The following is a 60,948-nucleotide window of genomic DNA, read 5'->3' as shown; positions in this document are numbered from 1 at the left end:
ACTTTTGGAATTTGAAAAAACAAATCAAACAAAAGAAGAATGTAATGAGGTGGAATATAAGAAATGAATATCGTCGTATCGATCAATTCGATTAAATAAATCATATATCTTTCTAATGTGACATGAACTTGATATATAAAATTCAGTTTCATCAGAATTTCAGGGAAGAAAAAAAATACTAGCGTATAAGCTCTCTGCAAATGTTCCTAGTTAGACAAACTCAAATTATGGTAATGATAATTCAATATATGATAAGTAATTCAGTATTTTGCAACTACAAGACCATTGATCGATGAATCCATGATTTAACGCCTTGTTGTTGCCTATAGCCTTCCAATATGTGAAATTATTCCACTTAAATTCGGGAAAAAAAATCAAATAAAAATATGCACATATATTGTTTAACCTATTTGTTCGAAAATTACAAAAGTAATCACCTTCGAAGTAGAGAAAACTGGAATCACTTGCCTTGAGAGAAAACTGATCAAAACATTATTAAAATGCTAAGAATCCATTCTGTAACTTGAGTGGAAATAAACGTTTTCCATCACTAATTGTACATTAATTATATTCTTAAACTCTACCTTCCTATCATAAAGAAATATGAAAAATGAAGCTGAGCAGAGTAACGTCACTAAATACATTACTTATATAAAATTTAGGCATAAGCTAGGTGATGTATTTGTAGTAGTTAATAGGGAAGAGGTGGAAGAAAGAAAATGAAGCGGGACATTTAAAATAATTTAATGTTAATTATAGATATTACTAATTACTAATACTAATTAAAGATAGACGTTGTGAAAATGAAAAGGTGTGAGTTATGGAGATGATTTTTTAAAATAAAAAAATTTAAAAAGAAAAAGAAGAAGATGATAAATAAAATTATTTGTTATGATGTACGTACACTAATTGCGCCATGATGTAACATAATTCACGTTGACCGTCGTTACAGGAATCTTCCATTTGGAAGGAAGACTTAAACATATATATTTAATAGGAGAGAGATATTAAGAGAGGTAATAAAGTTGAATAATAATAACAAAGAGATATTGAATTTTTTTTGAAAGATTTTAGTACAAAAAATGTGGAAAAAATTCAAAAATCTGAGAAAAAAATAAATACCAATGCTGGCCAATAAGGCATGCCACATCACCTTGTTCATTTTTAGCTTTATATTTATATATAGATATAAATTTTTTAAATTTCTCTCTGATGCCTAACACAAGAAATTAAATATCTGTTGGAGTTAAGTAGGCTTTTGACCATAAATTCTACATATTTTTTAATTTGTTTGAAAGTTATGAAGGTGGAGTATTTGTGTTTTATTATATTTTTTGTAAAGGAGAAAATAGAGCGCACACTTATTTGGAATTTATAAGTAAATGAAGTTGTAAAAATAGATTTGAAACTCACTCTACTATAAGATCAGTAAGAGGAATTAGATTACCAATCCTTTACCAAATTTGGAATCCAATTATGAGTTGGATTTGAAAATTTTATAACCAAACAAGTGATTTTGAAATGAAGTGAAAAATTATTCTCCAAAAAAAGTGAACAATTCTCATGGAAAAATGGATACCATCATTATATATAAGATTAGTATTTAAAATAGTAGTGTATTACCTTCTATATTAGCTAGCTAGTAAAATACTAGTAACACTAATTAACACACTAGTCTAGAAAAAAAGAAATATTTACATACATTAGTACGTTATAGTGGGGTCATCACTTATCTACAAATAGAATTGTGGGATCCTAAAATTAGAAATTAATCACATGATGATGATAATCATATCAAATGTATAGGTTAACCCAATCTAATCCCTGAACATAATTATTCTCTTGTGCATAGAACACATTGTCCAATCCTTCCATTCCAAACTCCCCTAGAAATGGTGGTTCCATTGAGAAAGATGAAGCAGCACTTGGACTTGTGTAATTGCTCGATACTCCATCACACCTCTCCAATAGCAACCTTTGTATCTCCTTCTCTGATTCATTCAATTGTTCTTTCAACTTCAACACCTGCAATAAATAATAATTAATTATACATACATATGTATCAGTACCAAATAAATTAGATTGATTATGTGAATCATTTAATATATATATAACTAGTTATTAGTGCGTATAAGGTTCGATACAAAATGTGGAAGAACGTTACCCACGTGAGAAAGAAAGGCATGTGATACCAAGAAGGTGCGAGGGGATTAACCTGGACACCTAAAACGACAGGAGTGTACGGAGGTTTGTTAATTGGAGGATGTACTTCCTTTTGCTGCCTATCGGGGTGACACTATTTTTACTTATTATATTTTGTGATATGTATTTAACTTGTGACATATTTTTTAATTTATTAAAAAATAATATTTTTATAATTAGTAATAATTTAATTTTTTTATTTATAGTGAAATGATTTATGCTCAAACATTTGTTTGAATTATAAATTTTATAAAAATAATTCTGTTTTAAAAATTTTATGACTAGTAAAATGGTGTCACATATATTGAAATAAAATGAGTATGTATTTGTAACTAATCTAGTAAAAATGATAACTAATCTATATTATCACATAATAGAATTTAAATCCTTCAACTATCATATATAATGACCAGTTTTCCTCTGGCAATCCCCTTTTAAATAGCTCACCTTGAATTTTTTAAAGATTCAGGACCACTTCATCCTTCGTTTATGCTGCCAGTTTTCACTGACAAATCCCCCAAATAACACTTCCACTGAGTACACTTCGGACAAAAATAAATATTTCATTTTACTTATTTACTTTAACAAATCAATATTTTTTTTTCATACTATCTTTAATTACTAAATAGCTATGTAAAATAGTAGAAGTTAAATTTAGACATTCAAAACATCATTAATTAATAAGGTTAGTTGAATAATAACAAGTAATATGAAACCGGAAAAAAATTAAAAAGAAAAGGACAGATAGCCAGAGAGGGGAAAAATTGAACCTCAGTTTCAAGACGATATTTCTCAACAACATTGTTGTCATGTTCAGATTTCAATTTGGAGTATTCCTCCTCAAGCTTCTTGCTCTTCCAACGAGCCCTTCTGTTTTGGAACCACACCGCAACTTGACGAGGGTCGAGCCCTAACTCGGCGGCGAGCTTGTCCTTTCTCTCCGACTCCAGTTTGTGCTCGTTCCCAAAACTTTGCTCAAGTAAATTAACTTGTTCATCACTCAACTTCCTCTTCCTCATCATCATCATCATCTGATCACTTCCGCTGCCTTCTCCTAATGATTTGTTCTTCTTACGTTTCCGCCGCGGCTTTGACCCTCCTGCATGTTATAAATTATTTCATCTTTAATAAGAGGTCTCAGATATTAGCTATACCACCTTTATTACTAGCCACAATATACATCGAATGTTGATTAAAATTATAGTACTAAGTTTGTAGGTTGAAAAATCGACGAATAGAGAGTTATTTTCTCTCTTTTGAATCAAAATTAGTTAGACCAATAAATTTTAAATATGGTACGCATAAAAAATGCTGCTTGCTAGAAAAGACAGAGTGATGGTTATACTAACCTTGTTGTGGTACAAGTTGGGTGTAAATATCAGGATAGTACTGGGAAATGAGTACCATCTCATCTTCTGCAACCTGATGGTTCATGCTGTTTATTTCGGTACAAGGTTATCCTTATCTTTTTTCTTTGAGTTCTTGTTGCTTTCTTTGTGGTGTAAAAGTGAAAAGGAGAAAGACAGCAGCGGGAGACTTTTAAGAAGAAAAAAACTTATAAAGGAGTGAAGACTAAGGTGTTATTGTCTTAAGTCTTTGGTGAGCACTAGTGCATGACCTTATTTATAATACCCAACCCTTTGAAATCAACCTTGCTTGCATGTAGAATTATCAATACTGCCATTAGTCAATGATTTTGGGTGTACAATGTTTTTGGAGTGAGCTAAGTTGATAAAATTTGTTAAATTAAGAAATTGGACGGTGACATTGCACGGCATGCCATTATTTGTGTCTGATTTGGCGAGACGTGACTTAGTCAATATGGTAACAAGCAAGATGCAGCTAACTAGCTAGTAGTTAGCAATTGGAACACCCAGAATTGTGTCGAAAAGAATAAGATTTATCCACTTTTAATAATATGTCTCAAATTTGAGAATAATTTTATTTTGATACGATATATTTATAATATTTTTAAGTGGATCTTATTTATACGGCGCAAATTCAAATTAATTCATCCAAAGTCCAAACTCTAAACGGAGATTGGACATCGATTGTGCAACAAAAGAAAATTATTAGCATTGTCTTTAACCATATTTCTATATTGGGGGGTTTCTTATCTATCTTGAACATTCACTCACCAATTTAAGTGAGTAAACAAAATGGCAAGAATGTGGGACCTTTAAAGGATTTATTAGAGGATAAGGATCAATAGAATTATATGGATATTTCTTGCTTTATAATCATGAGATGAGGCATGTTAATATGGAAATAAAAACACTAAATATTAGTCATTATTTGAGTCTCTTCTCCACAACGCCCTCATGATTAGGATGATTTTAGTACTATTGGTCTGAGGAATATGACTGCCACACGCATCAACTATATTATACCCGGAGTGGCTGATTACCTCTTGACACTAATTTTGAAGTTGGACTAATCTAAATTTGCTCTTGAAAGTCTTATTTTGAAATAAAATATTTTGTATCAGAGTTGAATTCATACCCAAATTTTGAATTCGAAATTTTTAATAAAAATGACAGGATTTTACCGCTTCATAATCTTTATATGGTGACTGGATTAAATTGGTTATATATATGTTCAGGATAGGGGGCACAATATGTGCCATGTGAAACTCTAATTCATCGTATGTTAATAAATGCTCCACGGCTACTTACTCTAGTCAATTTCAACACTATGAAGGGAGAATGAAGAAAAATCATATACTCGTCTGGGATGACTTTTAACTTGAATACACGTCTATATAATTTTTACAGTATCAAATTATTTATAAAAAAAAATATTAACAATTAGTAAGTAATAACTATCTATAATACGTGAAACGGATTCTTAAAAATTAAGGCACATGACCAAATCAGTGTAATCCCTATTTACGTTGAATAGAATGCACGTATTAAAATGAACTAAATTAATAAACGAATAGGTAAGTAACATGCCAAACGATATGAACGGATCATATTCTTTTGGATTACCACACATAGTATAGTACAAAGTATGTCACTATAAGTAAAATTCATATCGGATTGGCTAGAGGCCAGAGAAGCGTAAATTTGGAAATACAAATTAATGATTAAATTAGAATAATGCACGTGGGATCACTGTTTAAGCCAATAGCTTAAGGGGGTACTGTGGCAGTCAATGGTACATAATTTAATCATTTTGTCTAATATTAGATTTAGAGTATTTATAGATAAGGTGATGCCAGAAGGCTAGCTTATTGGGGAAGGATGGTTGTATTGGGCTTTCTTGATTGGGTAAATTAGAAAAGAATGATGTAAAATACTATTGGCGTGTAGTTAAAAAAACAAATACTGAAACGTAAGGTTATAGTTTTGGGGGTTTGGGATCGTACCACCTCGAAAAAAGTAGAAAATTAGTAGGGGTAGGTTTCTCTAGATTTTGGAGTAATTAATTAGTAAGTCAGTATTGTTATCCAATTCTCTTTTTTAACTATGGCTAATTACTAGCCAAGCCGCCCCAAAAGTTTTACTAATTGACTCACTTTTAAGCTTAATTAGCTAATTAGATGCGTGGCTCGAGATGAATAAGAACAGTACACGAAGATTCATCAACGTTCTGATTGGGTCATTCCAACAATAATAGCTCATGAAACACCCAACATCTTATCTAAGCCATTACATCATTCTCAAATTGTTTTAGTATATAAGAAAATAAAAACTAGGATTGCAAAATTTTTGCCCAAACTACCACAAACAAAGAGACATTTAGTAATAATATATTTTTTAGTAGTTCTTATGATTTTTTTGAGCCGAGGGTCTTTCGGAAACAGCCGTCCTACTTTGGTAGGAGTCAGGTCTGCGTACACTTTACCCTCACCAGACCCCACGTGTGGATTTCACTGGGTTGTTGTTGTTGTTGTATATTTTTTAGTAGTAATATTTATTATTGTAAAAATATTTAGCGTCAATTGAGTTAATATCATTGTATTCAAAGTCGCTAAGGTCTTTAGTTATGTTTATATTGAGTGGTGGTTAAAATACTCGTGTTCTATTATTGCCGCTAAATATAATATAGCAACAATTATATTATAGTCATTGTGGGAAATCTTTTACTTGTTTTAGTGCCCAGCTTGTTCCTATAATTAACGACCCTCCATCATTTGGTTTACTTGATAGAATAGAATTTAGTATAAATAGTTCAAGTCTTTAATTTACTCAAAAGTTAAATTCCCCTTCAAACTGTGACAAACTTTGTATTGTATGTATATATAAGATAAGAAAATGTCAAGACATTGAATTCAATAAGTCGAAAGTATGAGTTGGTAAGTGAAAAAAAGTGTTTAGAAAGCACTTTCAAACTGCACTCTAAAAAAAGGTGTGAATCATAAAGTTGTAAGTAGCAATTTGTGCATTGATTTTCATATATATAATACAGGGGGAGTGTACGTAGGTGGATGACACAAATGTGGGGTCCTGCCACAAACATTTACAAAATCTAGTATTAGCTAGTGCATAGCAGTTTCTGTGTTTCCATTGGTTTATGTGAATCAATCTTATCTCGATTATTTTATTAAATATTATTTATTATTTATTATTAGCACATGAATTGAATTAATTTAATTATCGCTGAAATTTAAGCAAATGATATAATAATATTTTTGGTCCAATCAAACTATTAAAAATTAGATCTAAAAACCTCGAAATTCTTTTTCTGCCAAGGAGGAGCGTGGAACTAATTTGGTCTACGTAAAATGTGGAATATTTTTTTAATAATTTCTTTGAGTTATCAATTAGAAGTTTATGAAAGTTATTGCCTGCTCATCATTGTTCTTCGAAAGGAGGACAGAAGACAGTGTTCAGTTTTCAGATGGCCAAACCTTTTCGTACGTACCCTCTAATTAGTTTATTTTTTTGGACGGCCACAAAAGAAAAATGAGGATCATCAGGAGTTAAAGACAACATGATGAATGGATTGGATTGGTCTCCTAACAGAGTGGTTATAATACGTGGAACGATTATCCACCACTTGACTAACTACTTGTCATTTTCACAAAAAAGTAACGCAGACTACAAAATATAAATTTATTATATACAAAAACGATCAAATTTTCAACATACATTAGAAAACTCTTAAGAGTCCGTTTTGATAGGCTTAAAAAAAGTAATTTTTGTGTATAAAGTGTTTTTAGAACTTTGAAGTGTTGAAAGTTATTTTTATAAATAAGCAGTTGAGTGTTTGGATAAAAGTGCTTATGATGTGAATTTTAGGGTTAAAAGAATAAAAAAAAAGGTAGTTTGAGAATTTAGTTAAAATATAAAGGATATAAAAGTAATTTTCATGGTCAAAGAAAATGACTTTAAGCACTTTAAAAAAAAAGTTAGAAATCCTAACTTTTCATTTGTGACTGACTTTAAGAACTTTATGGCTTAAAGTCAGCATTAGGCAAACACGTCCAAAAGCTAAAAAGGGATTTTAAATTAGTTTTGACCAACTTAAAGCCAATCCATACGGGCTCTAAATCTATAATATATTTAAAATTATAAAATGAATTTAAATTATGAATCAAAATCTTATATCCGATTTATATTAATTTAGCCGAGTGAGAAGCCATGACAAAGAGTTGGGGGGGGGGGGGGTTGTTTAAGCCAGTAAGCCAGATGAAGGAAAGTAGAAAGAAGAAGACAGCTCCACAGAGCAAGGAATGTCACATGGGAGCAACCTGCGACATTTAACACGCGTCACTTCCCTAATGCATTTCGCGGGACCACAATTCCCTTTATCAATCCACGTGTGCTCTTTCTAGTACATTTCCCTCTACCTAACCTGCCATTTACAGCCTATCACCCACGCACTAATATGTTTAATTAACTTTATAGGAATATTACACTGTTAAATGAAGAGCAGTTATTTTACGGTATTGCCCCTTGAATCATACTCTAGAATATTTTTTTAAAAAAATATACATACTTGAAAAATCCACATCATAAATAGTAGTTTGATTTGGCTCTTAATAAAAAGGAAAGGAAAGTGGCTATATAAATAAGAATAGAAGAAGTTAAAAAAAATATAATTAATTATTCAACATTAGGTTGCAAATTAAAGAAATATAAAAGTACACTACATATGTGAAAAGTGTTGATTTTAGCATTTAAATATTAGTATTGAGTGGTATTAATTTGCACACCAATTCAATTCTCTCTCTCTAGTGTGCATCTTTGTATTTGCACACGTAGTTTATGCCTTTCTTTATTATTTTTAGTCGGTGCATATGTTGTCTTTCTTTATCCTTTTAGTGAGTGCGTTGTTACTCAATTCATTATGTTTTTTTTTAAAATATAATTATCTCTAGTAAGTTGTGTACTAAATAATAATTTCTTTTAACATAATTATCACTAGTAAGTGGTGCACTAAATGTTAATGATGACATTCCATTATTTTTTTATCTTTTTTGAATATTTTACTCTCCTATAAATAGAGAAGTCTTCTTTGTTTTAAAAGGTAAGAAAACATTGATACATTAAGTTTGTCAAAAAAAAGAGTTCTTATTAGTTGAACATGGATGTTCTTTTTTGTGTAGCTTTTAAACTCAACTTTTGTCCAGAGTTTGTTGAGTTACACTTTGTGATAAGGCTGTTGTATTCTGGAGGGGACAAGTCAAGAGGACTACTGATGGACCGGTGAAAAAATTTGCTGCAATGGGCTTGAATCTCCTTAAAGAGAGCGAGATATTTGCACCTCAGTCAAGAAGTGAATTTATTTTCTTCATTTAATTTTTTCAATTGTGATCTTTAATCTTGTAATTTCACCAACAAAAAGTGTTTTAACCTTCACATTAAAAAAAAAAAAGCCACCATGTTTTTCTTTCTCTAATCAACCATATAACAAAATCCTCCAACACAATAAGAAAAAGAAAGAAGATCCGTTATTACAAGGTAGGCATAAACATTTTTCATATAAAGTTAATTAACTACAGAACATCATTTCGTTTCTCTTGATGTAAAATGATAATGTGACAAAGAAAAACTAACATGTATATATGCGAAAGTATTGTGTGTTTCCTGTAATAAAAATAATATATTTTGAGTCCTTCTAGTACAACTATATAGGCATGTGAGAGAATGTTAAATATGAAATTATGATTCCCAATTTGCCTGCGTACCCTTATCCTCACATTGGTCCAGATTCACTTCATCATTATACATTTATAGGTCTCACTTTGGCAATTGTACTAACGGGGAGGCTGCAGTTTTCTTTGTTTATATAAGCAAATATGCTATCGCCAACTACACGTGGCTAAACCTCCATGGTCACTCTTATTCTAATTCCAATATAGTCATTTGTTGGAGTAGGAGTAATTCAAGTAAAAATGAACGAAACAAGTACTGCGTTTTAATTGTATGCAATGTTTAAAGAGAAAAAAATAATTTTGAAAATTCGTAAATTAGAACAAACCAAAAATTAGGTAATTAATCTAAATAGTCGTTCTTTCAATTTTATTTTATTTTTTAATAAAGTCATATAATATATGCAAAATTAGTTGATATATTCTTATCGGCTAGGGGCCATAAATATTTTTAGTTGAGTAGTCAAATGAAAATTTATGTAGCTATAACTATTCTCATTATAATATAAAAAGTTTAGAGTATGTTTATATTCTTGTGACTTTTTTTATTTTATTCTTTATATTCTTGTGATTGACTAAAAGAAAATTACATCACATAATTAATTGAGATAGGAGTATTGTATTATAATAATTAGACCATAAGATATGTCAAATTTCAAAAGCAATCGCATGCGCTGATTGGATTTTGGCTTGTTTTCTTATGTAGTCGGAGTTTTCTTAAGCAAGAAGCTGGATAAGACTAATTGTGGTTAATATATATAGTTTATTATTATTACCATTCCTATTCCTACAAGCTATGAGGTTAACAAGGATTAATACACTAAACTTATGAGTAGTAATTAAGAAATTAAGGATAAGGATGAAGAAAGATAGGGGTGGGGTGAGAGGTTTATGCGTAGGAGATTCCTACTCACTTAGTAATTTAAGCTGATTGTGTCCTTGTCTTAAGGGTGATTTAATTTAATTAAAATAATTAAAGGAATTCAAAAGATTGATCTTTTTTTAAAAAAAGATGCGCATGGCGTGGGAAGGGTTCCTTATTATATGCTTTTGACAAGTCTAATTGAGTCGTCTTTTAATTTAAAATTAATATTAATAATACGGTTTCATATTGCATAATTAAGTATTTGGTGGCATGTTTATCCCGACAAATCGAGCTCCTGTTTCCCATCTTCCGACTTAGTATTATACTATATGTTAAACACCTACTAACGATTGAATTTAAACACATTATCTTTGGCTAATCAGAATTGTTCCTTGATTATGGTCTTCATTAACATATGTTTATTGTTTTCATTAGTACTAGTACTACATTGATCTCAAAATTAGCTTTATTATCTCTCACGGACTCACAGGCATCATCTTCATTGGCCAATTTATATTTTAATTTCCGTCTAGCTTTTGTTTTGAAAGAGAAATTTTATGCTTTAGTGGTCCTAATTTAAGTACCATATAGTAACACACAACACACCTGAATTAAATTTTATCAGCTTTTATTTAGTTCCATCTAGCTTTAATTAGTCCGTACATTTGCACACTCTTGTAATCTGCAACCCCAACTCCCCTTCCATGTTTCTCTCCACATTTACACTTCAAAAAAGCTCTCCGATGCATTCATATTTACTTTTTCATGTTTAATTTGATATATATTTTAAAAATATATATTTATAGATAAAATAATATTTTTTTAATATTACTCTTGATACTAGTTCTTCTTTTTTCAATTTGAACAAATAAATTGAACATGTATTTTTAATATAATAAACATATAAAAATGATAGAAGAAGTATTCTCTCATCTCAATTTACATTTATATATTTCTTTTGTTTGCTTACGAAGCTTAAGAAAGAAAGAACATAACTTTTATGTGTTCTAAAGAAAGACAAAACATTGGTATGACTAAATTACTGAAATTTTAAGTTAAATTATTTATAAATATAAAACAGTAATGTTCTTTTTTAATCCGGTTAAATAGAATAATGTGTCATATAGGGACTAGGGTATATAAACAGTATTTTCTATTTTTCGTATCCTACAGTTTTTTTTTCCACAAAAAATGAACTATTTTACCTTTTTAATATATATTATTAGTTCATTTCCTTACACACAAATCTCAAATTGAACAACTATATCAAAAGTTACAAGCTGAAATACATTAATTTCTAATTAAAAACATTGAACCTTTACCAAGCAACGAAACGATCCACGAATCATTTGTAACCACTTACTTATTTGTTGGTGTTCCTTTTTGTCAAAGTTGCATAATATACATAGAAGAATATAATTAACTTGAATAGTCGTTAATTAATTGATTAAACTAAAAATAATGGACAAATGTATAATGATATAATCCATATATCAATCATATACAATCTATAATCATATACAATTTATGTATACTGGCCAAAAAAATATGAAAAAACTAAGTTCATGCCTCATAAAAGCAAAATAATTACAAACAAATACCCCTTTACAATTCATACCCAAGGCATGAGATTCGCGAGCAAGATACCATCGCAGTATCAGTATACTGACATGGTATCATTGAGGCTGCTTCAGTCCTTAATGATACTACCACAGTATATCTATATAGTGTCATGGTATTATTGTTGTCTACTTCAATTCTTCAGCTACATCTCCATAAAAATCATCATCATACACTGGCGGTATCATTAAGGATCGTTTCATATAATTATTAAGGATTGTTTCATATAAATATTGAATGATATCATTATAGTATATATATATATGTTCGCTTATAAAGATCCCTAGTACTCCCTTCATATCATTTTACTTGACCTCTATATCAAAAATAAATTTTCGTTTTTACTCATCCATTTTATTAAATCAAGAGAGATTTATTACTTTTTTTTCCGTATTACCCTTAGTACTAAATAATTATAGCAGTCAACTTTAGAAATTTAAAACACCATTAATAAGATCAATTTTGTAAAATACATGTCTAACTAAAATCCTCTTAATGCCTATATCATGCAAATATGGACCAAGTAATATAAAATGCTGAAGGTATTATTGATACACGTAGACAATCTAGCTAGTCTAATTTTTTATATGATACCTATTTTTGAAAAGCTGCATGCATGGTAAGCCTAAGGATCTCAGTGTCTTTAGATTGGTGTAATATATATGACCACTTATTTGTAATTATAAATTAATATTATATAGTGAAGATGATCTTTGCTAGCTAGCTAGTGAAATGTCGGATGGTCAATTTTGTTTGTGTGTTGTAATCTGCGACCCCCACTCCCTTTCCATGTTTCCCTCCACACTTGCACTTCAAAAAAGCTCTCCGATCCGTTCACGTTTACTTTTTTATATTTAATTTGATATATATTTATAGATAAAATAATTTTTTTTATATTACTCCTGATAATAGTTCTTGTTTTTCAATTTAAACAAATAAATCGAACATCTATTTTTAATATAATAGAAAAATAAAAATAATAGATAAAAGAAGTAGTCTCTCATTTCAATTTATATTTATATTTTTTTTTGTTTGTTCATGAAGTTTAAAAAAGAAAAAACACAACTTTTATATGTTTTAAAGAAAGACTTAATATTAGTGTGACTAAATTACTGAATTTTAAAATTAAATTATTTATAAATATAAAACTATAATATTCTTTTTTATTTTTCTGTTGGGTCTTTCTCCTTTAAGTTTGAGCCCCCTTCTGCTTCATTCTTCAAATTGTTATTCGCGCATGGATAATATTCTAATCTTGTATTTTATGTACGACCATAGAATTTGACAATCCCTTATTTGCGCCTTAATTTAAGCCCTAATATATATAATATGTAGGCTATGACTTTTTAGTGCCTCAGCTCCATTAGCGTCTTTTAATGGCCACATATTACTATTAACTCCATAACCCTTTAAGAAATTACTTATTCTTTAAAAATGAAATGTATTTTTAACTAACTTATCCTTTCTAATACTTTGAAAAAGATGTACTTTTTACTAGTTTTTTGGTTATGTAAATTATTTTTTTATATAAATAAAAATAAAATTGAAATATCATCACTAATACTTTCTTTAAAATGTAAAACACCACATTTTTTGAAACAGATGAAATACCTACTTTACCTATTAATAAAGTAGCAGTAAAAGATGCCAAACATATATATTGAGTCAAATGCTTAAATGGTACTCCATAAAGAAGGGCAGCTTTTCTCTTTGCTATTGGAAGGAAAGTTAAATTATATTCATTATAAAGATAATGAAGAAAGAGGAAATTAAAAGCCACACACACCACCAAATTGAGCTACCTAAACATAAAGTGATATAACTAGCGGACCATATTTAAAAGGAAACAAAAAAATCTACAGCTAATTGGATTTTGTCTAGGCTTGATATTAGAGAATCTACATGCTTAAACAAATGGCTCAAATCAATTACTAATTTTGTTGATTTTCAGTATCTATTCAGCCTTCTTAAACTATAAATATATCTTGTCACTGTCTTTATTTTATTTTTTTGTAACACGTATCTATCTATAACACAAAATATATAATTTAATTAATTAGTTGCAGATTAATTCAGATTAAAGAGGAATTATGGTTTAAGATCCGAAGACAATGGTGTGTGGTAACTACTGCATCTTCTGATAATGGTTTAATGGTCCTACCTATATATGAACCTTTTGCAGTGTCACTTTGAAATCTTGTTTGTTTGTTCTTTGTGAAAAAAAATAAAAAATATACGGTCAATGGGTTTTAAAATTTTGTTCTTTTTTTGGGTTTTCACCCGTGGAGCCCCGACTAAATTCGAATCATGCACTGCAGAGTCCATTCGTAGTAGCGCTCCCAAAAGGACACCACAACCATGTGGTTAAAATCCTGTTCAATGCTGGTAAAGTCTTTAAATTTTAAAACTTGAAAGTGATCAACGTTTTATGATTAAGCTTAAGTAGATGAGAACAAATTCATATCCAAAAAGGTATTCTAGCTAGCTAGCCAGTAACGGAGCAGGCACAAAGGTACTATTGCGTTCAATAAATAAAAGCTTTTAGATGACGTTGTTGCATGATTTATAAAATATAACAAGTTTTAGTAGTTGCTTTGATGCAAAATCTATACAAATAAAATTAAATGTCTAGTTCATGGGGAAAAAAAACGTTTCTCTTTGCTATTCTTCAAGTTCTTTTTTTTTTCTTTCTCTTTTTGATAGACATATAGTATGTTCTATTCTTCAAGAAAGCCAACAACCTTGCATACAATTACACATCCTGATTAAAAAATAAAAAATGAAGCTGGTCCAATAGAAAGGTTAGTGAAACGGGGAGTTGGGCTTGGTAGATTGGTGGCTCAGTAGAAAGGTCATTGTGGGTTTTTAAACGTGGTTGGGCCCAATAAATGATGGGCCGGTCTATTTACGTAGAACCAATATTTTTCTTGCCCGCTTTATCCATATACACCGCCTCTATGGGCTCAACAGTTCTGTAAAGGCCTATTCTGGGCTTTTGAAGGTCCATGGGCTGAAGCCTGAAAGTTGGAATTGGAAGAACAGGTGTTATTTATGCATTAGAGACGGAGGGAGTATTGTGAAGGTAAGCAAGAAATCTTTTTCTTTTCTCTTATTGGGTAACCTTTCCTTATACTCCTTCCGTTTATTTTTACTTGCAAGATTGGGGGTGCATTTAAGTTCAGTTAGCCAAGTAAATGGGTGTTTTTAAGACTAACAATAGTTCAAGGATGAAACTAATAATTTGCGCCGAGTTTAGGGGTATTACAATACTTCTCTTATTCAAAAAAATAATACTTGGATTTTCACTTTTTGAAAATGAAGTAGTTATCTGGAAAATGGAGGACGGGAATACAAAGTAGATAATGAAATACTTACCAGCAAGGTGAAAGTCTAAACAGACAACCAACTGAGCTTCAAAAATTTTCACTTTTACTTGTCACTTTTTAACATATTAAGAAAACATTTTTTCTCTCTATGTTTTACCTTTAACATTAACCATATAAGCATTGTGATAAAATTCTCATATCAATCATTGATTTTTAAGAAGCGTGCAACATCTAAAGTGAATAAGTAAAAGTGAACGGAAAAAATATCAATAAACAAAAAGGACATAAAGTCTATAACTGAATTTTGAGACCACAGTTCAATTCCTTGAAATTTTGAGGGAATTGAATTTTACATTGTATTTAACATTGTGATAAAATTCTCATATCAATCATTGATTTTTAAGAAGCGTGCAACATCTAAAGTGAATAAGTAAAAGTGAACGGAAAAAATATCAATAAACAAAAAGGACATAAAGTCTATAACTGAATTTTGAGACCACAGTTCAATTCCTTGAAATTTTGAGGGAATTGAATTTTACATTGTATTTAACATTGTGATAAAATTCTCATATCAATCATTGATTTTTAAGAAGCGTGCAACATCTAAAGTGAATAAGTAAAAGTGAACGGAAAAAATATCAATAAACAAAAAGGACATAAAGTCTATAACTGAATTTTGAGACCACAGTTCAATTCCTTGAAATTTTGAGGGAATTGAATTTTACATTGTATTTGACAAAAAAGATTCATTACAACGCTACGAATTTATGAAGCACTCACAACAAAAAGGATAGAGTGAAAACTCAAAAAATGGAGTTGTAATGTGAATTCACAATGATCAATAAATAAATATATGATGGTTTTTTACACGTCAAGTTCATCGTAATTATTGTGAGAGTTTCTTCCTTTACCTCTAAATTCTTCTTTGTTTTTTCATCTTCCCTTTTCCCACTTTTGGGAAAAGGAATGCTCTGTTTTAGAAAACAACTAAAAGGATTAAATTCCATGACACGTGGTCTTTAATTTATGTTCTTAAATAATTTTTTTTAAATGATGAGTTATACCTTAATAATTTATTTAATATGAATTATAGGGAGTACTTCTTAAGAGATGTATCAAGTCAAATATGAAGAACTAAAAATGGATGAATTGCAAAGAAAATAATAATAATGAGTAATATAGTAAAATTACTATTTTATTTATTATTTTTTAATATGTGTATATAAACAAACATGAACAAGTAACCATGAAAGGAGGGAGTAATGTATTAGAATGCATACTTGTGTGCTATAACTTAAATCATAACCTTCCAATAATCTGATTGTTTATTGGAACTCAAATCAAAATCTTCATCTATTTTTGTTCGAGTATAACAACAAAATACATGCATTTAGAAAAGATTTAAGTTATATATGCGCACTAACTAATAGAGGGAAAAAAATGTATATTATCAGTGCAATATAATTAGTTTAGTTCTATTTTGAGGTATAACTATAAAAATTATCTATTATTGCGAGTTAATTTATTAATGTGATGGTGAGATGGTTGAGAGAATAGAACCCATACAGTGTTGATTAAGTTTTTGGGAAATCAAAAGTTTTTTATGTACATATTTCAAAGTTAAGATATTTGATTAAACTTCTTTTTTCAGAGAGATAATACATAAAAACCTTTGAACTATAATCGAAATTTCAGCGACTCATTTTAATTTAATTAGGATCATATTACCTTCCTAAACTATTTTAAAATTGAATACATACATTCTAAAAGTTGAGGTGCCACAGAGAGTGTGCACACTTTTTTGAAGGCATGATGAGTGAAAAAATTTGACACATGTCATTTTTTTAATTGGTAACTTTATAATTAATTAGAACATATAATTATTGATATTAAAACTTATCTATTTTTAATTATTTTCCTTTTCAATTTTAATTATTTTTAAAAATGTATTTGGATTTTTTTAAAAAATAATTAAAAAGTGTCATTTAATTTTAACGTTTTAACTTTTTTATATTTTATTTGATTTTTTTCCACTTATTTTGATAATCATTCGAAAGTAATTTATTTTAAATACAAGACATTTGGAATTAAATTTGACATCAAATCAAAAGAAAAGACAAAGAAAATAAAAAGAGTAAATAAAATCAACAGAAAAATAAAAGAGAAAAGATAATGAATGAAGGTAAAAAATTAAAAAGAGTTTAAATACAAGGATTTTTTTTTAAAATTCTTTTTTTACGTGTATTAACTTAATTTAAATACGAGATAAAAAAAAGATTTTAAAAGAATTCAAAAAAATTAAAAATTATAAAAAAATTAAAAATATATATTTGTTGACGTGACAGCGCGTGTGTACAAACATAACCAACTTACTTGATTGAAGGTGTCACGTCAGCACAAAAGGTGCACGAAAATGAGAAAAAAAATGAATTTGGGATAATAAGACCCTAATTAAGTTAAAATGTGTCATTATAATTTCGGTCATAGTTCAGGGGATATTTATGCATTATCCTTTTGAAATACAAGTATTTGCAATAGTGGTAGACACACTTTTTGAAACGGAAAATATAGGTTTTTCTACATTATAACTCTTTGAAAGTTCGATCAAACACAAATTGCTATTTTGAATAGTCAAAGATAGATTGATACTCTCGAAAAGAACTTTCTCAAAGAATACTTTTTAAAATTAGCGTTTTAAAAAGTTTGGTCAAACAATCTATTAAATTCAGATGAAAAACAACACATTCACAACGTCACGTGGCGTACATGCACGTTAGACGCACCGTTACTATCCTTAACACGTAACGTACACTCTCACTCCACTTTTACCTGTTATTATACAAAACAAAAGACGTGCAATTTTACTTATACACATTAAAAAATCAAGAGATAATTTATCTTTTTTTTATAATTGTTTTACCTTTGTTACTATTACATAATTTAATTGTTTTCAATTCATTTCTCAATATTAATAATTAAGAGTGATATAATAAAAAAATTATTTTATTTTTACTCATTTCGTTCATCTTTACTTGTTACATTTGGACTTGATACACCTATTAAGAAAATAATAGTTGAAATGAATATTTTACCATGCTATCACTGTTAATTGATGTTCAATATTAAGTTTTGAAATTTTTTTTAGAATAAAATTATTAATGCTAAGGATAAAACATGTAAAAATAATTATCTTTTTTTTTGATATATTAAAAATTAAAAATATTATCTCTATTCTTTTTTTTGATATATTAAAAATAATAAGTAAAAAAAAATTATTTTTTTATAATAGTAGACAAGTAAATATGAATAGAGATAATATTTTTTGAAGGAGTAAATATTAGAACCACTTTTTTTTGGGTAATTTTTTTTTTACTTGTTTTGTCCAACGTTAGTACAACAAAATAAATGCAAGGATTAATAAATTACTAAATTTAAGATATTTTTCCCTCTTATTCCTATCGCTGTAACTCTTTTCAAATGCCATCCCACCCTTTATACTCCCCCCCCCCCCCCCACAGGGTTTTATACGTACACATAAACTCCTCTCTTCTTCCTCTTTTTATCTCTCTTTTTTTTCTCTGTTGTTGTAATGCAACAGTTGCTTAACAGCTATGGTGGACACAAAGGATTTTATCAATCTTGAACTTTCTCTCTCTAACCCATTTGGGAGATTTTCAGATGCCTCAGCAATTGATGATTTTTCTGCTCAAAATGTTGTCAGCATTGACAAGAAGCTGCTCATCGATCTACAACACCTTTCTATTGGTCATGTGATCAGTGAAGGTCCCTATTCAGTCGTTTATGAAGGATTGTGAGTACCCTTTTGGTTTTCTTGAATTATTTCCCATTTTCTAAAACCTCCATTACCCTTTTCTTGGTTTATGTTTCTTGAATTTATTGCATTTCTGTTCAAGAATTGAATTTTGGACTTTTCTTGATTTCTTGGGGTTGTCGGTCTGTCAATTTGTTCGGTGGAGTGAAGATCCTTCTTCCTTTTAGGGACTAAATTGCTACATTGTTTGTTATCCTTCTTCCATTTTCCTTTTCTTGGTTTATGTTTCTTGAATTAATTGCATTTTCTGTTCTTACAAAGAATAAATATTCATATCTACCCCAGTAGTTCTGGGCAATTGTGTGGCACTGTGCTTAGCTTTGTTGCCTAAATTATCTATAATTCACTTCCATCATTCCTCTTTCCAAGTAAAAAGGGGAGGATAAACAAATTTTACTTTTTGGTTTGTGTTTCTGTTTTCTATGTTTGTAATGTATTAATGGTGTTTCAATTGTCAGCATTGTCCCTTTCATCTTCCCTAGCATCTCAAAATTGGACTATGTGCAATCAGAAAGAATTGTCTAGTACTTTAAGTTCAGCAGTTCCTTGTATAAAATTGTTGACTTTATTGATATAGTTAAATGGAAAAGATAAAATTGTTTCAAGCACCAACATAAGAAGCAATCCTTCATTCAAAGAGAGCAGGATCTGTTATTCACATTTCATTTGATGGACAAATGCAAATTGAAAGCTAAAAGGTCTGCATTCTGAAGAAACAGAAAGCTTATTATCTTTGATTACATTTTCTTACTTTCAAAGTTCCAATTGTGCACGGATTAGGTTGTTGGTGATCAAAAGCAGAAAAAAATGTCTTAGCTAAGCTCACACATTCCTTGGATCTTTCTATAGTCCCGAGGTTTACGTCTTCTCTTTTCGGTTGCAAAAGTTATAGTGAACTAATGGTTCACGTCTTCCCGAGTCTCTTCTAAAGCTTTCACACTCAACTAGAAACTAGGAAGGAGCAATATGTCTACTTACTTAGTGTGTATGTTTAGATTTTTCTGACCCGCCGGCAATTCTAATGAATTTTGGAGACTATAATACCTGCTGACTAACAATAGTTTGACTATTTCGTTTGGCATTGAGTTCAGTAGCAACTCTCATTTTTTCTCCTTATTTGTCCTAGTCTGTGTTACCTTTTCTTGGCATTACTACACCGTGTTACCTTATTGACTAAATGGACTAACCTTTGTCTAGGTGAGGATTGAGTTAACAGGTTCCTGTGCTCTTATTGAGCTTACACATTAAGTGAACTTTCAACCTAAATCTAATATAACCCATCTAGGGAAATTGTGGGGAACAAATTGGTGATTAATATTTGTTACTTTGTATGGTAATCTTAACAATTTTGGAGAGGGTTGAAGAATTACAAAACTAAAACAACCAAATGCATTCTCTCCCACAATGAAGTAGCGACTTTGTTTGTTGATTTATTCTCTTCCAAAATTATATAACTTAAAAAAGGAAAGAAAGAAAAGCTATTTATCGGAAGACGAATCAAAGTCTTTATCTGAACTCACATTTCATTTGATGGGCAAAGGCAAATTGAACGCTAAGAGGTCTGAATTCTGTAGAAAGAGAAAGCATGTTATCTAGATTAAACTTTCTTACTTCCAAAGTTCCAATTTTGCACAGTTTAGGTTGTCGGTGGTCAAAAGCAGAAAAAATGTTTTAGCTAAGCTCACACATTCCTTGGATCTTTCTGTAGTCCCGTGTTTTACGTCTTCACATTTTCTGTTATAAAAGTTATAATGAGCTAATGGTTCACGTCTTCACGAGTCACTGCTAAAGCTTTAATTTGACTCAACTAGAGACCAGGAAGGAGAAAAATTGTCTACTAAATTAGTGTTTCAGCTTATGTTTAGATTTTCCTGACCTGCTGGCACTACTAATGAATTTTTGAGACAATAATATATGCTGATTACCAAAAGATAGTTTACTAATTCATTTGGCATTGAGTTCAATAGTAAATCTTATCGATTTTTCCTTACTTTTCCTAGACATGGGAAGGCTAGGAAGTGAACTCTATTGAGATGTAGTTTCACTATGTTACCTTATTGACTCAAAGGACTAGCCTTTGTCTAGGTGAGGATGGAGTAAACAGGTTCATGTGCTCTTATTGAGCTCAGACATTAAGTAACCTTCAACCTAAGTGCTTCTCCCGCAATGAAGTAATAACGTATTAGTCTACATAATAAGGTAGATGTTGTAAGTTAATAAAAATGTTCTGCTTCCCAAATCATACATCCCTTGCTAGCGAAGAAGATAGATCTATTTCTCTACCTTACATGTTATTCAGGAGCAAAATAGTGAAAATGAAATGAATTTATTTTAGAACTTTGATCCGCATCTTAACTCATCTTTCTATCCTTGTGGGAGGTAGCCACACTAACTAATATACTTAAGAGTAAAATGATTAATGTAAAGAAATTAAATGCATCCAAGGAAACTATCCATAGTGCAAATATTTCATTTGTAAAAAGATTTCTTAAAACCAACTTCCTTCCTCATTCAAAACTAGTAACTTTAGTACCAACATTTAAAGAATTTGCAAGATCTTTCGGAATTTTAAAAAAATAAATTGAAAGAGAAAAATGGTTCCATACCCTACAACATCATCAAAATGATGAAGCAATATAAGGGCCTTTTTGGCCGGAGAGATTTGGTCCAATATGATTCACATCTACTATCCAAAACTGTTTGCAGATTGCACCCATTTAGATTTACCAATGATAATTTGTTTAAAATACAAACTCCATGATGGTTTACTTAAGATGTTGTCTGAATTCATTTGAAATGAAACTCGAGAATTTGTAATTTTGGAATTCATAAATTCAGTTCCACTTCAATTCTGAATGTCTTCATTGAAGTGTCCCTAAGTGTATTTCAACTATTACTTGTAGTTTCACCTTGCCTAACCATTGAAAACTTAGTTTACTGCTCCCTTGATTGGTAACTGATACGTACATGAAGATAACTAGATTTATGTTTGAGTAGATGTTTTCAGAATAAAACCTTATAATGGGTTGTCAATTATTGATAATAGCTGCTTAGACCATCTCAGAAGAATTTGATTCTTAGATAATCTAATTTAGTTATATATGGTATATATACGCAAAACATCTATCTAGGATCTTCTAAATTTGGATTTACTATCCACGTTAGTTAACACAAAAATTCTGGTACAACTAAAGGTTGATTGTGCATATTACATTGTTTTAAGGTTACTATATTTGCACTCTCAAATGTGATCAGGCTTTTCAGTTCGTTTTATTAAGGGTCCTGCTTTTCTAAAGCACCTTTTGTAATAATTGTTCCAGATATAAATCCATGCCTGTTGCAATAAAAATAATACAGCCAGACATGTCGGCAAATGTGAGTCCTGAGAGGAAAGTGAAATTCCAAAGGGAGGTTACTTTACTATCTAAAGTGAAGCATGACAATATTGTGAAGGTATGGTGTTCAATAAAAAATAGTGATACTAGTTAAATTGCGTCCACTTTGTCTACCTTGCTTTTGCTGGCATCACTTTACAACTTAGTAATAGAGTCAAAGACTCAAAATCAGAAAACAGTGATTGCTTTACTAGATTTGAAGTCCCATGCAATCAATTTTGGTAATAAAATTAGATATTTGGTGCTACCCTGTAAAAAGAATATATATATATATATATATATATATATATATATATATATATATATATATATAAATCCAGACATGAAGTGAAAAGAATTCCTGTTTATTTCATCCTTGTGGAAACGATTTATTTATAAAGCTAATGTGCTCCTGTCCTTTCTTTGTAGTTTGTTAAGCGATCTTGTATAAATATCCACGGTTACATTCCCTTTTAAAATCTATTTTAGTTATTTGGATTTACTTGTATTTGTCAAGTGCAGGGACTGTTTGGAACTAAAAACTGTTTTCTATTAAGCATATATGGTATGGTTAATTGATGTTCATGGACAGATCATAATAAGCTCCTGGTCAATTTAGAATGCAGCATAGATTATAGTGTAGATAACATCCACAACTATATACCAGCTTCATTTGAACTATTTTGTCGATTCTTGGTACAAAGTTGCATCCTCTAAAACTTGATTCTTGTTCAAAATGTTTTCATCCCATGTTGTGTTACTGACGAATGAGTTGGTCAAACTAGAAAACTGCATGTTGGTTCAATATGTATTGAATGGTCAATCCTAATTGGATCCATTATCTGATAATTGCTCAAACTTGAGGACCAAGCCGACCTCAACTAGTTAGAGATTGGGGTGCAAGTGTTGTTGTACTCAAACAGAGGGCCAATGAACTAGCAGAACAGATAAGATTTGAAAATGTTGCCCTTTATGGCCCTGCGTCCTAAGTAGTATCCTACCCACTTTTAATGTATTTCTTTTTCAATTTGTTCCAGACATCATGCCTTCTGTTCTTTGTTTTCCGCTTCTCTGTCCCAAGTATATACACAGACAAACTGCGTGTTTATCTTGGGCAGAATAAATGCAGCAATTATGCCTGATCCAACTTTTAGGCTTCTTAGCTGTTAGATTGTTGAGTTTAAATAGCTAAATATATATACCTATACTCAATGCAATAGTGTTAGTTTCCTACAAAGTTAAACACAGTGATTCATTGTTAAGTTTGTCTGTAAAAGGATTCAAGCGTCAGGCATTAGTCTTCAGGCACTTCTTCAAATTTTTTCCTGTCTCTCATTTCACAATAGAAGGGAACCCCTGAACCAACAGTAGAGTTGTCTCCGTGTAATATATAGGTCACGAGTTCGAGCCGTGGAATCAACCATCGATGCTTCCGTCAGGGTAGGCTGCCTACGTCACACTCCCATGGCTGCGGCCATTCCTCGGAACCCGTGTGAACTGTAAACGGAGGATACCAAGTGCATTGGGCTGCCCTGTTTTTTTCCGTCATTACACATTATTGTGCAGAAATTGCCTTAAAACAATCCTTCTGTATGGTGATTGATTATTTTTTCATTGGTTGCTAATATGTCCTGAAAATTGTTAAAACAGTTTGTTGGTGCCTCCATGGAACCAACATTGATGTTAGTTACAGAGCTAATGAGAGGTGGCACGCTTCAGAAGTACTTATGGAGCACCCGACCGCAATGTCCAGATTTGAAACTTTCTCTAAGTTTTGCATTGGGAATTTCTCGAGCAATGAAGTATTTGCATGCAATTGGCATTATTCACCGCGACTTGAAGCCAAGTAATGCTCTGCCTCTCTCATAATTTGCTATTGCACTTCCACGTTTTAAGTTTAGGTGGTTCTCACACTCTGATCAGGATTACTACTTGCTTGAGTTGCATGACTTTAAGTTTATGATCTTTCTATGATTTAGTTTGAACATAAGAAAACAACTCAATTTCAAACCCAGACTTGTTCGAATTGTCTATATTGAATCCTTGTACCCATCTTGCTCCATTTGGGCCGCTTCATTATGTGTAAGTTGTTCGTGTATTAGTCAGTTTCTGAAAAAACTGAAGTCATAATTCTCTATTATACGAGTATATGTTAGTCGAAGTCGAACAAACTATAGTTAACGATTTACCGTATGCAGAACACTGAAACCGAACTTTAAAATATCGAACCATACCTAATTAATTTGGTACGGTAATAGTATAGCATTTTAAAAAATTACAGAACCGAAATTTTCAATACCGTACCATTCCCACCTCTACTCGTTTCGTCAGTTAACACTATTGTTTGCAAACACATGCACTATGTCACCTGTCTTGTATATTATTAGATGACTCATCTATTATTATGGTAAATTAATATGGTCTCTAGGGTAATCCCTGGGGTAAACCCATAGTTGAGGGAAATTTCTTAGTATTTCTTCACTGTTCTCACACTTGTGAGCGTCTCTTCCATATACACCCTTGATGGTATTTATATATGTCATAGGAGTTCCTTTCTTCTCCCGTATACACCAAAGAATTCTTTGTTGGTTATGGTTTGAAAAAGCAAGAAAAAAAGGGTAAAAAATGTTGGCTATCCCACATTATTGGGATAGCAAATGTAAATAGCTTTTGTTAGCTATTTAAGGAGCTTAGCTCCATTGTTTGTAGGTACACCAAAAATACAATAAATATTAAAATGTATAAAATACATCGTATAGTATTTTTTTACCATTGAGAGATTTAGGGAAGGTTCTCTTTGAGATCTTTTGGGTATAGCAATTTTTCATATAGTGAATATTTTTCTGGGTGATCCGTGGCTTTTCCCGCATTGGGTTTCCACGCTAAATCTTGTGTTCGCGGTCCGAAAGGGGCGAAAATTAGTCGGGTTACTTTTTCCCAACACTCTTGACACTCTTATAATATGTTTCTGTAAGTCAATTAATATCATGTAATCACCATAAGCTTTTTAGCGAAAATATAGCCTTTGTTGTAGATCTATCTGGCATGAATCCAATTAGTTTTCGGTCACTGTTGTCATGGACAAAATTTGATGCGTTATTATTATTTCCCAAGATTTCATTGTATGTATCAAAGTTTACTACCATGATAGTTTGACAGCTATAGCCAAAATAATGAATAGTGGACGGGAGTGAATAAAGCTTAATTTCTGAAAAGGAAGATCAGACTATTAAGATGGTTCGTTGTTTGATTCTATTATTCATTGCCATTTTCCACATTTGTAGGTAACTTGCTCCTCACAGAAGACAAGACGATAATTAAACTAGCTGACTTTGGGTTAGCTAGGGAGGAGGCAGACTCTGAAATGACAACAGAAGCTGGTACATACCGCTGGATGGCTCCAGAGGTATAAATTGGGCGGAAAAGTTTACAACCTGCTTAATAGTAGTATATGTCTTACCCTTTGTCAATGTCAGATGTTCAGCATGGACCCAATTAAAATTGGAGTGAAGAAATACTACAATCATAAAGTGGATGTCTACAGTTTCTCAATGATCCTGTGGGAGCTGCTCACAAACAGCACTCCGTTTAAGGGAAGAAGCAACATTATGGTGGCATATGCTACAGCTACGGTATGTATCTACCTTTTTGTGTCTAGTTTGATCAAAGTTTTCACATTGAACAACATTTGATTGATTGGTAAAATATGATTCGTTTCCTGTATAAATTCCAGAAACTGCGGCCCAGCATGGATAACATTCCCAGGGAGATAGAACCCCTTCTTAGCTCTTGCTGGGCAGAGGATCCAGCAGAGCGACCAGAATTTGAGCAAATATCAGATTTCCTTGCAAACATTCTTGGCAATGTGTGTGGCTCGGCGACTTCTTCTCCAAATCTGTTTGATACGGAGCATCCCACAGACAAAGAGTTGGTCAATTCTCCTGTCACGAATTGTTTGATGGACAAAGATGCAGAAAATAGCAAGAAAAAACACAGGAGTTCATGTTGTTGCTTCATGAGTGCATATGACAATTCTCTCTGAGACTTTATTCTTAGGATATTAATGTAGGTGTAAATAATTGAAGGACTTCCTGTCTTTTTCGCCAGTTTTATGATATATATAATATAGAACAGCCTTCAAAGCCCTATGGTTCTTTATCATTGTACAGAAAACAATACAACAGAAAACAATAGTATCAAGTCACCAATCCACTATCTTTTCATGCAGTTTTCTTTTGCATTTCTGCAATTCTCTTAGAGTATTTTTTTTTCTGCTTGTTTGTGAAAAAAATGTCACGTCTTAATGTGTATTCGAGCTCGATGAAACCTGACATGAAGGACTTGTCTATCTGGCCACAAAACTTATTCATTTTTATTTTTTAAAAAAAATTATTCATTTTATTATTTCAAATACAACTTGAAGTTGTACTTGAAATTTGAAGAACACCCACGTGCCACATTCATTAGTAAATTATAGGGCGAAAATCATTTTTACCTCACAATTTTACTTTTAAAATCAAACTTCCTCCTCAACTTTGAACAATAATCAAACTCTCCCTTTTATTCTAATTAAATTTTTAAAATGTCTATTATACCCTTTCATTATCATTTTTTTTTTACTTTTTTAGAAATCATGATATTTTTATTTTTTTAATTTAATGTAACAAATTTTTCGTAGAAGCATAAATATTATTTTTTGGACAAAAAAATAAAAAATACTAATTAAGTAGATAAGTTAATGATGTTCTATAATGAAGTAAATTAGCATAATGAGAAAATTAATTTTATTAATGATAATCAAAGCTATAATATTTATTTATACAAGTGAAAATAACAGAGAATATTAACTATACAAATATATTTCAATGTAGGAAATAAAAACATTTAATTTAATTAAGGACAAATTTTTAAAAATTGTATTATTTAGATTTTAAATTATTTTAGATTATAATTTATGTAATACTCCATTAATGTCAATCATTACTTGTTTATTTATATAGAAGAGAATATCCACCGCCGTTTATATTACTTGACTCTCGTTCTAAAAATAATTGTTTTAATTTATTTGTTCAATTTATGAAATTTAAGAAATTTTTAATATCTTTTATTTCTACCCTTAGTATTAAATAACTGCATAAAGTAGTAATAGTCAAATTTAAGGTTTTAAAATATTATTAATAATGTTACTTTAGTAAAATACATCTCTAATTAATTTTTTTAAATGGTGTTATATATATCAAGAAAGTCAAGTAATATGAAACGCATGGAGTAAAATAGTGGAAAAAATAAAAAATATACATATACATACATATACACACACTTAATGCATATTATATTGAAATAACGGTCATAAGAATAATATTAAATTTTTTGATATATTTTAAAAATATTATTCTACTTATAATGTTAAATAACTTAAAGAAAAAGTTATAAATATCCATGTTAAAAAGTAAATTATATATAATATAAAGAGATATTAAATAGATGTGATATAATAAAGGTAAAATTGATAATGCATATGATAAAATAAGGAGTTTGATTATTGTTCAAAGTTGAGAAAGATTTTTTTTTTTTTTATATATATAAGATTCTTTGGATAGCTATCATCCCAAATGGATTTAAATTATAAATTTAAAACTGTTGCCCCCAATCAGAATCATGGGTCAATAAAAGCAAACTAATTAATTAAGGGCTGAACCAAATCTCTATCCAAATTGGTACATGCTGAACTTTACTAATGAGTCGATTTTATTAATTCAAGATCCATTTAGATATTATTTTATCACAAGGCCTGAACTTGTGCCACGTGATTTTGCGCTCAGTCAAATTTAAGGTAAATAAAATTACTATGTCAATTGTCAAGTACAGGAAAAAAAATGCCAATTGTCAAAGTGACATGATAAGCAAAATCAAAATCAAAGCTAATTCTATTTCTGACTCAGATATTCTTTGATCTCAATTTAATTATCATGCTTAAAGTCAATTTAAATAATTTTTGGAATTAAATTAAATATTAATATTTAAAAACTATATGAGAATATTATACAAATTACGTTTTTTATGTCAATTTAATTAAAAAAAAACATTTTAAATATCAATGAGAACTCACAATTTAACTCTAGAGAGAATACAAAAGATTGAATAAGGCAGCCTTCCATTTCGTTTTAAAAGGTTAGAGAGTGACAATGTTATGGTTAAGGCTTGAACCTTAGAACATATAATTTACTTTGTTCATCGGGTGAACTCGATTGGCCGTTATAAAACAAACTTTTTATTTTTATAAATAAGTTCAATCGTCATTATTATGTATATATATTTAATTTTTTGCATGTAAATATATAAATAATAATTTAAAAAATTTAAAATTATTCAACTGTTAAGACAATTTGTTGTTCTTTACACTTGTAGGCGTCAAAAAAAATGCTGAAGCATGACTTAAAGACCCTTCAAATAAGGCTAATTAAACTCATAATTATACTTTAGAGATGAAATCTAATTATACTCATAATTGTACTTTAGGTGATGAAAGATAATCAAACTCATAACATGATGCATTCATACAATTCACCCATGGATGATTAAAAGCGGAAAACCCCAAAAACATAGTGCGGGCATTGAAGGTTAAAGACGTTCATTTTTACTTATTTATGTAATATATTAATTTTTTTAATTTTTTTATTCATCTCTTTTAGTATATCAATAATTTTAAAAAAAATAATTTTTTACCTTTAACATCAAATACTTAAATTTCAAGACTTAACACTATACATCAATTAATATGAATATCATAATAAAAATACTCATTCTAATAATTATTTCTTAAAGAAGGTATAAAATTTAAATGGACAAACACTCTGTTCACTTTTACTGATTCATAATTTTTGTTTGCACTTCCCTTATAATAAATAAAATACATATTTGACTTATATTAATTAGTATAATTAACCAATAAACTTGAAAATGAATAGTTAATGTTAAAATAAAATTATAAAAATATTTTTTTGTTATTATATTAAAATGAATGGTGCAATTACAGCTTACCGAGGACATGACCTTAGATAGGAAGGTGTGGAGGACCCACATTAGGGCAGAAGGTTGGTACATAGTCTCGTTATTCTTCCTTATTAGTAGGCTTATTAGCGCACTGCAATTTCTTATGCTCTGATTTCTGTTCTTATATATTACTATCTATTACTTTCTGTACTTTGATTACTCTATTTTATCTGTGTCGCTTTCGTTATTCATTTTCTCATACCGCTTTGAATTTCTTAGCCTTATCTGACCTCTTTTTATGCTTTTATTGAGCCGAGAGTCTTTTGGAAACAACCGTCCTACCTTGATAGGAGTAAGGTCTACGTACACTTTATCCTCCCTAGACTCACGTTGTGAAATTTCACTGGGTTGATGTCGTGAATAGTAAAAAATTATATTTTAATTTTAAAACAAAATGGGGACACAAGGCAGTTGAGAAATCAATAAGTTAAGTTATCCTATAAATAGTTGCCTTGTCATTCTTATCCACTCTTGTTTTGCCAAGTCTTAACCCTCTTTTCCTCTCACGTGTCACCTTCCCAATAAAACCCTACAATTGTAATTAAACCCCAATGACTTCTTACATGGCATTTTTTCACACATAAATACAAAACTTTTTGTCAAAAAAAAAAAAAAGGAAAAATATTTTGACAAAACCGTCTTCTTTTTTCCTGTTTTTCTTTCTTTCTTTCTTCTTTCTGTCCACAGTGTTCTTTCAGTTCAGAGTTTCAAAACCAAGAACCAAGATTGTGTCTTTTTTTTTTTTTGGCAGCCTTTGTTTAGGACAACCTTAACCCTAAATTTGTTCTTAATCTCCTGAGAAATCACTTGGGGGTACTAAAAAAAGAGGGAAAAAAAACATAACTTTAGGAAAATCCTACTTGGAACCTTCTTGTTCCACCTCAGATTCAGGTACACAGGTCAGCTACCCCCACCACCTTTACTTTCATTGTTTTGTTTTTAATGAATTGTTTGCTTTTGTGTTTACTAGTATTCTTCATACACAATGACCGACAATTCTAGGAGAATTACCTTAAAGATTGATTTTTTATTTTATTTTTGTGTGTGTTAGATTTGAAAGTTGGGATCTTTTAGTTGTAAGCGGTTTCCCTTGGGTTTGGTTTCTTGATTCCTGTTACGGTTGAATAGTTTTTTTTTTCTTTTCCTTTTTTGAGTTTGATAATCAATTTAACAAGTTCCAAAGGTTTCTTGAAAGTTAGTTCTTGCAATTAAGTTGTTCAATTTTAACAAAAGAAAACCCAATTCTCTGACCAGCTTTGTGTTTTGAATTAAATGTCTATGATTCAAATATTTTTGGGATTTAAATAAACTTTCCAAAATTCTTCGTTTCTTCCTTACTTTCTTTTTTGGGTTTTATCTTTTACTGTAAGGTGTCAAAGGCATGTTTCTTAAGCAACTTCACACTGAAATTTGGGTAATCTGACAAATATTTGAAGTATTCTTTTGTGCTAGATTGATTTACCTTCATCTAGCAATGAAAAAGGAAATTAATACAAACTGGATGCTTTTTTCTTTGTTTTGGAGGAGGAATGGGGAAATAATAGGAGCTCTGACTATTGCAAAGTTGGTTTGTTTCCACGAAAGATCTTTTGCTGGGGAGTTGTCAAGCAGAGTCTGGACTGAAATTGGTTGTGATGTCAAGATTGTGTTTTGTTTGCATACAAGTTAGAATGATCTTTATGATTTCAATCCTTAATAAGTATGATATAACATGAACAAGCTGTCTTTTCTTATTAGGATTCAGCTTTCTAATAGAGCATCAAACACGTGTCATAAAATTGGTGAAATTTTTTGGTATGGTTGATCGCTAGTTACATACATTACTGCACTGCCTTTAAGAATGTAAAATATTAAACTGGCCATCCACAACCTATTTTGATAAATAATTCTTTTTTTGCTTTTTTCAACTTGTAATTGTGTGTATCAGTTAGACTCTGCGTGGAATGATTGCATAAGATTTTGATTCTTCTCTAATGAGTTTGAATATATGTTCGTAAACCTATATAGTTCTGTCGAATTCTCTTTGCCATACAATGCACTTTTCATTGATTCAACTAGAATTATGTCATATCTATTAGTGGGCGGCTTGAAGTGGGTGAGCTTTTGGAAAATGGATTGTTTGGATAATAAATTAAGCATTCTATTTATGAGTGGACATTTATTGCCTTTTATTTAAAAGAAAAGGTGAACAAAAACTGTGCCTGAAGATGGTGTACATAGATGTTGGCAATATTCTTTAAGCAAAAGCATCAATATTAGGCGCAGAAAGATTTAACATCAAGAAGACATGATTAATTTTGTCAACTGGTTTTACAATCAGTCATTTGTGCAGGATTGGCATTCTGTTTTTGGTGCAATTGGTATTTATGGGAATGATGTTTAAGCCATGAAAAGTATGGACTAGCACCCATACGGAAAGACTTGACCTTAATGATTAATGAATGTCATTGTCTATATTTTGAACTTTGATTATGTAAATAAATACATCCAGAATTTTTTCTCCAGATTCATCATGTAGCCATGTAATTTCCTTCTCTTGAATTTTGATAATCTTTTAATCTACAATGTTCTATTTGAAGGAAAACTTAACAGATAGCAATTTCTTTAAGAAAGTACTTTAATATTTTAAAATAAGATCTGATTTGAAATGAGTACTCATCTTATTTACACAAATACATTCCTCTAAATTTGTGCTTCATTTTCTCTATCTTCGAGTCACATACAGACCGCACTGTAAGTTTAAACGATTGCTTTGCATGGCTTTGTAAATTGTTTATTCTTTGATGAAATTACAACTTTCATCCTTGTTACTGTCAGCTTGATGATACAGTTGAATCGTTTTTGTGTAGACCAAAAAGAGGAAATATGGCATTGTTTCTCATTGTTATGGTATGCATGGTGTGTTCTATCTAATCTTAGGCAGAGAGGTTTAAAGAACTTGTCTACACCTACGTTGCGCAAACTCTTCAAAATCCATACCGCACCCGTGTCGGCACGACATGAGTGTGGGTGTCGGTGTGAGATTCATATCGGATTTGGTCAACTTACATTGGGTACTTTGACCATATTCTATGAACGAGAAGTATAGATTGACCATATAAAGTATGAGAATGCTTTTCCATTATACGAGATAAGATAAAATATTGGTGTTTATAAGGAATGAAGTTTATTAGTTTTAGTTCAATAACTCAAACTAATCGAAATATATACTTTATATGTCATAATATACATTCATTGGCCATATCCCAACACCCGTACCCGCATTCGAATCCATACCCCCAACAACAACAACATACCCAGTGAAATCTTGCAAAGTGGGGTCTGAAGAGGGTAGAGTGTCCACAGACCTTACCCCTACCTCATGGAGGTAGAGAGACTATTTTCGTAAGGCCCTTGTATCAAGCAAATCAAATTGAAGTAGTAATGTAAAGGAAACATGGCATTGAAGAAAACATGGCAACTCGGATCTATACCCCTTTATCTTAAAATTTATGTCATGAGGAATCCAGCCTCTAGATTTGCACTTGGATCGGATACCCGCACCCGAGTCCAAGCAATAAAGATCTACACCGATATATCCACAATGTAATTTTTCAATCTTTATATTTACATCAAGCCAACTGTAACTAATGTGGATTTGAGGTATAGTGATCTCTAGTCTTCTTTTTATGTCATAAGGATAGCTTTTGAGGCAGAATTTGGATATCATATGCTTATTAGAAAGCCAAAAGCTGTATACTTGTTCATATGACAATGGCTCATAATGAATTGACAAATGTCACGCTGGTTGCAAGCCAACCACAACCCTCGTCCTTTATTCGGTATGGGACCGGCAATGGAGCAAATCACATGACGGAAGTTGTCTTGAAAGACCTACGTTTTCTTGGGATCAATGCCTCACAATGAAGGCTTAGCTAAAGATAGGGTACAATGGTAGAATAGATGATGTCTACTAGTGGGGAATATGATTTAATCTTGTTAGAGAACTTTTAATATTATTGTTATTTATTATAATTACTATTATTTATAATATATTCAACTTATTTGTCACTTTTATTTTTACTTGATATGATGATAACATGAGTTGAGCTTAAATGAAGAAGTGAGGATTCATATAGTCAAATTGGGATTGAGCATAATAGTTGTTGTTCCTATGACAATGACAGAAATAATTTTTGTAGATGGAAAATGGTAGGAGTTCTAACTTCTACTTATCCAAAAAAGAAAGTGGAAGAGTTCTAATTTCTTTTCCTTATTTAGGATCTATCTAGTCTTTAATTGAGCACACCATTTCTGGATTATTCGCGTGGATACCCGCATATACAATTGATTGACCCAATGGGAACTGGGGAAGAGAGCACTCCTACAAAGACTTCAAAGCCGGCTTTAACTCAGGTCCTTTCCTTCTCTTTCTTTTTTTGTGTATGTTTACGGCTAATAAGTCATTAGACATGTGCTATTCTGTCTCTCTCTCTCTCTGTGTATTTAATGCATGTGTTGGCTCACTGTTCACAAGTTTTCTAATGTTTGATCAGGAAACACCAACCGCACCTTCATATCCGGATTGGTCAAGCTCTATGCAGGTCGTTATTAAGTTCCATAATGATTATGCCAATCACATGAATGCTGATGAATAATATTTTAATTTTCTATTTCTTTTCCTGTTTAGGCGTATTATAGTGCTGGAGCGACTCCTCCCTTCTTTGCCTCACCTGTTCCTTCTCCTGCTCCCCACCCATACATGTGGGGAGGTCAGGTAATTGATTTTTTGTTCCTAATTTGTATTTTCTTTTATTTCTTTTTGATCACTAGCTATCACACAACTCCAGAACTCACAGTACTACTTACTCTGAGCACCTTCTCATATTTCAGCATCCTCTTATGCCTCCTTATGGGACTCCGGTTCCATATCCAGCTTTATATCCTCCTGCTGGAGTTTATTCTCATCCTAACATTGCCATGGTAATCAAGCTTATCAGTAATTTATTCTAATGAAAAAGCTGATGAAAGCAAGCCACCTCTTCTTCCCAAAATAAAAAATACAAAATGACAGGTCATGTGAATTCTTTTGTTCATGTGTTTTCAGCCGACTCCAAATACTGTGCCGGCAAATCCTGAAACAGATGGGAAGGGGCCTGAAGGAAAGGACCGGAATTCAAGCAAAAAGTTAAAGGCCTGTTCTCGTGGCAAGGCAGGAGACAATGGGAAAGTTACTTCGGGTTCTGGAAATGATGGTGCCACGCAAAGGTCTGATGACGAATCATATTTCTGTAAATTAGTCATTATGGATCAGTCATGCATCTGATTGTTATATTTTTTCTTGAACAGTGATGAAAGCAGAAGTGAAGGTACATCAGATACAAATGATGAAAATGATAACCATGTGAGTATTCAGATCAATCTGGTTACCTCTTTTCTACATACTATGTAGATCACGAGTCTCAGTTTCATTCTTACCTTGTCCTGTAATTGCTAGTTGGAACTTTTTTTTGATCATATGTCATCTCACAGGAATTTTCTGCAAGTAAGAAGGGAAGCTTTGATCAAATGCTTGCAGACGGTAACTTCTGTGAACTTTCTTCTTGATTCTGTCATTGTTATATCAATAAGTAATTGAGTTTCTAATTCTGGCGATTATCAGGAGCCAGTGCACAGAATAATCCTGCAACAGAGAATTACCCGACTTCTATACATGGAAATCCTGTCACAGTGCCTGCAACTAACCTAAATATTGGAATGGACGTGTGGAATGCATCAGCTGCCGGTCCTGGAGCGATCAAAATACAGCCAAATGCGACTGGTCCAGTTATAGGACATGAAGGAAGTCAGTGGATTCAGGTACTTTCTCTTTTCTTTAGCTCTTTTCACTCACTGAAATCAGTACTGTCGTTCTTAACCAGAATAGTATGTCTATGTCCTTCAAATTCACCAGTCTACCTTCTTATCTTTTAAAAAGCATGTAAATTCCACACATCTAGTAGCAGATGGTATTGGTGAAGGTGGGAGTATTCTCTCATTACATTGATTGTCTGTGTATCTTGATTCTTAACACAGAGAGTTCCATATTAATATGCAAATGAAATGGCTAAAAAGACTAATTTGTTAAGAAAGATCACAACCTGGAGAAAGTTATGAAAGCATCCAACACTCTGATTTTACAAGGCTTCAGGTGTTTTGGTTAGTCCAAAAATAACTGAGACTTGTAATACGTCAGAAAACTCATGAAGTGTGAAGAGATGCCGGTTTCATTCTTTATGGGATAAAATATCCTGTTTGTAGGACTCAATTTTCTAATCTAATTTATTGCAATAAAAAAATTTAAACCTTAATATGGTTTAAAAAGGGATTTTAAAAACTGACCTTCCTTATATCATTAGTTCTTAAATATGCTTCATCTTGATATTTTTGTCTCTCCGTCTCTGGGTATACTTTATGCTATTTTGAAGTTCATTGTTCTACTTTGTAACACACCCTACCCCCCCCCCCCCCCCCCAAAAAAAAAAAAATAATAATAAAAAAAATGTATCCGTGCTTATTTCAAGTAGATCAATAAATTATGTAACTCATGGGGTCATAGCCTTGTTATCATCGTTTTTCTGTTTTCTTTTGTTGATAAAGTTTGTTATAACCCTTTCTTTGACAGGACGAACGTGAACTTAAAAGGCAAAAGAGAAAGCAATCTAATAGGGAGTCAGCTAGGAGGTCAAGGCTACGCAAGCAGGTATGAGTTGATTTTTGTAGATAATGATACTCTTTCCATGTTTCACCAGTCAGAGTTGACTGTTTGTCTTTTATTATGAGCTTATAAAGATTCTTCTCTGTGTGGATTTAGACTAGGGGTGGCAAATGGGCGATTTGAGCTAAATTTAGGTGTGTCAAAATAGGGCGAATCAATAATTGAGCAACCCTACCCAAAGTTCACTTGGGCTAAGATGGGTTGTCAAGATGGGCTAAACAAAGGATCGTAACTCGATCCGTCCAACTTGCCTTTTACCTACATTTATTAGCTAATAAATTTTATAACAACTCTATTTTTTATAAGCAAAATAGTTATTTCAATCTTTTCTCCATGTAGATTGATTAACAATAACTCCTTATGAACTTTACCGATTTCATTTTTTTTCTTTTGTAACTTTTACATTTAATTAGTCCAATAATTAGTTGCAGAAAAAATTGTGCGGAAATTAGAACCACTCAAAATCTACATGAGTTTTACTTAACTGAGAAATCTGAAGATTACTTTCTATTACTTCATAGGTAAATTCGACAATGACTCTTAGTACTTCATACAAAAATTTAAAGATGCTTTTTTGTTACGTCAACTGAAAAGTTCGATAATGACGACATATGTTAGATATATTAAAAATTGATATCTATTGAAGTGATGAATGTTGTTCCAGAAGACCTCCCACTTTTTATATTTTTATCTGTCTTTTCGATTTTTAAAATTATTTTCTAGTTAAGATGATCAGTATCCCAGTACAAATTTTATGAGAAAAACTACTTGTCCCAGAAAGATAAAAGTTGCAAACTGAAAACTAAGAAAAGAAGATGAAATGCAACAAAAAAGAAAAGAAAGGTAAATTGCAAAACCAGACCCGTCAACTATACTTTTCAAAGTAATAAAGAGTGTACAATTCCCTATAGAAGCTCAACTCTGGACTTTCACATTACACGGATAAGTTGACGCTTGGGCATTGCCCATCTTAGCCCATACGTGAAATAGCTCTTGCCCAACCCGTTAATTTTTGGGCGGATTAGGTTTTTTTGGGTCAATTTTGCCACCCCTAATTTAGACTCGGACATTGGCTTGAAGCAGAGGTCCCAAGTTTATTTCTAATAATAAAAACAGCTCTTAAACACAATGATGGGTCTACATCAATGTGAAGCATTAAGATCATCCCTTTTTACGCCATCATACGGCACACTGATCTTTTTGCATTTTCTTGTAGCCACATAAACCTAGATTTATGCTTCAAGTTCTTGTTTCATCCAAATCCTGAATGTCTTGTGATGATGAATTTTTCAAGTTGATTGGAACTCATTGGTGTCACCTTTATGAAATGGTCTCCAGCACAAATCATAAGCACCTAAGAACATGGAAATACAATTCGATATGATATCTGCATATCATGCTCTAATCTGCAGATAGTGTTTTACGGCCTTAGTAACTGTAACTTTCTTTCTTAGGTTTTTCCTTTTCTTGTTTTACCCCCCTGAAAAGACAAGATCACTTCTCTCTTTTTATTTCAATTTGTGAAGACTATGGACATCTTATGAGAGAATTTCTTTGAGTTGGGGAACACAAATGAATGGATGATATGTACCAAAAATGGAATATAATGTGAAAAAGCAATAGCAGATGCATTCATATCAAATATCAACTAAAACAGACTGCTTATAGATAGTCTCCCTTAAACCACTATCTTCTTGAAGGCTGATAACCTGTTTTCAAAAGTCTGTCTGTCCCAGCTATCTCCCAACCCTTTCCAAACAGAATCTTATATCAAATCCTAGTACAGCCTCTTTTATGGAGCGTTAAGAATCAAGATGCTGTTACTCTACTTAAAAGTACCAACATTACATTCTTACAAGTTCTGAGAACTGAAAAACAATATGCAGCTTTATGTTTTCCTCTCACCTTATAGATTTAATTGTTAATTATAATTGCTGATCCCTTCTTTTGTGAAACTGTTTCCTAATCTTCCGAGCCAAACCATACTGTGTAAACGCAGGGAGTAAAAAGTATCATATTTGAGAGATATGGTTGGGTAAGTGCAGCCGCTAATGTCGATTATACCCTCACCTCTAACTATCTATTGAGATCTTGAAAACATCTTTTAGCCCTCGAGTTCTCAAAAGTGTTCTAGCAAAACAGTTTGAACCAAAAAACTATTAACTGACAAATAAAAAACACATATGATCCTGAGTTTTGATGGGATTGATTGAGTAGGAAGTGGATAGATGCGTAAACACCCATTATAGTTTCCTATGGAGTGGGGATTTATACATAACTTAGATGTATCCAACCAAAAGGATAAAGGAGAGAAATATAGGTGCAATAATAGGCTCACATCTTTACCACAATAAATTCACCCAGATGCAGTAGTCAGCTACTGTTTTCTCCTAATGATAGTTGCTCCTATTTGTTAATTAAATAGGAACAGGAGGTGATGGTAAGTGTCATCAAATTAATGCCAAGAAACCAAGGAAATGGCTGCTTTTCATTTTAGTGGAAACTCGGAAAAAGAAAGAACAGAAATCTTGTTCTGGTTCTTATCTGCCATAGTTTAATAAACAGAGTCTGCTGTGAACTGATAAGTCACTATCCGTTATCTGGACTGAGGGGGAAGACTCACCTACATTCAGTGCATACACCGAGACTAGTATATGAATTGGAACCGTTGTGAGTGTGTTGCTTTCACTATAAGATAGGACATAAATTTAACCATGGAGTTCATCGTAGTATATGCCGATGTTCTCTGTCGTATACGGCATCAGTTTAGAAAGGAGTAACAATGGGTGACTAAGTGTAAAAATTCTACCCGTGCACATCAAGCTTGTAACTCAGCTAGGAGCGGAGCTAGAGTATCGGTAACCCAGCAACTTTGGCCAAACTTCGTATTTGATGGGGACAGCAACTAGCATTTTGATGGGACAGCAAACAAGCCGATTTTAGCTCTTGACCATGTTCATGTGCGGTTTGGTTGTTTGCTTGCTTGGAGAACCCAGAATGTAGTCTAAATTTCTTTTCGATCTTTTGACAGTCATGTATTATGTTTTGTATTTTCGCAGGCAGAGTGTGAAGAGCTACAACGTAGAGTAGAAGCTTTGAGCCATGAGAATCATTCACTCAAAGATGAGCTTCTACAGCTCTCTGAGGAATGTGAGAAGCTTACCTCGGAGAATAACTCAATAAAGGTACTTAACACCTTATTAACTCAAGTATACTCTTCATGTCATCCCCTATTTTCTTTCCCCCCTCCTCCGTGACACCTGTAGGGATAGCACGGTACTGCTTCTTGAATAGCCTTTTGTTATAATTAATGTGAGACGATTAGTATCATTGAATCTTTTGCTGCAGCATCCTTTCATCTTGTTCTATAATGCTAGTGTTTTTTTTCCCTTGCAAAGTTGTTTCTTTTATTAAACCGGGGTGAAAGATGTAATTACTGATATTTGTTGGAATATGATGGTGAAACAGGAAGAGTTAACGCGACTTTGCGGACCAGACGCTGTGTCTAAGCTAGAGGGGAACGGTAATGCTGCACATGTTCAATCTAATGTTGAGAAAGCTAGTTGAGGAGAACTGGAAAAGCCAGGTCTGAGTAGGTGATATTAGTTACAAAGTGCTCACAAATCTTGAGGAGCCTAAAGAATTAATTGACTTCTAGGTGCAGCAGAATGAGAAATGTTTGTTGTCCTACTAACCTATACCCCCTTTCTGCGTATGACTGTAACATATACTATTTGTCAATTCTAACACCAGTGTTGAGTCTCTGTGTTTTTAATTTAACTACAATAACTGGATTGTAAACTCACAAGTCTGTTGGAATTTTACCTTGGTGTTATCCTTTTCCTGGTATCTTTTAAGTCTCTTTCAGTGAATGTTTTTGATATATGTTAAATAAACGATAATGGAGTACTCATTTAGTAGTTGAACTGAACATGGTGATGTATCCTTTTAAATTGATGGTGAATGAGTTACAAATTGCAATTTATCCACTAATTAGAGACACCCAACTTTAGACTCGAAATTAAGCTACAAAATTACAAAAGATAGTTTACCAACACAATTGGAGAAAGGAAAAAAAGAAAAAGCGACTTCTTAAAGTTTCTTTTGAGTTTTTTTTTTTTTTTTTTTTTTTGTGTTGTTATATGCTACACCCAAACAACCCCTAAAACTGCTAAAGATCCAAATCACTGCTATTATTATAACTACTAGTTTAGGGTTAGTTTTATTATTATTATTATGAACACCTCCAAGCTGACGTGGCTACTAATGCCCTATCATGCCAGCAAAGCAACATCTCTGCTTGTCTCTTTACCACGTGGAATCCTCTTACCTGTACCCTCCCCAATAAACAATCTGCTTGAAAATCCGCAAACTGGCTTAATCCCATCGGACGGAATCCGGCAGCCACCATCGCATCCTTCCACGATCCTCCTCCTCCTCGCCGACCTACTGCTCCGACGGTATCAACTATCTTTGGAAACAGCACGAAATTCTCAATTTTCCTCATCCAATCCCCGCAATTTCCACCACCGATATTTGCTGCTTCCAGTGATTCCAGTAGTGTAGAGTAAAATTCCAGCCCGTCGATCACTGTTTGCCGAAAAGACATCGCTCCGTAACCCATAAGTCCTTCGCTGTCCACGTGTACCACCACGTTAGGGGATATACGACGGAGGTCGTTAACAAACCCAGACCCGACCCGTCGGAAGATAGCGGGAGATAAAAGCACCGCTGTCTTCTCTCCGTCCATGAACTTTATGGCTTTGAACGATAACAATTCGAATGTACGAATTAGAACAAAATCAATTTCGAAACCGATATTGAGTTCACGAGCAAATTGGGTTAAATTTTCTCTAATCAGCCTTGATTCCACAGCGTACTCTTCCGGAACTAGAGCCGTAATTCGAAGAACCGGCGAGTTGGCTTTACGACGCTCGGCTTTATCGGCTAACTCTTTCATGAAGGAAGCCCAGTGACCACCAAGTCCGATGTCGAAATCGATGACGTGGACTAGCATCGAACCGTCAACTGCCTCAAGCACGGCCTGATTCGCCGTAAAGCTGGAGAACATAGGGATAGGAGAAATATTTGAGAATATTTTGTAAGATTTGATAGTTTGAATCACGTCGGAGGAACTCGAAGGACGAGTCTGCCGAGTTGACCCGGCGAGTTGGGCTTGAAGTGCTTCCTTGAAGTAAAAGGCAGCTCGTTGGAGAGGTTTTCCGGCGGCGGATCTGAGCCGTTGATTGAGCCGTGCCAGTATCACATGTGCGAGTTGGAAAGCGTTAGTTTCGAAACACTCAGCGAAACGAATGAGTTCATCGACGTAATCAAATCCTACGTTCCAGTTCTGGTGGATATCACCTGAGAGATCAAGGGCGTTGATGAAACTTCCCTGATTCACCGCCGGAAACTGCTGAGGAAAAGTAGTCTCGGAGAAAGAAAAATCAGGGTTAGCGAACTGAGTAGAGTCAGCTGAGAAGTCGGAGAGATTATGGAACTGAGTCAGGGAGTCGCTCTGGTTGAGGCTGAGTTGAGGATTAGTTTTTGAAAGCGAAGCAGAATCGTCGTGCAAGCCAAGTTCTCTCATCAAAGAATCCCAATCTTCAAAGTTACTCAGAACATGATCTCCTAACTGAAGAGGATCTTCGACGCCGCTAAGAGAAGACAAATCGGGATTCGTTGTTATAATCTGCTTCTCGACTATAGGGCTTGGGCTACGGCGGAGCTCGAGTACTGATTTTGGTTCGTAGCACAAATTAGGGCCGTTGGTGGCGGCCGGAAAAGTAACGTTCCGAAGATTATTGTTGTTGTTAACCAATGGCTTAGAACTTACGTTGTCATTAGTGGAAAAGGGCACTTTCATTTCTCTGAAAAAAGGAGAGAATTGTTGTTAACCGTACCCAAAGTTTCTAAAAGACTATATGAAACTTTCTTGTATTTGCGTGAGGCGTTTTAGTGTGTATGGTGTCTGTGAGCTTTAATAGAAGGTGGAAGACTTGTTTCTTTTTAGCTTTGTGTTCAACTTTCTTGAATGGCTCGGAAAACTTTGTGGAAAAAATAGAGGGTACGTAGCTTTTTGGGGAGATGAATGATTGTTGGCTTTTTATCTTTGCGTGCGTGGGGGGCCTAATTGCATGCATGGGAGGGAAGTAATTGGCTTTGGGGGTATGGGGTGGTGGTGGATTATATTATATGGCATGTGCATGGATATATAGTAGTAATGTAGGCAGTAGAGATAGGAGGAACATGCAAGACACGAGCATGAAGTGATTGATTTCATCTTTTTGTAGGATAAGAGTCGTGAAGGTGAAGTATTATAATTTTGTACCACAAAGAAGAAAGAAAGGAAAAAAGAAGGCTTTTCTATACTTTTCCTTACACTTTATACTACTTATCTCTGTCCATTTTTACTTGTCGTCTATTGATTTTGCACAATTCTTAAGAAACTATAAATAGAAGGGTACTTTTATCAGATCATTCTTTGAATATAATAAATACAATGTCTCGAAAAATGTAATAGAAAATGACTACTAATTAATGATAAGGATTAATTAGTAGCTAAGTATAAATTATCTTTTAATTTCATAAATTAGACAAGTATTATCGAATATCTATTTTTAGTATAGTGGATAAGTAAAGATGGACGGAGTGAGTTTTGTGTCCAAACTTCCAATGCAAAATTGCTGATTAGCATGCCAAATAATTTATTACTTCCTCTCCTCTCTTATTAGTTGTCAATTTACAAAATTAAGGTAGAACTATTATATTTTTTAAAATTATAATTTTACAAGTATTATTTTTTTAAAGTGTAAACAAGTTTGTAAGTTTCAAACAAAAAAATTTAAGTGATAAGTTTGTAAAATTATTCTTTTTATATATGATTTTAAAGAAATGGGTAAAAAGAAAGGCTGACAATTAATACAAAAGAGAAGGAGTGAACATTAGTTTATACTCTCTCAATCGCATCTGATGTATTTTATTTGAATGTCATGTGTACAGTTCCCACAATTTTTTTCAAAAAAACCTCTAAGGGTCTTAATTTGATAAGATACAAAATTTTAGAGAGAAAAATATAATCCAACTTTTATGATCTTAAACTAATCAAAATAGATATTCGACTTTTGAACTTTGCGGATTTAAAAAATTATTCTAAATATATAATGAGACATTATTATTTAGTCTCAAAGGAAAACATTCATATTGAAACAGAGGAAACAATTGGAAATCAAACCATTGTGTACTTTTTAAATATACAATTTTTTTAGTGAACTTGAAGAATCAATATCCAAACTACACCAAAAATTAGATATTTTTAACTTGCACACTTTTAATTGCTAAATTAGTTCAAGATACCCGCACGAATTATTTGAAGCTTCGACGTTACTGGTAAATCGACTATGTGCAATGCATGTCAAATTAATTAAAATCTGATGCTTTGTTAACAGTACGTATATACTTGTATATTAGGCAGTGGAGTAGTATTTTCAAAAGTTGAACATAATATTCTTGACTCTCATGTTTTTAAAATTGAACCTAAAATATTGATTAAAACGGAAGTGCGCTTAACTATGACAATTTCCGAACTCGTGTGATTTGAATGAAACTAAAGTCAGATTAATTAGGACTATTAGATCAAATAAATAATTAATATAATGTTCTTTCATGTGTTAGTAATTAATTTGGATGGAATCGGTATTCAAGATCCTTCTCGTACCATTTAAAAAAAAAACACTACAGAATTGGGAAAATTTGAAATTAACATAATGACGCAGGAGGATCTTGAAGGCTCTTAGCTTTTTGTGTGCCCAGAATCTGAACTCTCGTCCTCAGTTCCTGCGCAAACCGGGCCTCATTATTCTCGTAATTAGGGATGGAGTCGGGATTTTTATCGATAAGAATCAAAATATAAAGAAGGATATATAGCATCAAGGTGATATCAAAGGTTGTGGTGGAGTGTAAATTATACTTTTTCATCCTTAATCAAAAATTTGGGTTCGAGCTCTTGGTATAGAGTCTTTTTTTAGTAGGAAGCGCTTTACACTGAAATGAGACTTCTTGGCTCGAATCAAATTAATTCAGCCCCCCCCCCAAATAGATATCGGACACCTGATGAGAAATCAAGAAAGTAAAAGTAGTGTCGATTAGATTATTTGATCCGCGTCAAATGTCTCGAATTCGAGGCATGGATATGAAGAAAATTTAACATATTTCATATATGAGAAAATAAGGTTTACTTTGTTTTATCAGAATTCATGAGCTTTGACTCTTGACTATGGCTTTATCTAATAGTAGTAACAACATTTTCAAGAATGGGGAGTTGCTGATTCTGATCATTTCAGAGGGAGGTTGCATGTATATTATTTCGTCTGTAAAACGCGACAAAGAAATTATATTTACAAACTATGTAACACACCAGCAGAAAATTTCTCTTAATTCATCCCCTAGCGATTATTTACCAAACCAAATTCAGGCAGTTTAACTATTGTCTTGTCTTCTCTGTGATGAGTTAGTCACCTACAAATGTGGCTAATGACAATTAAAATTAACTTAATATTGGGTTTTAAAGGTGTGAATAGGAAATAAAAGGTTGTGACCTTTACGAAGGGTTGTGATCATTCCGAAAGGTTGTAACTTTTCGAAAGGTTGTAATTTTTTCAAAAGGTTGTGACTTTTCGAAAGGTTGTGACTTTTTCAACAAAAGTTGTGACTTTTTTGAAGAGTTGCGACTTTTCTGAAAGATTGTGAAGTTTGTGAAGGGTTGTGATTTTTTCGATAAGCCACAGTAAGCACCTGTTCACACTATCCTTTGTTGTCTATAAATAGAGGATTTTCCTCTCATTTTTAAACATCAAATTTCTCCTTCTTCTGCATATATATTTTCTTTCAAACAAAGTTGAGTCTTTGTGTGATTTTGTTCCTGGCTTTTGAGTTCGCTGAAATTATTGAAGTTTGAGGTACTCCTACTTCTTTAATAGTTTATCCGATTTATATTGGGAGGAAATAATCCATAACCTCTGGATACAGTGAGAGGATTAAATTCCTTAAGGACACATAGTGAATTCTGTGGACTCGGATACTATTTTTTATTTTCATCTTTATTGTTTCTGGCTTGCTAACCTTAATACAAGAGGAGTAACAACAATGAGATAAGTGTCAAAAACACATCTAAATTATTCCTCTTTTTTGAGTTTCATACTTATACTATTGAAAGTGTGAGTTTCATACCTAAACTATCATTTATTAGTTTGAGAAACATACCTTTGATGTGTGTAATACACTCTTTCTACTCTCTCTATTTTTTAAAAATATCTTGCCACATGGCATTTCACATGAAATAAAATATTACACCTCGACAAAAATTAGACAAACTATTAATATTAGTTGTAAGTTAAAGATTAAAATATTTTTATCCCAAAATATAAAAGAAATTACTTTTTTTTAAAAATAAAATTTAAAATATTTTGCTCACGCACTGCAACCCCCCACCCCCACAATCCCCGTCTTTTTACTTTTCTAAATTTATTTTATAAAAATATTTTTTTAAAATTCAAATTTCACCCCCTCCCCCAATTCCTTCCTAAAAAATATTTTTATTTTTATTTTTTAAATTTTTTTTTATACCCACTCCATCTAACCCTTTACTCTTAAAAAAAAATTGAAAGCGGAGGGTTAGGTGGGCATGATAGATTTTTTTTAAAAAAATAAAAATATCTAAATTATTATTTGGGGTATGGTGAGAGAAAGTGGTGGAGTGAGGTAAGAAAAATATTTATATTTTATTTTATAATTTTTTTTGGCAGAAAATAATAATATTTTAATCAATTCTAATAATTTATTTATTTTTTGTTAAAATGAAATATTTTGTCCATGTAGAGTGTAATGTGATAATTTTTTTAAAATAAAAAGAAGAGTATAGTACACATATCATGATGAGAGTGAGATAAAAAAGAGAAATGCGTTTTTCAAACTAATAAATAATAATTTAGATATGAAACCTAAAATAAATAAATCAAATACACTTATGTCGGGAGAAAGTTAAATTGAGAACAACATTGTTTAAATGTTGAAGGGGTGAGTGAAGATGACAGAAAGAAGGGTCAACTTTTGGGGGGTGTTAAAGTTCCATTATAGCCCACAGCTATAAAGAAAGTAGAAGGGCCCACTGAAAGAAAATCCACAAAAAGAAGCAAAAGACAATAGAAGCTGAGCAGTGAAGCAAAGTCATTTACCCATAGCCCACTAATATAATGCAAAGTTACCCAAATACATTAAATTTGTCAATAATAATTTATTATTCGAATCCATGAGGATTCTGGAGATCGAATGTGGATCGTCCGATGATCCTTCTGGACACCAAGCATCCATCCCAAAAGTAACCGTTGGATCTGATCGGATCAGATCAGCCACAAATCGGGCCTAACTAAACAAATGCACACCCCTCCCACCATCCTCATAAAGTAAAATAATTTGATTTCCAACATAAAAAAGCCCACATTGTTGGGGCCTACAACAAGTGAGCCCATTATTGGGCCCACTAGACTCCTTTTTGTCTGCAATGCATATGTATGGTAGCATAAAGGATGCGCGTAGGGGACGCGTTGGGCGGAGGAAGAGGAGGAGGAGGAGAATATGTTCTTCTGTTGGTTTAATGGGTGATAGTGCACTCATAATTGACCAATCAATCCATCCTTTCATCGCTTATTAGACTAGATAAAATTATCAAAATAAGGCAACTCATCATGAAAAATGTATGGGTAGTTGATTTCATGATTTGAATTTGTGAACTAGTAAATTATTGGGAGTCAATTTTACCGTGGCTTCAACCTTCTTCTTCATACCTACAAATTACTTATTAGGAGAAAAAATAAAAAAAGTATTCTAGCATACTGTAAAAAGAAATAAATAAAGAAGAAAAATATCTTTATTAACTTTTGAAATGACTTTTCTACTGTTTTCTATAATTAAAAACGTCAACATATGATATTAAGATTAATTAAGGAGATTACAACGCACTCGTGTCTTAGTCAAGTTGATATGTTGCATTTTAATAATATTATAGAAAGTTGTCAAGTCTTAATCAAGCTTTATTTTAGTCATTAACAAATATTTCTTTGCTCTCTGGTCACGAGTTTTAATTATTTTAAAAGATGATAATAGTCTGAACGCTCTTATTAAAAGTAGTATCCAATACAATGAAGGTGTAATCATTCAAGATTTTTATGCTTAATCTTTTTGTACAAATCATTATCGCTTTTACATAAATGATAACATAGCAAAGTTCATTTTATAGCAAATTAAAGCTACACTTCATGACTTTCTTCAGCTTTATGATTGTTAAAGATCAAGGGGTCCATAACACTAACCTTACATCTAAACTGAAAAACCGAAATAAAAAAGGTTGCACTTAAATGTTTTTCTTTTTTTTGTTGTTTTTTTGGAAGAAGTTGAAAAAAATGCCAATTTTGTTTTTTTCAATCAAAAAAAAAATTAATTTGGAAGCATATGGTGTAGAATAAGTTTTTTTGTTGTTCGTCTTATGATATCTGTTTCTTCCCAAGTGGTTATAGCAAAAAAGTTCAACTTGTCCGGATATGAGTTCTATACATGACCAACAATGGAGTCAAATCCTAGCTTTTGTGTTATAATATAAACTTCTTGAAAAATTGTTTGAATATTAAATTTTGAACTCATTAATTTTAAATTATAGACCTGTTTATAATTTTATGGGAAGACATATCATATTATATGTATAAACTTTAAATTGTGATTTTTTTAATTTTTTTTTTTTTACTTTTAATGTACTAGCTAGCACCATAGATAGTGCGTGTCACCATTTTACAGCAAATAATATGCCTTAATTGGTGTGTCTGTGTGTGTGTGTGTGGGGGGGGATGGTCTTTAAAGTTGAAATGTTTTTTTTTCCTTTTTCTTCGTAGGTGGTGGGGGAGGGGAAAATGAGGGGACAAAACACAATCAATTTGGTGTACAATTTACACAAGACTCGAGGTAAGTAATAGTTTTGCTGGACGAAAATAATAACATATTCAATATAATTCTACGAATAGAGTTTAAGTAGAGTTTGAGAAAAATAGATTGTATCAAAAATGAATTTATAGATAGAAAATATGAGGCAAGTAAACTCATGATCTTTCCATAATATTAGGTATTTTATGTTTATATTTTGTAAAATTAATATAACATTATCTGATGTCATTGATGACTTTCATGCTAAAAAAAATTTATATAATGTATATGCGATCTTATTTCTAAAATTATTTTTCAATAAATCCCCGATTCAAAAAAAATACTTTGAAAAACAAGGACGTAAAGCAAACAATAGCGGAAGTGATAGTGCTGATCGAAAAGAAAAAAACAATAATGTTCTATATGGCAAAGGGGATAACACTTAGACAATTAGGCAACCTCATGTTTGTTACAAGTGGGGATGCACAATTAGGCAACCTCATGTTTGTTACAAGTGGGGATGAGGGCTCAACTTTGCATTTAGCATCACACTGATATTCTTTTCTTTAATTTTTAATAGGAGAAGGTAATATAAGGATGACAATCCAGATTGACAAAGTTGTGATAGTGAAACTACTGTAACATCTCATTCAATCATGCAAAGCATCTCCCATTAATTTGTCTATCTTTTGGAATATTACGAAAATCAAACCTACTTTTTTAACGTATAATTTCTCTAATGACGTCAAGGGAAGAAGTATTACTCCTGAGAGAAATATTCTCACTCAAGTTTGAAAACGACCCTTTAATTATGATAAAGTGATAAAACTTGCACACATCTCGACTCTATACATGAATGCATGTTTCACTTCCACAATAAATATCAAGTAATTCCGTCACAAAAGTATCTGTCTAATAGAATTTAAACTTTAATTTCTTACAATTTTATAGTATGGATTCATTGGAATTTTCTTGGCTCTATCATATATTTGTTCCTTTATATTTTGAATCCCGCTATGAAGATTCTTACTCTGCCGGCCACTATTTGATTGTGTATATTTGATTAAGATGATAATGATTACGATAAGCTGAAAAGAAAGATATTAAGGATTAGTATAAGAACAATGGTAAACGTGATTAAGGAAATAAAGAAAGGAGAAATAAATAGTAGTTCTCAAAAAAAAAAAAAAGGAAAAAAAAGTCAAGTACTTAGGAGTTAAGGTTCTTGAGTAGATGGGACATATCGCGGTGGAAAAAGAAGGAGAAGCTTCAAAGATACAAAAGCAAAAGAGGGTTGAGATTCTGAGTAGTGATTAATACAATTCAATGAAAGAAAAAGATGTGTCATACCACCATTTTGGACATACAACTCTCCCTAAAATAAAAGCCACAAAACTAAAAAGGTTTCAAACACAGTACTTGTGGAGCTGATCCACCCATGCTTTCATGACTCATAAAAAAATATACTTTTTTTCTTCTTATTTGTGAGGATATAAAGTTTGTTGTAATTAAATTAAAATAAAATTGTTCTTTCTCCAAATATTAAGCTCAGAGGTGAAATGAGCAAGAGATCTAGACGGATGTAGCTTTTTGACTATGGGTTTATCACTTTTTGATATGAAGTATAAATATGTATGTTTAAAAATTTATTAAAATCTCAATAAATATTATATCTGAACTCATAATTTTGATGGTACAATGAATTTACGGCTGAAAATCTTAAAAGTTTAAATCATTATGTGGGATCTTGCTTCTTCAATTCTCTCTCATTATTTTACCTGAGTCAAGGATTTATCGAAAATAACTTTTTTTATTTTTTAAGATAGAAATAAAATTTACATGTGTACACATTGTCTTTTTAAATATTATTTGTGGGATTACCTCGATTATATTTTTTCGATATGTTGCTGTAGTTGTTGCCTCTGAATAGACACCCATAGGTGTGGTCTGGTCAATGAAACAAGGAAATACTATGGGATATCAGAATTCATATTTTAGCTAAAGAAAACGACACTAATAGGTGATTTGTCTAAATCTTAATGGGCAGATAGCTGATAAAATAAGTGAAATGCATGAAAAAAAAGAATAGGTAAATTTCCAAAAATTGAATCTCACTGTTATTACTAGTCAACAAAATATTCCTTGTGTCTAGTCCCGCAGTAAAGACATATACATATTGAAAACTTATAATAAATAAATTAATACATCTTTAATAATTTTAAATTTTAAGTAAGACGGTTCACGGAATTCAACAATTTAATCAAATAAATTGTCTACTTTCTCTTACTGTTCAGATGAGGAAGGGGTGGTGGTGGTGGAGATATAAAGGGCGATCGATAGGGTATCTTGTATGTGATTAATATAACTAAACAAAAAGGTGAAAGGCAAAAACATATATGAATGGTGGTCCTATTCTATAGTTATATGGATTGTTAGGATACGTCGATTTCACTGCAAAAAATGCCCTCTCTATAGATTCATTAAGTTTTCTTTGTGATCTACTTTTTTCCTATCATATAGACCTACAGTCTTACTCTGGCCTTCCACGTTTCACATGTTGTCAATGTTTTATTTGTTTTTTCCACAATTGCATCTAAAGGGCTTAGAAAATTTCGCACCGTGGGGACCCAACCCAAAGTTTATAGAAATAGAATGAGTGAACACATAGATAGGTCCTTAAATTTAGTTGATTTTTTCTTTCAGGCATTTCAACTATGTTGTCTTTTTATTGAACTCCTGAATCATACATAATTTGTACCTTTTAAACATTCATTGCTGACATTGCATAAAACGTTTTATCACGTTTGAAGAACGCGTGAAAAGGATTTAAAGGGGCTGATTTGGAATCCAATTTGGGATGTAACGGTCTTCCTTTTCACGTGCTCTTCAAACGTGATAACACGTTTAATGAATTCCACATCAGCCCTTTATATGGATAATTTAAATGTGTTTTTGACACTTAATTATCCCAAAAGTAAATGACCCATTTATTACTTTATCAATACCCAAATATGTACTTCGTTATTGGACAATTTTGATAAATTTGGAACATGAGTCCATTTATCTTCACTTGTACATTCCTTCTAGAAGCCCAAATTAATCCTGACCATATGTTAACGTACTTAAAAAGTAAAAACATGCATTAAACTCATTTCCTCATCAAATTTACGTCGAATTATTTATGATGTTTGAAAAGAATCTTGTTTTGATTTTCAGAAGTCAAAATTTTTTGTTTCTTTTTTCTTCATAACCAAATGGTCTTCAATTTGTTTTGTGATGAACTTAAAAACTTTTCAACAACTTCCCTCTATGATTGTAGAATGACATGGCTCAGCAACAAACTGTTTATATGGGTAAAAAGGTACGAAAATTGAGCCTCTTCGAACTAGAGCCGGACCTTGTGGATGGACAAAGTGATTTGAGGCCCACTTCTAGTTACTAAAGAGTAAGGAGATTATGCCTAACCAACGATAAAGAATTATAACTTACACTTATACATAATTTTTGAATATTTAAAAAATTAATATGAAAAGATTGAGTTTTTTCAGTATTTAGGTAAATTAATTTACCATGAGAAGTAAAAAATACTACTTAAAATTAATTTGAAAAAAATGAATATAGAACTAATTTCAAATATAAATATCTCATTTTTTAAATAAAATGAATTAAAATTTCAAAACTATAATTTCTATTTGGTACAGAGATAACGAATAATAATCCCTGATAACAAAGATAAAAGGATATTAGGCGGACTGCCAAAAGAGTGACGGAACGATAGAAGATAAGCTCCTAAGCTGAAAGAGTCAAAATAGAGCAGTGCATGGGGATGAATACGTGTCAAATTGAAAGAAGCACCTGTCCATGCAAATGCCACGTAATTCCCCGTCTTATTTCTTCAAAACCCCTATTTCACTGCCCCTTTTCTCATGACTTTGCAGTGTTTTAAAAAAAATAAAAAAGCAATGTCGGCAAAATATTGTTTCTCAACGCCATTAATTCAATGTTGCAGAATCTTGTTGCTGTTTATGATTATTATCATCAGTAATGTGGCTATCGATGTAAAAGCTTTGGGAGAAAATGAGGAGATCCCAGGTTTGGATTATTGGGGTTTAGGTCCTCTGGTTAAGAGATCAGAAAGAAAATCAATAATTTCAACTGAAAATGGACAAGTCTCTTCAGTCACAGTAGCTGATGGAACTACTGGATCCTATCTTCTTCAATTCATCACATTGGAGCCCAACTCCCTCTTCCTTCCTGTTGTTCTACATTCAGATATGCTCTTTTATGTACACACGGGTATCTATTAATACTTGACTAGAAAAAAAACGATGTTTTTGAGATAATAATTATTAATTAAATGACTATCTTGATAACTCAACCTCTCTCTCATTTATGTGTTTAGTTGAGATTAATTCAAGTATTTATATTAATTTTCTTTTGGGTGTGTGGAAATTAAATTAGGGTCAGGGAAGCTAACTTGGATGGATGAAAATGAGCAGAAGTCGGTGGATTTAAGAATAGGAGATGTTTTCAGGCTGCCTTCTGGAACTATTTTCTTCTTAGAGAGCAACTTAGACCCTGTGAGACAGAAACTTAGAGTTTATTCTATCCTTGCCAATTCAGGGGATGATTTGCGTGTAATATTTCTTTCCTCTCCTCAAAACACTTTAAATATTCTTAATTTTCTTGATTTAATAGCGTAATATTTATGCAGGAACCACTGAATGGACCATATTCCAGCATCCGTAAAATGGTTCTTGGATTCGACAAGAAAGTCCTCCAAGCAGCATTTCATGTAACTCCCTCACCTTTTTAATTTAACATGAATATATATCATATATAGCGGGTACTAATTGTATAATTAGACCTTACTGATTACCCAATTTCCATAATACAACAATTAATTCTGTTTTGATCATAAATTGGCGTCTCTAAAAACGATGAAACTAATCATGGACATCACTTGAGTAGCCTGATATGGGGTGTTTAAGTCTTGATGTAAAACATTTCTTGACCGAGTCGCAGAGATTATGTACTCATATTGTCTGGGTTTCCTTTAATAAAAAGAGTGTAATGTTGGACCTTGGTGGATACTTTTAATGAATGTAAAATTTTCTTTATGAAGGTACCAGAAGAGGTGATAGAAGAAGTGTTGGCTGGAACAGAAGTACCAGCCATCGTGCATGGTGTGCCAAAGTCAACTAAGAAGAAGAAGAAGAACAACTTATGGGAGATGGAGGCTCAATTCATGAAAACTGTTCTAGGAAGGGACAGTTATAGTTTCTTTGACAACCCAAATATTAATAAAAAGAAGAGTCCTAAATTGTTCAATGTTTTCCAAGAGAAACCAGATTTCGAAAATTGCAACGGGTGGAGCACCGTAATAGACAGGAAGAAATTGCCTGCCTTAAAGGGTTCCAAAATTGGCATTTACGTAGTGAACTTAACCAAAGGATCAATGATGGGGCCACATTGGAATCCAATGGCTACTGAAATTGGAATAGCAATTCAAGGAGAAGGAATGGTAAGGGTTGTTTGCTCGAATACTGGAACAGGGCAAAGGTGCAAAAACATGAGGTTTAAAGTGGAAGAAGGAGATGTATTTGTTGTGCCAAGGTTTCATCCTATGGCTCAAATGGCTTTCAACAACAATTCATTTGTGTTTGTGGGGTTCAGCACAACTACAAAGAAACATCATCCTCAGTACCTAACGGGAAAAGCTTCGGTCCTCCGAACATTGGACAGGCACATCTTGGAAGCATCTTTCAATGTGACTAACACAACAATGGATCAGATTCTTGAAGCACAGGGTGATTCAGTTATACTGGAGTGTACATCTTGTGCTGAAGAAGAAAAGAGGTTAATGGAGGAAGAAATTAGGAGGAGACAGGAAGAAGAGGAAGCTAGGAAAAGAAAAGAGGAAGAGGAAAGGGAAAGACAAGAAGCAGAGGAAGCTAGAAAGAAACAAGAAAAAGAAGAGGAGGAAGCAGCAAGAAAGCAACAGGAGGAAGAAGCACAGAGAGAGGCAGAGGAAGCAAGGAGAAGTGAAGAAGAAGCAGAAAAAAGAAGGCAGGAGGAGGAAGAAAAGGAGGAAGCAGCACAGAGAGAGGCAGAGGCAGAGGAAGCAAGGAGGAGAGAGGAGGAAGAAGCAGCCAAAAGGCAACAAGAGGAAGAATCACAAAAGGAGGCAGAGGAAGCAAGGAGAAGAGAGGAAGAAGCAGAAACAACAAGGAAGCAGGAGGAGGAAGAAGCAAGGAGACAAGAGGAAGAGGAAGAAGCAAGGAGAAGTGAAGAGGAGGCAGCAAAAGAGGCAGAGAGGAGAAGGCAAGAGGAAGCTGAAAGACAAGAAGAGGAAGCTAGGAGACAGGAAGAAGAAACGGAAAAGAGGCATCAAGAAGAAGCAACTGAGGAAGAGGAGCCAGGCCGACATGAACGGATATTCCTCAAAGCAGCATGATAAATGGGAGTACATACTTGGTTTTATCACCACGGTAACTGTCCTTCATGATCAGTCTTTACGTTTTTGTATAAGCAATTTCATGTATGTGTGTGCGTTTTTGTTTCTCCTTTTGGTATCATATTTGAAACTTATGTAATAAATGCTGGAACCAGCTTTCATGGATATTAACAGACTTTTCCCTGTCAAGCTTCCGGAAATGTAGTAGAAGGTGTTGGATATATTTATACATATATAAATTAACACAAAAAGTGCATTGGATGAATGCCAATTCATATAGTCCTATAGACCTGACCAGAACTAGCTGCATCATTCACTATTGCTGAACAGGGGACTCAAACATGGTGTTATCCGTAGTCTGGAATGACGAATTGCTAAATGGCTAGGCAAGCAATGTACAGCTTCCACCTGATACATTAACATAACTATATAGCTGAACAATGAACTTCACAGAATCGGGATAATGTAAACTTTGCTGCAATAACTGGAGGAATGTATTATGGAACAAATTCCCTGCATCACATAGAAGACAAACAAATATGAATGAATTTGAAAAAGAGTATATGTTCACATAATTATGATTTTTTTTCATTAAAATTACTTAATTATGTTTTCTAATACAAAATAACATCTGTTAGAAAATTAAACTTCAGATGAGTAATATCTTTTTAATTCTCTGTTTTAATCTGATAAATGCAAATTCAATTTATGCAAACTAGAAAAAGGTGAGAGAGAGGAAAAGGTAGTACCAAATTACGAAGAACCTGTTTACAACAACAAAAGTTCTATACTAGTATAATCCTATAACTTGAAAGTTTTGTCTACTGAAAACTTAGAAGAAAACCAAAATTTAAATAATATGCTTGAACGTAATACGTTGTGCAATGTATAAAATTGTTAAATGTTGACCTTATCTTCCAAGCCCTTTAATTACTTTAACCTACTCAAATTCTGATTCATATGTGATGTGAGATTCCATCTTCTTTGTTTAGGATATATGGTCAAATTTTTTTTAACAACATATCCGATGAAATTTCACATGTGAAGTTTGAAAGGGTAGAGTGTGTGTTTCTATTTCAAGGAAAAGTAGAGAAGTTATTTTTGAAACATGCATCGACTCAAGTATCGCATTTCAGAGTTGTTTGAAGAAAGGACTCATAGAAGTAAAGAAGACATAACAAATAATAGAGAAAGCATTGCAAAGCATTCAAAGAAGAAGAACAGTAGTACTCCCTCCGTCCCATATTAATTGAAAACTTCCAACTTTACACGGTGATTAAGAAATTATCAATACATTGGAAGACTTTACCAGTTTGCCTTTTATTTATACCAATGTAATATACATAGAGTATAGAAATAGGTCGTATTGAGAATTGTTTATATTGAGAAGGCCATATTAATTGTATGGGTAAAATAGGAAAAATTTAGTTAATTTTATTTTGATTTAGTAAGTGATCAACTAATATGGGACAAACATTTGTAGTAAGATGTCCATCTAATATGAGACGGAGGAAGTAATAAATAACTAATGCAATAATCGAAACACAAATAAATAACAATTAATACGTTCTTTTTAGTCACACATCTAAAAGTTTGCTCCCATGCATATGTATCATATTAAATTAGGCAGTACTATTGCCAATTTTTCCAATGAAAAGAGGAAGGTGTATGGTAATTAAATATGAATCGATTCTTATAACAACTTTTCCTCCTTTGGAAATTTTAAAAACACTTTAAAATAGGGTTTTGAGGACCATAGCAGTGAGCATTGATGAACTACAGGAGTAGTACATATGTCCTTTCTGGAAATACTGATACGATTTATTGCTGCATTTAAAGATAGAAAGTGATATAATACATACAAAGTCTAATACTACTAATAAATTCAAAATGAAATACTACAAAGATAAAAAAAAAAAAAAAATTAAATATTATACGTGTCAGTCAAATATGATTATATAAATTGGGAGGGTGAAAGTATATTGAAGTACAAAAGTAAATGGTGTACTTGTTTTATGAAACACAATAGGTGGTGTTGAGAGGGAAAGGGAGATGGGCTTGGATATTATGTAGGCATCATGAACCAATTTTGGGACCTACAAGATTAATGTTTTGGATTTCCCATATCTTTCATGACAGCCCCTTTAATTCAAGTTCTTGGTGCAAAAAATATCAATAGGTTTTGTGTAGAAAAAGACACTTAACTATTTCACTATTGATCCCACTAATTAGAAACATTTTTGTAATGACAGTGATAAAAATGAGTCATTATTGTGAGGACGTCGAACAAAATTATTTATTTCGCATAGTTAAATAAGACGCTTTTGACAATTTATCGTAGAATCTTGGGCTCGTACAGTAGTTTTTGGTACAACAAACTTTGTATTTATGGCCTTTGCAGTGAGGAAAAACTTGCATACGGCTTGAATGCCCTCTTTAATTACAGCCTCCTGGACTAAAATTACTCTTCATATGCCACAAGTCAACATCTCTATATTAGTTGTAAAATTGTTTGCAAATCAACAGCCACCGAAAGTGTCTAGACATAACATTGAATCAGTTTTATTTCTGATAGTTGATTCTGTAATTTACTTCCCCTTTTTTTATTGTTTAAAATAGTTTAATTGTTCAAAATTCAAGAGAAATATTTAAAACTTTTTCCATGTTTACCTTTTCCATTAATGAAGTTTTGTAATTTCCAAGGAGTAAACTACAATACATACAAAGTTATACTCAACTAAAGGACTACTTGTATTTATGATTTCACATTTAATCATTTTTATGATGCTAATAAAACAAAAGGGTAATAGAAGAAATATGGTTCAAATTTTGTCCTTGAATATTTTTCTTAATATGTGTATTAGTTTAGAAATTCAACTAATACGGAATAGAAGGAGTATTATGTTATTTTAGTTGTATACTCTCTTCGTTTCAAATTACCCACCGTGATTTTTTATATAATTGTGTCAATTATTTATCGAAAGTTCAAAACAAAATCAATTGTTCGTTTCTCAAATTTTCTATAGTACTAATTGTTCTTGAAAATTACAAACATTTTAATAGAGTAAAAAATTTGATGAAGTGAAATTACATCCTATGACGTAAATGAGTGTAAAATAGTCAAAATTTATTCTAATTAATATTTTCTTAAGAGTGTGTGTAAAAGAAAAATACTATAGATGATTTTGAGACATCAGGAGTTATTCTTTGTAGTGTTAATTTTCTTCCATTCAAATTATAAATCGACAAAATGATCATTTCTTCCTCTTTTATTATTAGTGATTTTTTGCAATCATGAATTTTTATTGTAATTTTGGGAAGAGAATAAATTGTAAATAATCAGTTGTGACAGGTCTTAGACAAAGATTAAGCACCTAATTATATTTACATATTTAAAAGAGAAGATTAGGTGAGAGAGACCATAGTTTATGACCTCATCCAGAAATTAATCATATTTCATTATTCAAGGTTACTGCTACCAAACAAGAATAAATGACAAGATTAAGGCATAAACTTCCACAATAGTTCATTAATTATTTATTTATTAGCCCCAAAGTATAGCACTACTATTACAGAAATGATATAATAATTAGAAGACAGTTGAGTTGCTACTTAAAACTGATGCTAACCCTTCATTTTCTTGCACTGTTGTTCAAGATTAGATGTAATTTCAAAGTCAAATTGGAATTGAGAAATGGTAAGAAATAAAGTTCCTGCATCAGATTCCTTTAATTGATGTCAAAAGCACAACTACAAATGGCCCAACAGAGAACATTCATTTGATCTAATCTATTTTATGTCTTTTCTCTAACTAAGACTTAAGTTCTTAATTCTACCTTTAATCATTTTCACTTCTATAAGTAAATAAAAAAGCAAAAGCTTATAACGGTAGCGTCTTGATTAATTTATGTGTATTTTATTAAATATTTGCTACCTTCCACCTATATCAATACCAATCAACTTTGTAAACCAAGATTTAAACTTTTTTAACATTTTGAAATAGTATAAAATTTGAACTTTGATCTCTTATAATTTTCATCTACCAAGTGATTAATCTTGGGTGTCACTATAATTAAAACTACAATGACTAATCTCCACATTTTCTCCAAATTTACCTCAAAGTCACTTATCATATCCAAAGGTTTGGCACTTTTCTTCCACTAGTTTTGATTAAGGCATGGCCCTTATCATCTTATCAATCAATCAATCAAAATATAAAAGAATAGGAGTAATTATCACCGAATGTGATGTCAAGGAGTTGGGCAGCTTGTGAGAAAATGGTAGTAGTAGTAGTCAGCCAAATTCTTTTTAATAAAGTTGACAATTAGGAACCAACTTGCCGGCTTCATATTATAATTATGACTTTAAAACATTAACATAAACGTTGAAATGGTTCGGAAATGAATTTACACCAAATTGGTCCATCACCCAACCCTAAACTCTAGAGTGGTCAAGTTATTTACTTTACATTTTAGTTATGCATAAATTATAATATGAAAATTATTTATGCAACAAATATGATGATTTAATAGTCAAAAGTTCAAATAAAACAAACTTCACAGAACCTAAATGAGATACTATTTGATAACAATTTCCACCAGATTTTTAGCCTCCCTTGGTTAAATTTACTTATATAGTAACTTATATATTTTCACAAAACAACTTCATTTGTAACAAACAGCAGAGGAGTTTATGCAGCTATACATTCATCTTCTACTGTACAGCAGAAAAAAAAACCTTTAATCTTTTCCTACACAATGGAGGCAGTAGAACAATCTTAAAAGTGTCCAACTGCCTCAGAGAGCTTTCCTCCTGCCATGCTATGCTTCAATTCTCTGGGGTTGCCAACTTGGTTTTCTGCTGCATCAACTAAAATTCCATGGTCCTATACTTTACAGAATAAATTAAACCCGACCCTTCTCAACTAGAACAAGTATGATCAATCTTTTGACTGAGTAATGAAGTTGATATCATGAATTTCTTCCCATGTCTTTCCCACTGAAATCTCCACTACCAAAAGATCCAGCTGAAGTCACCATGTCCAGATTATTACCTATGGATGTTATTAATGCAGATAATCCAGGCGTTGGACCGACACTAGCCGCCATCCCCAATCCAAGAAGGTCAAGAGTAGGATGTTTAGGACCAAAAACAGAAGGAGTTCCCAACATTAATTCCTTCAGACCAGAACCGGCGTCACAAGGCAGTCCAAGACCAAGGCCTGCAGCCAATGACGCACCATTGGCATCAATTGTTCTTCCACTCCATTCTTGCTGCCCGTTAGAAGACGATGTGGAGGACATAACCCCAAAGCCCCTCAACAACGATGAGCTAGTTGCTGCTGCACCCATCTGAGCTGCCTTCTGCAGCAATGCTGTTGCAGACATGGCTGGTTGTGGTGCAGGAGCATATTGCCTCCGTTCTTGCCCAGCGGATCGAAAAATTGACGAACTGTGACTCATTGCTAGGCCGAGAGATATTGGTTCTGTAGATGAAGAAGGTGGTGCCATCTCGAGAGGGCGGTCAGGAGCCACGACTCGAAACATATCAGCAAAACCAGGAGCTTGAGATGGCAAACTTCCCGGAGCTGTTGATGAAGCAAACAAGCTTCCAAAGACACTGCTGCTTCTACTTCCATTACTACAAGAGCTGCTACAGTTTCCAGTCAAGCTTGCTACTGCTGCTGCTTCCTCCAGAACCTGTTTCGTAGCAGTTCCAGCAGAATTTGTGTTTGGATTCTCCCGCAACTCTGCACAAATTGTAGCAATTATAAAAAAGATAAAAGGAATCATACTTGTACAAGGAAACAGAGAAAGTTAAAACTTTTCATATAAAAGAACATTATCTGTTGCAAAAGGAGATTCAAATATAGTATCCTTTCTTTACAATCTTTAACTTATTTAAGCATATACTACTTATTTCTTTCTTTAGCCAACGATTTCATTACATTGAATCTTCATTTTTAATGATTTTCCCCATATATCCTTTCCTTCATTTTTTTTTTCCTTCCTATTTTAGACCCTACTTGTGTCTACAGGGTTCTAATTGATTAATAGAAAATATTAATGATTTTGTACAGACAAATAAATACAGATAAGAACAAAGATCAATAAATGACAAAATTAACTAGACTCCAAGATATAGAAAGAACAAAGTTCTTTTGTTTGATATGTAACAAACACAAATGCGACAAACATCAAACTCAAGAAAGGTACCTGAATTCTGAACAGAGGAAGCAAATGACATTACGGAAGTTGATGGAGGAACTGCAGGGATTATTAAAGGCTTTGGAGCTGGTGGCGGTGGTGGTTGAGTCTCGGTGGCAGGTGGAGGCGCCGGTGGTGTTGGCGGTGGTGATGATGAAGCAACAGCTTGTGTTTTAGGCTCCTCATTAGCATTAGGAGGTTTCTCTGG

The 60,948-nt window shown here is 32.3% G+C and overlaps 6 protein-coding genes and 1 long non-coding RNA gene across 9 annotated transcripts in view; 3 read left to right on the top strand and 4 right to left on the bottom strand.

Moving 5' to 3' along the window:
• Nucleotides 1–1,677: 1,677 nt before the first annotated feature.
• LOC129873462 (homeobox-leucine zipper protein ATHB-40-like) lies at nt 1,678–3,792 on the bottom strand. The gene is made up of 3 exons (XM_055948562.1): nt 3,552–3,792; nt 2,973–3,301; nt 1,678–2,025 (listed from the first exon to the last, which is right to left on the bottom strand). The coding sequence occupies exons 1-3, from the start codon at nt 3,634–3,636 to the stop codon at nt 1,795–1,797; spliced, it is 645 nt and encodes a 214-aa protein (XP_055804537.1). The 5' UTR covers nt 3,637–3,792; the 3' UTR covers nt 1,678–1,794.
• A 14,844-nt stretch (nt 3,793–18,636) lies between these two features.
• Nucleotides 18,637–26,525, top strand: LOC129873772 (serine/threonine-protein kinase STY13-like). The gene is made up of 6 exons (XM_055948947.1): nt 18,637–18,926; nt 22,268–22,400; nt 23,972–24,167; nt 25,606–25,727; nt 25,798–25,953; nt 26,055–26,525. The coding sequence occupies exons 1-6, from the start codon at nt 18,727–18,729 to the stop codon at nt 26,361–26,363; spliced, it is 1,116 nt and encodes a 371-aa protein (XP_055804922.1). The 5' UTR covers nt 18,637–18,726; the 3' UTR covers nt 26,364–26,525.
• Nucleotides 26,526–30,002: 3,477 nt separating this feature from the next.
• LOC129874764 (G-box-binding factor 1-like) lies at nt 30,003–39,959 on the top strand. 3 transcript variants are annotated; one of them, XM_055950113.1, is made up of 12 exons: nt 30,003–30,265; nt 33,635–33,769; nt 33,910–33,957; nt 34,044–34,130; nt 34,247–34,336; nt 34,461–34,621; nt 34,703–34,757; nt 34,886–34,934; nt 35,016–35,212; nt 36,018–36,095; nt 39,170–39,295; nt 39,579–39,959. In XM_055950113.1, the coding sequence occupies exons 2-12, from the start codon at nt 33,713–33,715 to the stop codon at nt 39,675–39,677; spliced, it is 1,047 nt and encodes a 348-aa protein (XP_055806088.1). In that variant the 5' UTR covers nt 30,003–30,265; nt 33,635–33,712; the 3' UTR covers nt 39,678–39,959. The 3 variants fall into 3 exon arrangements, with proteins under 3 accessions (XP_055806088.1, XP_055806087.1, XP_055806089.1); XM_055950112.1 differs by having other exon boundaries at nt 30,003–30,273; XM_055950114.1 differs by lacking the exon at nt 34,247–34,336 and having other exon boundaries at nt 30,004–30,273.
• A 110-nt stretch (nt 39,960–40,069) lies between these two features.
• LOC129874762 (scarecrow-like protein 15) lies at nt 40,070–42,330 on the bottom strand. Its single transcript, XM_055950111.1, has one exon. It carries the CDS (start codon nt 41,974–41,976, stop codon nt 40,345–40,347), a length of 1,632 nt encoding a protein of 543 aa, XP_055806086.1. The 5' UTR covers nt 41,977–42,330; the 3' UTR covers nt 40,070–40,344.
• A 6,537-nt stretch (nt 42,331–48,867) lies between these two features.
• On the bottom strand, nt 48,868–49,554 carry LOC129875247 (uncharacterized). The gene is made up of 2 exons (XR_008763112.1): nt 49,287–49,554; nt 48,868–49,165 (listed from the first exon to the last, which is right to left on the bottom strand). It is a non-coding gene; the product is annotated as an uncharacterized LOC129875247 (long non-coding RNA).
• Nucleotides 49,555–51,880: 2,326 nt separating this feature from the next.
• On the top strand, nt 51,881–54,723 carry LOC129874651 (vicilin-like seed storage protein At2g18540). Its single transcript, XM_055949971.1, has 4 exons — nt 51,881–52,373; nt 52,539–52,714; nt 52,792–52,872; nt 53,203–54,723. The coding sequence occupies exons 1-4, from the start codon at nt 52,004–52,006 to the stop codon at nt 54,532–54,534; spliced, it is 1,959 nt and encodes a 652-aa protein (XP_055805946.1). The 5' UTR covers nt 51,881–52,003; the 3' UTR covers nt 54,535–54,723.
• Nucleotides 54,724–59,149: 4,426 nt separating this feature from the next.
• Nucleotides 59,150–60,948, bottom strand: part of LOC129873837 (zinc finger protein GAI-ASSOCIATED FACTOR 1-like) — a 3,140-nt gene continuing 1,341 nt past the window's right edge. The window contains exons 3-4 of the mRNA XM_055949028.1: nt 60,750–60,948; nt 59,150–60,283 (exon numbers count right to left, since the gene is read on the bottom strand). The exon at nt 60,750–60,948 is cut by the window's right edge and continues 67 nt beyond it. Coding sequence (XP_055805003.1) covers nt 59,505–60,283; nt 60,750–60,948 — 978 coding nt within the window. The 3' untranslated portion in view covers nt 59,150–59,504. The remainder of the gene's footprint in view (nt 60,284–60,749) is intronic.

This window comes from Solanum dulcamara, chromosome 11 (genome assembly GCF_947179165.1).
Source record: "Solanum dulcamara chromosome 11, daSolDulc1.2, whole genome shotgun sequence".
In the NCBI taxonomy this organism is placed as follows: Eukaryota; Viridiplantae; Streptophyta; class Magnoliopsida; order Solanales; family Solanaceae; genus Solanum; species Solanum dulcamara.
This window is presented reverse-complemented; position numbering and strand designations above follow the sequence as displayed.

Excerpts from the sequence above, each read along its gene's own strand:
- LOC129873772 (XM_055948947.1), top strand. The coding sequence starts at position 18,727 with ATGGTGGACACAAAGGATTTTATCAATCTTGAACTTTCTCTCTCTAAC. Across the intron at positions 24,168-25,605 it reads TCACCGCGACTTGAAGCCAA|GTAACTTGCTCCTCACAGAA; the intron begins GTAATGCTCTGC and ends CCACATTTGTAG. Across the intron at positions 25,728-25,797 it reads ACCGCTGGATGGCTCCAGAG|ATGTTCAGCATGGACCCAAT; the intron begins GTATAAATTGGG and ends TGTCAATGTCAG.
- LOC129874764 (XM_055950113.1), top strand. The coding sequence starts at position 33,713 with ATGGGAACTGGGGAAGAGAGCACTCCTACAAAGACTTCAAAGCCGGCT. Across the intron at positions 33,958-34,043 it reads ATTGGTCAAGCTCTATGCAG|GCGTATTATAGTGCTGGAGC; the intron begins GTCGTTATTAAG and ends TTTCCTGTTTAG. Across the intron at positions 39,296-39,578 it reads CGGAGAATAACTCAATAAAG|GAAGAGTTAACGCGACTTTG; the intron begins GTACTTAACACC and ends ATGGTGAAACAG.
- LOC129874651 (XM_055949971.1), top strand. The coding sequence starts at position 52,004 with ATGACTTTGCAGTGTTTTAAAAAAAATAAAAAAGCAATGTCGGCAAAA. Across the intron at positions 52,374-52,538 it reads GCTCTTTTATGTACACACGG|GGTCAGGGAAGCTAACTTGG; the intron begins GTATCTATTAAT and ends AAATTAAATTAG. Across the intron at positions 52,715-52,791 it reads ATTCAGGGGATGATTTGCGT|GAACCACTGAATGGACCATA; the intron begins GTAATATTTCTT and ends ATATTTATGCAG.
- LOC129874762 (XM_055950111.1), bottom strand. The coding sequence starts at position 41,976 with ATGAAAGTGCCCTTTTCCACTAATGACAACGTAAGTTCTAAGCCATTG.
- LOC129873462 (XM_055948562.1), bottom strand. The coding sequence starts at position 3,636 with ATGAACCATCAGGTTGCAGAAGATGAGATGGTACTCATTTCCCAGTAC. Across the intron at positions 3,302-3,551 it reads CCAACTTGTACCACAACAAG|GAGGGTCAAAGCCGCGGCGG; the intron begins GTTAGTATAACC and ends TATAACATGCAG. Across the intron at positions 2,026-2,972 it reads AATATCGTCTTGAAACTGAG|GTGTTGAAGTTGAAAGAACA; the intron begins GTTCAATTTTTC and ends TATTTATTGCAG.